This window comes from Lactuca sativa, chromosome 6 (assembly GCF_002870075.4).
Source record: "Lactuca sativa cultivar Salinas chromosome 6, Lsat_Salinas_v11, whole genome shotgun sequence".
NCBI classification, from domain to species: Eukaryota; Viridiplantae; Streptophyta; class Magnoliopsida; order Asterales; family Asteraceae; genus Lactuca; species Lactuca sativa.
The window spans coordinates 138,880,094-138,952,182 of NC_056628.2; the positions used below are offsets into that span (position 1 = coordinate 138,880,094).

Genomic DNA, 72,089 nt, shown 5'->3' on the forward strand with positions numbered 1-72,089 from the left:
TTTATGCATGTTGAATCCAAATGGCCTACTGTTGAATATATTGATCCGATTATTTCCTGCTGAGATTCCAAATACCAATGAAGATCCAGAGTTGTATTCACTTGTAAGTGAATTCATGATACATGGTCCTTGTGGAGCTGAAAATATGAATTGCCCATGCATGGTTGCAAGCAATGTTCGAAAAAATTTCCAAAGCAATTCTGTAATCATTCTTCAGTTGATGTCAACGGTTATCCGTTATATATGAGAAGAAACAATGGATATTTTGTCGAAAAATCAGGTGTTAAGTTAGACAACAGAAATATTGTTCCATATAACAAATATCTGTTGAAAATATATCAGGCATACATTAATGCTCAATGGTGCAATTAGGGATCTTCCATAAAGTATCTGTTTAAATATATAAATAAAGGTCCAGATAGAGCTATAATTGCTATTGACATGAACACTGTTTCTCATCAATAAAAGGTTGTGGATGAAATAAAAGATTATTATGATTGTAGATATATATATATATATATATATATATATATATATATATATATATATATATATATATATATATATATATATATGCATGTGAAACATCATGGCGAATATTTAAATATGATGTTCATTACCAATATCCTTTTGTGAAGCGACTACCTTTTCATCTTCCTGATCAACAACAAGTAATATATGCTACAGACGATGATATTAACGATGTTCTTGAACAACCTTCAGTTGTTGCTTCTATGTTCACATCTTGGATGGAATGTAATAAAAGTAATAAAGATGCATGAAAACTTACATATTTTGAATTTCCTAAAAAGTTTGTTTGGAAACCTAATGATAGGTTGTGGAAGCCAAGGAAAATTGGACGTTCATCACCCTGGGGAGCTCCGGTGTTATTCGTAAAGAAGAAAGATGGAAGCATGAGGATGTGCATTGATTATAGAGAGCTGAATAAGGCAACAATAAAGAATAGATATTCGTTGCCGAGGATTGATGACCTATTCGATCAGCTGCAAGGTTCAAGTTATTTTTCAAAGATCGACCTAAGGTCAGGATATCATCAGCTAAAAGTAAGAGAGCAGGACATAGAGAAGACTGCATTCAGAACATGATATGGACACTATGATTTCTTGGTTATGTCGTTTGGACTGACCAATGGTCCAACAGCATTCATGGATTTAATGAACAGAGTTTGTAACCTGTTCCTTGATAAATATGTGATAGTGTTCATAGATGACATTCTGATTTACTCAAAGAGCCAAGAGGAGCATGGCAGACACTTGCAAGAAGTGTTGGAAGTCTTGAAGAAGGAGAAGCTGTATGCGAAGTTCTCCAAATGTGATTTTTGGATTCGTGAAGTCCAATTCTTGGGTCACGTGGTCAACCAAGAAGGGATAATGGTTGATCCAGCGAAGATCGAAGCCGTAATGAAATGGGAACAACTGAAAAGTCCCACAGAGATCCGAAGCTTTTTAGGATTAGCCGGGTATTACCGAAGGTTTATCCAAGGCTTTTCTTCGATCTCTAGTCCATTAACAGCTTTAACCCACAAAGGAGCTACTTATGCTTGGAGTGATAAGCATAAAGAAGCATTCGAGAAGCTAAAGAAGAAACTATGCGAGGCACCGATACTTTCTCTACCCGATGGATTGGGTTGTGTACTGACCCAAAGGGATAAGTTGATCGCGTATGCATCTCGACAGCTAAAAGAGCATGAAAAGAACTACCCGACTCATGATTTGGAGTTGGCAGCGGTAGTTTTTGCTCTGAAAATATGGAGGCATTACCTCTATGGCACGAAGTGCAAACTTTTTACTGATCATAAGAGTCTCCAATATCTTTTTGGTCAGAAGGAATTGAATATGAGACAACAACGCTGGTTGGAATTACTTAAAGACTACAACTATGAGATACTTTACCATCCCGGTAAAGCTAATGTTGTTGCTGATGCTCTCAGTCGGAAAGTCAATCTTGAAAAGAAAAGGCCAAGAGCGTTGAGAATTGAAGTTGTCTCGACTATTTTGGAAAGTATAAAGAAAGCTCAAAGTGAAGCTTCTGAGAAGAATGACTGGAAGGAGGAACGTTTGGGTAAAACGTTGGTGTTCGGTGTAAACAGTCACGGACTAAAGGTGTTCCAAGATCGGATTTGGATACCTAAGACAGGAGGAGTCAGAGATCTCCTGATGGAAGAAGCTCACAAAACCATAAATTCGATTCATCCCGGTAGCACTAAAATGTATAGGGACCTGAAACCCTATTACTGGTGGCCGACGATGAAGTTCGACATTGCGAAGTATGTGGCAGAGTATGTGACCTGTGCAAGAGTCAACGCACAACATCAGAAACCATACAGGAGTCTAGAACCTTTGCCTGTGCCTATGGGTAAGTGGGAAGACATTGCTATGGATTTTGTCACTAAACTGCCCAAAACAAAGAGTGGTCACGACATGATTTGGGTGGTCGTTGATCGATTCACTAAGAGTGCGCATTTCATAGCAGCCAATGAGAAATGGTCTATGGAAAAGCTTGCAAATTCTTACGTGAAGGAAATTGTGAGGCTTCACGGTGTTCCGTTAACGATTTTGTCGGATCGTGATAGCCGTTTCACCTCACGATTTTGGAAAAGTCTACAAGAGGAATTCGGTACCAAGTTGTGTTTAAGTACAGCTTACCATCCGCAGACTGATGGTCAGAGCGAACGGACGATACAAGCACTTGAAGATATGCTAAGAGCATGTACCCTGGAATTCCTAGGTAATTGGGATGAACATTTACCATTGGTAAAAATTTCCTATAATAATAGTTTCCACTCGAGCATAAAGATGGCACCTTATCAAGCTTTGTACGGACAGAAGTGTCGTACGCCGTCTTGTTGGCTTGAGGTTGGGGAAAAGCAGTTTATGGAACCGGAAATAGTCCATCAAACTGCTGAAAAGTTGAAAATAATTAGGGAGAGAATGTTAGCAGCTCAGGATCATCAAAAGAGCTATGCTGACAAAAAGCGAAGGCCGATGACTTTTGAAGTTGGAGATTCGGTTTTGCTTAAAGTGTCGCCATGGAAGGGACTTATAAGATTTGGTAGAAGGGGAAAATTGAGTCCAAGGTTTATAGGACCGTTTAAAGTTCTTCAGAGAATTGGGAACCAAGCTTACAAGCCCGAACTACCAAAAGAACTGAATGGAATTCATAACACTTTTCATGTGTGTTATTTGAGGAAGTTCACGGGAGATGTTCCTGACATAATTCCACTTTCGGAATTAAGAATCGATGAGAACAAAAGGTTGATTGAGGAACCAGAGGCAATCATTGACCGAAAGACTAAGAAATTGCGACGTAAGATGGTTAAGTTAGTGCTTGTCCGATGGAAACACGCGAATGGGTCGAATCTCACCTGGGAGACGGAGAGAAACATGATGAGTCGCTATCCGCATTTGTTTGTTGATGTGTGATCCGGGGACGGAATCATTCTAAGGTGGAGAGAATTGTAACGCCCGTGTTTCGTACTTAATTGCTTAATTATGTGATATGAAAAATTAAGAATAAAATGAGCGTCAAAATTTAAGTGTAAAATAAACTTGATATCATTGGATAATGTTGTAGTAGTTGAAACGAGGTTTCCGAATATATATAGAACGCCCAAATCTGACTTCGTATGAGGAAGTTATGATTTTCTGAAGTTCCGACTGGGCAGTATGCAGCCCGAATACTCAATTTGAGATCAAGCGGTTTTTAGCCGAAATAATCTAAACGAGAATCGAAGATCTCGTTGTTAGTAGCGAAGAGATGAAAAGTTAGGCAAGAACGGACGTCGGACGAAGAAGTTATGAATTTTTAACGAAGTTTTTCTGTCCCGGCCTACTAAAAATAAATAATAAAAATAAAGTCAAAATTAGCCGACGGAGTCTAAACGAAAGTTGTAGAGCGTAGTCTCACCTACGCGTGGATATAAAGAATGTCCAAAATGGAGTTCGTATGAGGGAGATATGAATTTTCAAAGTTTATTAAATATTTAATAATTAATTTAATTCCAAATCTTGGTATTATCCGAAGAGGAGTCAGCGGACTCATCCGAAGTACGCCGAGCGTACTGGTGTATGCCCAGCGTACCACTCGAGTGCTCCGGGTTCGTAAGCGATGACGTCGAAGCGCCGATGACGCAAGCAGTGACGGCTTCCGAGGCAGTACGCCCTGCGTACCCCGAAGTTACGCCCAACGTAACCCCGAGGATCAGCCCTATAAAAGGGGATGCGAAGCCAGCTTCTTTGCTTTTACAACTTCTTCCTTTTCTCTCTAGATTTTGCCTCGTTTTGCATGCTGTTTATACCCCGAAGCCCCGGTAATATTCCCGAGCCCCGAAGCAAGATCCGAAGCCCCGAGAATCCCGAAGAGCGTTATTCCCGAGCCGAAGCCCTGCCCGCGAGGAGCCCAGTTTTTGTGAAGATCTTCCAGATCTACAGAGAAACACTACTTCTGCAAGCCGTAGTGCTGCCCGATCATCTTCTGATCAAGTGAGTGTGTAGTCATTTTCTTCCAACGCAATATTATGAAGTATTTTATATAAAATACATGCTACGTGTATATATTTTGTTGTTATATGTGTGAATGTATATTCACTTTCTTCTATCTCATAGATCTGATTTATTCTCTATGAAATACGTGTTATGTGTGTGTGCCTCATCTGTTATGTGGAATATGTATTGATTAAAGCATGCTATACAGGTTTTTAAGCTATGTATAAAAATGTATAGTTTTGTCTACTAATATGTTGGGTAGAACATGGGTAGATGGTTGTGTTGGATAAGGTGTCTAAGTCCATAACTATTTCTGGTATGTACTTGACCCGACCCGGCATGGTCCATTTGGGTTGCATGGCACCATGCAATTGGATAAACTAAATGAGAGAAATAACGCTTGGAGATTATTAATATATTATAAGTTCGAATATATTAATAATATTATTTGATTAGTTGATCAAAGAATTAATTTGGAATTAATTAAGTGATCAAAGGACAACTAATTAAATATATGGGTTGATTATGTAAATCATCCATATCTTGTATAGTGGGCTAAGAGGCTCCATGGATTATCAAGTTGGGTTCTACCCATAGGATGCTCCATGGATGCTCCATGGGAGTTACAAACCCATGGGTCATGGAAATGAAGAGTCATGACACATTAGGGTTTACATGGTGTAACCCTAGATGTGTCAACACTATATAAGGATCATATTCTCCACCAAAATTGGCTATACACAAGTTGAACACACTAAGGAATAAGGGGGCTTGGCCGATTTTGAAGAGTGTGTATTCTCTCATAAGTTCTTCCAAGAGCATTTGGTGTTGTGTGAAGCATTTGAGGCATCACCACTTGAGGTGCTAGGCTCACAAGGTTTCAAGGAACACAAGCAACAACAAGGTAAGTTATTCTATCTATACTTTATGTTAAAATTGTTCCCCATGTATGCTAGATAGGATATAACCTTGGAATTCAACTTTGCATGACAAATTAGACAAACATAGATCCAAGGTTATTAGGGTTGCATGTACACTTAGGAAGTGTTAGAATGCTCAAAACCCATCAGTGGTATCAGAGCCTAGGCTTGTTTGTTGTTATTTGTGCTTAAAAGTTGAAGAAAGTCGAAAATCTTGCTGTCTGACTGATGGACTCGGCGAGTCCATGGGGAGGACTCGACGAGTTCATGTGTATCTTCAACCTACTCGGCGAGTAGGCTTATGCACTCGGCGAGTAGGGTCGACAGAGTGCAGAATTTCGACTTGTGTTGCTGGAAATGGATTAGAATCATTACCCTAAAATGTTTTGGTACTTGAAAACTTATTTTAGAAGGTGTAATGTCTTTTCTAACTCATTTACAACAACAAATTATCAAATTACAAAGATTAAATGTGATTTTGATTTTTGAAAGTGTTCATATTCATATTCTTGTTCTTATGATGTTTAGATGATCATAGGAATTATTTGTAACCTATGTGGTAGAATTAATTCATGATCATAATGTGTTTTAATGGAGTCCATAACTTGTCCTCAAGTTATGGAAAACCAAAAGTCCCTTGGATTAAAAAAAACCATTAAAAGAACACAAGAGTTAGAAAAATGAAAAGTCCTCATTTTATTACTCTATTAAACTCATAAGTTACAAGAAATGAAAAGTTTTGAAAGATTACAAAACTTGCCCTCAAGTTTTGGAACAAGTAAAGTTAAGTTAAAACTTTAGTTCCAACCCCTAGAATTTTAAAAGTTAAAATTCAACCCTTATACTTATATTATTATGATTTAATAATTATATATATATGTATAAGAACAAAGTCGTCTTACCGCTAGTACGCCTCATTCACGAAGCCGGTCTATAAGGTGGGTATAAGGTTGTTGCCTATAAAATGGTGACTTAATGGGTGTCCACTCTCACCCACCGCTTGCTTGATCGGTGGAGGGTCGTTAGCCGAACGGGTAAGACAAGGACTTATTAATTCTCATTCAAAGTATGATGAATATTATAAAGTAACTAAATGTTTTATTAAATTCCCAATCTTAGTTACTTTAGGAAAAATGTGAATAAGGTGCTATTCCATGAAATTACACTTTACACTTTGATTAAGTCGTTGGTGGAGCGTGTGTGGTTAACCGGCACACTAACTTGGACTTAACAAGGTAGGTAAAGGGTGACTTAGGGTTTATTATAGTATCGGTGGAGCGTGTGTGGTTAACGGCACATCGATTGAGTAATAAACTTTAAGGGTACCAAGTGATTTGCATGGTTACTTCACACCTCGTTTTGTGATCCTCGGTATCCCAGTCACAAAACTTGGAGGGCACACTCGAGATTGAAACATGCCTTTGAAAAGTTCATTGAATCTCAAAGAATCTAGGAATTTCTAAGAACCATTCAAAAAAACCTAATAGTAAAATATTGCGGTTTTCGTGGTGGAAATTGGTGAATCGTCATTCACCTACCTTTCAAATATGATATAGCTTAGATTACGGCATACCTCTTCTAAGTTATATTATATTGTGATTGGATCCTAGCCTTAATATTACATTTGGGTGTTTTATTAAGGACTCTCTTATATCTAAACTAATCTTGTCCTCTTTCCTTCAGATGTCTTTCAACAATGCTTCTGGCTCTAATCCTAATGGCTCCTTTTCCCTTATGAACTTGTGTGGGAAAGTCACCTTTGATGGATCCAACTTCAATGAGTGGATCAGAAACATCAGGATGATTACCCGCTACGAGGACAAAGAATATGTCCTTGACAAGGAGCTTAAGGAGATTGATGAGTCCACTGCAACTCCTCAGGAGATCGCTGAATTTCGGGCACATGAAAGGGATGCTACGAAAGTGGCTTGTATCATGATGGCCACGATGACAGCAGAACTCCAAAAGTCTTATGAGGATTTCTACCCTTATGAAATGCACCAAGATTTGATGGAAAGATACCATCAAAGTGCAAGACAAGAGAGGTATGAAATCATCTGCTCCATGATAACAACCATGATGAAGGACGGGGAATCCGTTACGAGCCACATGCAGAAAATGCAAAGGTATGTGGATCGTTTGCTGAAGCTTAATGTGAACTTCCCGGAGGATCTTGCAATAGATATTATTTTGCATTCCTTACCATCGTGCTATGATCAATTCCGCATGACATATCACATGAACAAGGAAGAAGTCACCCTCAGCAAACTTCAGGGACTTCTCAAGACCGCAGAAACAGGTCTTAAGGGGAAGTCGGTTGCTATCACTCCTAATCAAAACTCTACTCCGGTTTTGGCAATCGGGAAAAGTCGAGGGAGGAAGAGAAAGAGCTCTTCTAAGGGTACCAAGGCTCGGACCCTTGATGGCTCTTCTTCAAGTGGAACCAAGAAAGGTTTCGTTACTCCTTCTTCTGACCCAAAAGAGGCTGAATGCTTCTATTGCCATGAAAAAGCTCATTGGAAGCGGAACTGCCCAAAATACCAGCAAGATGTGAAGGATGGGAAAGTTAAACCCAACCATGCAGGTATTTACACTATCATTTCTAATAACTCACCCCATTCTAATTCTTGGGTCCTTGATACCGGGTGTGGTATTCACATTTGTTGTGACTTGCAGGGACTAAGAAGAAGTGAGGATGTGGAGCAAGGAAGGATAAACTTGATCATGGGGAATAGGAAAGCTATACCTGTTACCAAGATTGGAGTTTATACTTTATCGCTAAGTAGTGGGTTTAATTTAGATTTGAATAAGTGTTGTTATTCGCCAGGAATGGCAAGAAATATTATTTCCTTTCATGCTTTGTACAAACAAGGGTTTACCTTTTCATTTAATAATGAAGTTGGTTCTATAGATGTTTTCTATAATAATGTCTTTTATTTTAAAGCATTACCTTGTGATGGTGTGTATGAAGCTGTATCTGTTGTAGATAACTTGGGAAATAATGTTTTGTGTATTGATTCTACTAATAATAACTTGGATAAAGCATCTTTATGGCATTGTCGTCTTGGACATATAAGCAAGAAACGCATAGGCCAACTCCAAAAAGATGGAGTCTTGGAGTCGTTTGACCTAAAGTCAGATGATAGTTGCGAATCATGCTTACTTGGAAAAATGACAAAGTCACCCTTCACAGGTTCGTGTGAGAGGGGTGAAGGTTTGTTGGACCTTATACACACGGATGTGTGTGGACCATTCAAACATGCCACAAGGGATGCTAATCGTTATTATTTGACTTTTACTGATGATTATAGTAGATATGGATATGTCTACTTGATCAAGCATAAGTCAGAGACTTTCGAGAGGTTTAAGGAATTTAAACAGGAAGTCGAGAATCAATTGGGCAGGAACATTAAGATGCTTCGATCCGATCGTGGTGGTGAGTATCTTAGTTCAGAGTTCCTCGACTATCTAAGGGAATGTGGGATAGTCTCACAATTGACACCTCCCAGGACACCACAGTTGAATGGTGTGGCTGAGAGGCGTAATCGAACCTTGTTAGATATGGTTCGTTCCATGATGAGTCGAGCTTCGCTACCAATCTCATTCTGGGGGTATGCCTTAGAGACTGCCGCCCATATCCTCAATCTAGTCCCTACAAAGAAAGTTGCCAAAACTCCTCACGAGATGTGGACTGGTAAAGTGCCTAAACTAGACCACATCAAGATTTGGGGCTGCGAGGCTTTCGTGAGACGCGAGACTCATGATAAGCTCGAACCCCGAAGCGAGAGGTGTATTTTCATCGGCTACCCACAGCATTCCTTTGGTTACCTCTTCTACAGACCTAGTGACAATGTGGTCTTTGTAGCAAGAAGAGGAGTCTTTCGAGAGAGAGAGTTTATAAGCCAAGGAGACAGTGGGAGGCAAGTTGATCTTGAAGAAATTCAAGAGTCAAGTGGTGAAGGAACTTCAAACTCTAGCCCTCAACTTGAGGAGGAAACTCCTGTTGAGCCAATTGACGAATTTGTACCTCTGAGGCGTTCCACGAGAGTTAGGAGTGCACCTGAGCATTACTATGGATTCCATATTACTGCAGAAGGTGAGACACTTATTAGTGATGAGACACTAGTAAGTCAAGATGACCCTAACAGCTACGAGGAAGCCATGGCAGGCCCCGAGTCTGCTAAATGGAAAGAGGCTATGGATAGCAAGATACAATCCATGTATGACAATCAAGTTTGGAACTTGGTTGAGAATGTACCAGGTCGAAAGACTGTAGGGTGCAAATGGGTCTTCAAAAAGAAGACCGACATGGATGGTAAAGTACACACTTATAAGGCTAGGCTGGTTGCAAAGGGCTTCTCTCAAATTCCTGGAGTGGACTATGATGAGACCTTTTCTCCGGTAGCCAAGATTAAGTCTATTCGGGTTCTGTTAGCTATAGCCGCATTTCATGACTATGAAATTTGGCAAATGGATGTCAAAACCGCTTTCCTTAATGGAAAGTTGGCTGAAGATGTTTACATGAGTCAGCCAGAGGGTTTTGTCAGTAACGAGTACCCTAATAGAGTGTGTAAGCTTGAGAAATCCATTTATGGATTAAAGCAAGCACCTCGCAGATGGAATCTTTGCTTTGATGAAAAGGTCAAGGAATTTGGCTTTTCTAGGAGTGAAGATGAATCTTGTGTATATGTCAAGGCTAGTGGGAGTATAGTTAGCTTTTTGGTATTGTATGTGGATGACATACTACTCATAGGAAACGACATTCCAACCTTGCAGGAAGTAAAGTCCTGGCTTGGAAAGTGTTTCGCTATGAAGGACCTTGGTGAAGCTGCCTATATTTTGGGGATAAGGATCTTGAGAGATCGGAGTAAAAGATTAATTGGACTTAGTCAAAGTACCTACTTGGAGAAGATTCTGAAGAGATTCAGAATGCAAAACTCCAAGAAAGGAGAGTTGCCCATCCAGAGTAGCACCAAGCTGAGTAAGACACAAAGCCCTAGCACTGAGGCTGAGATAGCAGAAATGAGTCGATTACCTTATGCTTCGGCTGTAGGTTCGATCATGTATGCTATGACGTGTACTCGACCTGATGTAGCCTTTGCCTTGAGCATGGTTAGCAGGTTTCAGGGGAACCCTGGCAAGGCACACTGGATTGCGGTAAAGAATATTCTCAAGTACCTGCGAAGGACTAAGGACTGGGTCCTTACCCTCGGTGGGAGTGATGACTTGAGAGTTGTAGGGTATAGTGATGCTAGCTTCCAGACTGATAGGGATAAGTTCCGCTCTCAGTCGGGCTGGGTCTTTACCCTAAACGGAGGAGCAATTTCTTGGAAGAGTTCCAAGCAAGAGACGGTGGCAGATTCTACTTGTGAATCAGAGTATATTGCAGCTAGCGAAGCGGCAAAGGAGGCGTTATGGCTGAGGAACTTCATTGGAGACCTTGGAGTTGTACCAGCTATTAAAGAGCCAATGGAAATTTTCTGTGATAGTGAAAGTGCTGTTGCCTTAGCTAAGGAACCAAGGGATCACGGGAGATCCAGACACATCGACAGAAAATACCATTTCATCAGACATCGGATCGAAGAAGGACTCCTCGTGGCAAAGAGGGTATCATCGGATGAGAACCCAGCAGATCCCCTCACGAAGGGACTGACTCGGGTTAAGCATCTTCAGCATGCTCGGAGCATAGGGCTGAAGGATGATATTAGATTTAGTAGTTAGATAACCCAGAAATTTGTAAAGTGTAATTGACACTAGATGATGAATAAAAGGAGTTTTATTTATGAGTAAAGTGTTGCTATCTCTTGTCGATCGTTTACTATATTTCTTTTGCATGTTTTGACTTCTAGAATAATTTTGTTTGGTATAACATATTATTCAAACCTCCACAATCGGTCATATGTCGGAAGTAGGTATGAATCAAGACTGCCATGTTTGGTTGTAGAGGTTTGGGACAAGGCTACGACAATCATGAGTGCTCATAAGTTCTGAGCATTGGACTCAACCCACGCTCACTGGAATCACTTCATGGAATTCTATCTCGAGTGATCGTGAGACGGTAATATCATATAAGTCTTTAAAGCTAGAGATATGATTTGTTACTTACGAGTTGGTTATGCATTAATTGTACGAAAAACGCATTGGTAACTCGATGTTATAAAATCGTGCTCTTATGTGTAATTCAATGAGTAGTAGAACAAACATATGAGTCGAAGTTTATCTGTTCCTTCTTGGATTAGAAGCTGATATCTGGGCCCCTCGATGATTTTGTTTTGACCTATGTACCGGGCCCGGTCAGAACTAAGTTGATGTGTTCAATTAAGTTCTATGTCAAACAAATCGGAAATCGGGAAACAAACTGCTGGACAATAAGTAAGACATTGTTCCATGTATTTGTCCGGCTGATATCTAGAACGGAGGATTATATGATCACTTATCTTAAATGGCATACCATCGTCTTCTCAAGTTTCGAGAAACCTTGTAAAGAGCTACGATTGCCGATCGGTTCCTGAAGTCATACTTGCAGTAATAGTTACTAGACTTATCCAAGTGGGAGACTGTTGGATAAGGTGTCTAAGTCCATAACTATTTCTGGTATGTACTTGACCCGACCCGGCATGGTCCATTTGGGTTGCATGGCACCATGCAATTGGATAAACTAAATGAGAGAAATAACGCTTGGAGATTATTAATATATTATAAGTTCTAATATATTAATAATATTATTTGATTAGTTGATCAAAGAATTAATTTGGAATTAATTAAGTGATCAAAGGACAACTAATTAAATATATGGGTTGATTATGTAAATCATCCATATCTTGTATAGTGGGCTAAGAGGCTCCATGGATTATCAAGTTGGGTTCTACCCATAGGATGCTCCATGGATGCTCCATGGGAGTTACAAACCCATGGGTCATGGAAATGAAGAGTCATGACACATTAGGGTTTACATGGTGTAACCCTAGATGTGTCAACACTATATAAGGATCATATTCTCCACCAAAATTGGCTATACACAAGTTGAACACACTAAGGAATAAGGGGGCTTGGCCGATTTTGAAGAGTGTGTATTCTCTCATAAGTTCTTCCAAGAGCATTTGGTGTTGTGTGAAGCATTTGAGGCATCACCACTTGAGGTGCTAGGCTCACAAGGTTTCAAGGAACACAAGCAACAACAAGGTAAGTTATTCTATCTATACTTTATGTTAAAATTGTTCCCCATGTATGCTAGATAGGATATAACCTTGGAATTCAACTTTGCATGACAAATTAGACAAACATAGATCCAAGGTTATTAGGGTTGCATGTACACTTAGGAAGTGTTAGAATGCTCAAAACCCATCAAGTTGGTGTGTAATAAACAGATGAGAGGCCTCGGTGTTGTTGGTGTTATTCTAGTCATTCAGCAGAGTATGGATGACGACCACAGACTATTCTAGACGGTCCTGTAGAACACTAGCAGGCTCATAACTTGTAGGTGTTGTGAACGACGTGTTCACCGGTGTACTCTATCCCCCTCATGGTTTCCTTTAGGATATTTATTGCTAAGGAAGCCCCGTTTGCAGTAATGTCCATCCCGATGAAAAATCCTAGATTAGGTCCCTTATAATAGATGTTGTTTTAGGGACGTAAAGTGAGGATAACGGGAATGAGTAATCGGGTTTATTGTTGATTGTTAAATTAAATATTTATTGTAGGTTGAAAACCCTATATGCTCACCAGGCTCCCAAGCCTGACCCACTCAGCTTATTTGTATTACAGGAAGTGGCGCAAGAGCTTAAGATGGACGAATCATCAAGTTGTTTGGTTTACAAGTCTGTATATGTATATATTGTTGAATGACTTGTAATGTTATCGTTTATGCTTTATGATCTGTATCGGAACATGACATCCTGACTTTTGATTATGAAATGAAATCATATTCCTTTGTGAAATGTTTTGATAAATATCTATTTTATCATTTTTTTTTGTTTTTGGGAACAAATTCCGCCTCTCTTTTAAAATTAAAAGGATTTACTCTGAAAATGTTTAAAAAGCATAAATGAAATCGGTCTTTTCTGGCCGAGATTTTGGGGATGTCACAGTTGGTATCAGAGCATTAGTTTAAGCGAACTAGGAATTTGTAGAATTTCTAGACTTAAACTTAGGATGCTAAGTGGAGATTGTGAGATGTGTGTCTGATAAATTTTAGACACGAGCACTAGTTTATTTTAGGAAAGTTTCCTAAAATGCTTTTATGTGCTAAATGTTATATGTTGCCATATATGATATTATTTGTTCGGATCTACGGTTTGTTGCTAACCGGATCTGAAGGTTTATGTGTTTAGGATTCTAAGCGTATGTATACGATATTAGAACTAGCATGTAATCGTTTGAAGTACTAAGGATGAATTGAAATCTTATCGTGAAAGAGGATCTAATTTCACCTTATTCGCTGTATAGATCAAAAATGGTGAGAACAAGAAGCGGAGTTGGAAATGTTGATGAAAACAGGAATCAACCGCCTGTAATTCAATAAGTACCTATTGTAGCTGCTGCAACTGAGCCGATGACAATGGCTGGTGTACTAATGATGATTCTAACGATGTTGGATCGTCAGGTGAGGTTGCGTTCGAAGGTTGTCAGGGGGTTGTGAGGAGAAGGGAGAAGAAGGGTTGTGATCTCTTCTTATGAAAGCGGCGATGAATCTACCACGAGGCGGCACAAATGCAACTAGACTCATCCACATCGGCGGAGAAGTGAAAAGAGGAGTTCTAAAAGAGAGAAAGAGAAGAGGAGAGAGAGGCAGAAGATAAAGGAAAAAGATTAAGTGATAAAGATAGAAGGAAAATGAGCAGGCGCTGGAGATCAAATTGAGAGGCAAAAGGAGGGGTTCAGATTCAGAAGACTTCATCGTTTTAATTTCATCTTCATTGAGTACAAGTCGGCGTCGATTGGGTCATTCAAACCAACATGGCAACTCATTCCTTAATCTCAATGTGCCATCACACCCCTAAATCTCGATTTCACAGACACCTGTCTTTGATTTTTTTGTCTATTCCTTTTCTCCTCCTTTTTGAATCCCTTTCTATTGCGTTACAGCAGAAACACATTTTCAATTCCGGAAAAACCCCTAAATATGACCTAGTCGACATGTTTAAAACGATGATTCTGATGATACCATCTACTGAGGAAGAAGAAAGGAAAAATGATGAGGCATCGTAACATCATCATTGACCACCGTCCACATATTCTCCCTAAGTCGAAATCCTAAATATTGTGGTGGTAGGTTTGACAGTGGAAAAGATGGAGACATCAAAGTGCTTGTTAATGGGTTTAACGATAAATCCAGTACTCCCATGAGAGGTTCCCCATACCACTGTTTCCTTCAGTTTTCTATCTTTCTTATATATAAATTTCTTTTTGAAATTGCAGGTTTTGTTTGTTATATGTTGAAATCGCCCCTGCTTTTGATGTTTTCTCTTTTGTAAATATGGCCGAAGGGGATGGGTCTCAAATTCTATTGAAAGCTCAATTTCCATGGGATTTATGGAGTATAAACTCTCATACAAGTTCTCGTATCCCGCACACCAAAAGAAACGGGTAGACATATTCTTTTTGTTTCTCTACCCCATTCTATAAAGTTTTCTATATTTTATTTAAATTTAATATTCACCAAGAATTCCAAATGTGATTTTTTAGGGAGGGGGTTTGAACGTGTGATGATATTAGGGATTACAAAGAACATGATATAAGGGATTTGGTAGCTGCTCAATGTCTTGGATATCTATGATTTTATACCTCACTCACAGGTATCCATCTTAAAACTCATTAAATTTATAACTTTGTTTGGACAATGTTCTTTTCTATGATACAGTTAGACTCATATTCCAGGTTCATCATAATAATTGCCTTTATTAACTATTATATCTCATCCAAAGTTTGAAGTTTTCTTGACAAGAACTAAGTTAGATATATAGGTTCAGTTGAGTCTGGAGAGTTTGTTCCATGAGAGTCCATTTATTTCTCAATTTTTGGGCATCACTACATTTGGTGATTAAAGCGATACAATATGTTTTACTTTTCCTGTATTTTCTATGAGATCGAAATAGCTAATGCGCATATATAAGGAAATCGTTGTAATGTTTTTATGCTCATTATTGCTTTAAATTAAGAAACACACTTATCATGATATCTTATGTTGTTGAACAGTGTGGAGTTATTAATTCTAAGGACAAGTGTGGGACTCCGGTTAATGAAGGTCCATGATTCTTTTTTGGTCATCTAGTGGTGCACCTTCAGAAATGGTGAATATGTGAAAGGAGGCTTAGGTCAGTTAGAGCAATGGTGAACTCAGATCACAACAGAGGTAAATGTTGAAGTTTTTTTTTCTTATTATAATGTCTTATGATAAGTTTTTTCTTAATTACAGGTTTCATGAGTTTAGTACACTGATAAAATGTTAGGGTTATTTTTATTGTTAATGTAGCAGTGCGATAGTATGATTTTGTAGTTCCAGGTATAGAGATGAATACAGGGGCTACAGGAGGAGAAGTCACAGCAGAAGCAGGGACATATATTATGGAAGGGACAAAGATAGTAGGAGTAGGAGCCCTGATTATCATAAAAGACAAAGAAGTAAATGCCCTTATCATGGATATCTTCAAAAACAAGTATTTGTCTATTATGTATTTACAATAAGTTATGTTGCATATAAGGAAACAAATAAAGGTAACTAAAGGGAGTTTATAGTAAATTAACAAATTGATCATTGATCTAAAATATTTCAATTTTGCTATATAGGTGAGAAACCTACTCTTAACCGGATGCCTCGTTTGTGGTCCCCTCTTTCTGACTTTCTGCTTCCTAAACACGGTTGCAATCGCATACACAGCCACAACTGCACTACCCTTTGGTACAATTGTTGTGATTGTTTTGATATAGAGTTTGGTGACATCACCTTTACTGGTTCTCAGGGGTATTGCTGGAAAAAACAGCAAAGTTGAATTCCAAGCTCCTGTTCACACCACAAATGAAATGAGCTGATTCCAGAAGCCCTTTGCAGCGTTTTGATTCCGATGTAATGACCAAAATTGAATCCGTAGTTTGGTGAAAGGGACCCATTCATTATATTCAGACTTTTACCTCTTGATAAAAGTGTAAAATTGTTAGAAAACGAGACTAAATTACGATTTTACCCCTGTTAGAAAAACAAATTTCTTGATATTCATCAATCTCAACGTGGGAGCAGTTGAGAGGTAAAATGAATAAGAGAAAAGAAGTAAAATGTTAGTGTGTTAATGAGTTTTAGTTAGCCCATGATGAGAATGAAAAAAAATAATTTTTTTTTATACAAAATTTATGTTTTTTTTGGGATACTTTGGAGGATTAGGACGAGAAGGGCATTTGTGCAAGGGTAAAATTTAGGCACACTGTAGGACCAAAAAGCTATGCCAGAATCCGTGAGGAGGAGGTGACATTATACTTGTTTTTTTTTTAATACTTTTTAAGGTTATTCCTTGTAGAAATTACCATCATAATGACCATTATGCCCTTTTAAATCGTGACAGAAGGCAAAAAGGCCTGATGGGTAGGAACCCTCACAAGCAGAACTATTTATATTGACTCGTACACTTAAAAATGGAAAACCTGTGAATGAAGCCACAACTACTGTAATAGTATGAGTTCATTTATTTATTTATCTATTGTGTTGAAAATTGATTATTACAATTTTGGGTTAACACCAAACTTGGCCAACTAACTATTTCAGATGTCTCTACAACACCAATTTACACACTTTCTACAGCAATAGGTAACTAAACATGAAATTTTGTCTCAAATTGGTCCCTGTAACTTTCTTTTTTATAATCTTGACCCAAGTTTTATAATGAATTATGAGGATAATGACTATCATATTTGTTGTCCTTGGGCGAACTTTTTACTATATAGATGAAATCCTTCCTTTCAGGTTTCTTTTCTCTTTAATTGATGGTAATTAAATCCATTTTATTCGTTCATCCTAATAATATATTATCTTGAATGCCAGATTCGGTGACATGGACCTTCATCTTGATGATAGTGTTACAGCATTGCTTCAATGTTGCTTTAAACTGTCGACTATTAAGTTGTTTATAACGATTTGATTTCTGCAAACTAGTAAGTTTTTCCGTAACTTGATAATTTTTAAACATGGATTGTGTAAGTGTATTGTTCTTGAAACTTGAAAGTTTCCTTTCCTGTTTATAGAAAAACAAGGACTGAACACTCTGTCAGTTGGTCAAGATTCACCTACTGAACCCTTAAGTTCCTAGTTTTGTTTTTATGATACAAATTATACCCACTACAAAGTATTGTTTGCCAACTCTTCCTGCATCCCTAATCATATCATCTATAAGCACAACATTTTTATTCATATGTTGAAAGAAGGACATGGCATACAATATCCCTAGACAATATAGTTGTTATTTATGCTTTAAAGTGATTCAATTTTACACTTTTCTTCAGGAACAAGAATATTAAAGCAGTGGAGTGAAGAATGTAAGTAGGTGAAGGTGCCCTATCTATGATGGGCCCATGCACAATGGATTTATCCAACAATAATCCGTATAGTAGGAGTGGGATTCTGACTGCAGCTAGCACAATCATTAGCACTTTTCTTTTAGTGTTTGTAGATGAATAGGGTGATAAATTGTTTTTCTCTACAATTGGTAAGTAATTTGTCTTAAAGAATTAATGATTTTGTTTGAAATTACTACTTAAAAACTACAAAAATATAACCATTCTTTGTTATTCTTAAGCTAAATTAAGATTTAAGACGTTGTGTTTGTTCAGCTCTTACTGCAACCTTGTCACCCCTTGGTGTCATTGGTGTGGCCTAGCGGGTCATGGACTTGCAACTCTGGTAATTTATTAATTTATATTATTTTTTATTTTATTTTTTTTGGTTTATTAAACTGAAGAATATGAATTATTTGTGGTATATAATGAAACCAATTCTTGCAGTTAGCTGTTCTTGGAGGGTTCTTTTCCTTGTGTTGCAGCAATGACAGTGGTTGAAATTGTGAGTTAGAATCTGTTTCTTTCTTTCCTTCAATTCGGTTATTGAACTTTTTCATAATATTTTAATTTTGTAAGGTGATTGCTTCATATGATTATTAGCAGATTTTTAGGGATTTAGATTCTACTTTTTTTTTGGGTAGTTGCTATTTAGAGGTTGATGTTTCTTCTAACTTTCCTACATACTGACATACATATATCCGTATCTGATTATTTTGACCCAAAATAAATACATTTTTGTCCCCCGAGTTTAGCTGATTTTTTTCCAAGAACTTCTCGCATGTCTAGTTAGACAATTTGGGAAATTTCAGATCACATTGGTGTAAAATAGGTAATCAACTTAAAAATTTCTTAACAAAGCCATTACCTTAAATAATAACCACTATTGTTGTTGCCGGTATTGTTTCCTTCGTGTTGTTTTAATGGAAGTCCCACCTCCAAGGATGTTATTAACAGAAGTTGAACTCCATCATAAATTATTCCATGAGTTACTATATATGTATTAAATTTTAATATTTTATAACATAGATTGATGATGCTTGAAGCCTTTCTGAATACTAATGTGTTGATGATGAAAACAGGTATCATGTGGAAACAGAAGCATAACAATACGAAGTAGAAAAAAGAAGGTGTTCCTTAATAGCAATGTAATTACTATATAGTCATTCAATGTAATTACTTTTGCTCACTTGATGTTAACCAATCATGGTTTATATTTGTTTTATCTTTCCATGGAACGATTATTTGTATGATATTAAATTTATGCAATGGATTCTATTTTTTGTATATGATATTTTATTTTCTATTATGAAACATTAAATACAAATTTAATTTGAAAATAAGTAAATCTATAAATTATATTTATTTTAAACAATTAAAATTATGATACGCAAAAGTGTGTGTCATCTTCATTTATGACACGACCTTTCTTGGCAGAGGCTTTCTTTATACGCATTGCGTGTCAATAACACGCACGTCGTAAGGTTACGACACACGAATGCGTGTCGTCTTCCTTTGGGCCTTCTTTGATATGCATTGCGTGTCGTAAACGCGCGTCGTAAATGAGTGTCGTAAATGCGCGTCGTCTCTCTTTAGACGACACGCAAAAGCGCGTCGTCTCTCTTTATGACAGGGCCTTTCTTGACGCGTATTTGCGCGTCGTCTGAGCCTTTTACGACGCGCAATGAGCGTCGTAAAAGGCTGTTTTTTTAGTAGTGACTATAGAATTATTTATGTTTATGGATGTCAGATTTTTGGGGATATATATATATATATATATATATATATATATATATATATATATATATATATATAAAAGACAAACTTATAAAAACCAGATTGAATCGGTTGAATCGAACTTGTCATAAAACGGGTTCAACTAAAAAACCTATTTTTTAAAAGAACTTGGAAGTGGTGTTTTTAGGTAATAAAACAATCTTTTATAATGACTTGGAAAGTGGCGTATATTATGAGACCAATTAGATACCCCTTAGAATGTTTTCTAAACCATTTGTAACATTATAGTATTATCACTAATTTTTATATTCTAGTCCATAGGATGCATGTATTTTGTCCCAAAATCCTTAATTTGTCGACATACCCCACCACACACCACTAGTGAAATAAGTGTAGATTTAGAGGCTTTTTAACCACAACCACCCCTCATCGGCAATTTCGAAAGCCACGTGAAGTCTCTTAACGTGGCCCTTTAAGCATCCACTCTCCTTTGTCTTCACCAGTTCTCCCCAGTCCCCAACCCTATAAAACCCACCACCTCAAACCCTCATCCTCCACTTCAACCACCACCACCACCAGTACTACTACCACCTTCTCTCCTCCCTCAAAACTTCATATATCTTTTTCCGACATGGCTGCTTCTTCAATATTCATGGTAGTCCCCATCACAGTTTTCAAGAGAAATCCCACATTCTCCATCAGGTGCATGGCACAGACACCACAAAGTGGTGAAACCGGGAGTTCCAAACAAGCAACCACACCAAATATGACCAGTACTCCTCCACCGCCTGCACCGAAGGTCAGCTCGAAGTTCTCTGAGGTATTGGCATTCAGCGGACCGGCACCGGAGAGGATAAACGGAAGGTTGGCGATGATCGGGTTTGTGTCGGCGATGGCGGTAGAAGTGAGCAGCGGTCAAGACGTGTTTGCCCAGATCGGCAATGGCGGAGTGGCGGTGTTTGTCGGCACTAGCATGGTGTTGACGTTAGCGTCGTTGGTGCCGTTGTTTAAAGGAGTGAGTGTGCAGTCGAAGTCGAGTGGACTGATGACGTCAGATGCAGAGCTTTGGAATGGACGGGTTGCGATGTTGGGGCTTGTGGCTTTGGCTTTCACTGAATATGTTAAAGGCAGTGCTCTTGTCTAGATAATGTATTCCAAAATCCAAACTTTTCTATTACAGAATTAAATATAAAACAGGAAAATGTATATTCTTTTGAATATTTATTTGTATCATTGACCTAACATGGTTCAAATCATGAAAAACATATGTTTGATAATATAAAAGAACATAATACAGTATAAAACCAAAAACTAAGATAAATTTTAGGGGAATAAACAAATCGTTCACCCTGTATATATGTATAAGTGTATAACACATGATCTTGAATAAAGCAACCTAAACTAATTGATATAAGAGTCAAAGTATAAAATACTTAAACATTCGGTGTAATTAGGTGTCTATTGCAATCCTAGTTTTACAGCTTGCTCACAGGAACAGGAGATGTAAGCAAAGTTACTGTTAAGATACCTTAAAAGCAAAACGATCACAAAACCATTATATAATATAACAAGTTATTCGTGAAATGGCCATATTTTGGCCTTATATATAGTGATCGTGACATTTTTCTTATTTCTTTTTATAAAAAATGACTTCCGTGAGGAACATTTTCTCATAAAGTTAGCCCATTGAACATTCGTGAAATTGATTTATTTTGGGAAACCATCAATTCATGATGTAAATTTAATTTTCTAACTATTTAATATGTTAACGATGAAACTGTTTAGAGATATAGACACTCGCAAAGGTTATTTTCATTCTTGAAGATAACAGTCATCTTATTTATTTCACTTTTTAACAAATATATCATAAAAAAAAAAAAAAAAAAAAAAAAAAAAAAAACGATTTGACGATTTTGATATTCAATGTGCCTTAGCCATCCAAGTAAATTGTTAAAAACCTCTAAATTCATCTATATAGCCACTCGCAAAGGTTATATTCATTCTTGAATATACCTAATTTGATTTAATGATCTTGAGAATGCAAACAAACTGTTTAAAAAGATAGGTAAAATCAAATATAACGAGAATTTCGAAAAGTTAAATCACCCTGTAGTGGCGACAATATTACCGGCGACATGGGCTTTTAGCGGCGACAAATGCTAGAGTCGCCGCTAAAAGTCCACTTCGCCGGTAATAGTGTCGCCGCTAAAGGGTTATCAAACGAATCCACGTTTTCCCCTCCGTTACATCTAAGCCTGTTTGATCAAATATCCAATCCAACGGTTGGGGTTCATTATCCGTATTAGCCTAAAACAGGCGACATATGTGTCGCCGCTAAAAGTTAAAAATGTCGCCGCTAATAGTTAGCTAAAAGTTTAATCGGATATTATTACTTTTCATATTTAATTAATTATAATCGGATGTTTATTATGTAATTAGCGTCGACACTATTATTTTTGATATTTAATCGAATGTTGTTATGTATTTACCGACAACATTATTACCGGCAACCAAAATCTTTAATTAAAAAAAATTAAAAAAATGAAAATTGTTATTATCTGCGACGCTATTACCAGCGACTGTGTTATTACCGGCAACATTATTATTAGCGGCGACACACATCATTAGCGGCGACAATTTGATTAATAGCGCCGAAACAGTAATGACAACTTATTACCAGTGACGCGTCGCCGCTATTACTATTACCGGCGACTTTTGTCGCCGTTAATGATCGTTTTCCTAGTAGTAAATTTAATATTATCACTACATAAGTAAGAGAATATGTAGCTCCTAAGGATTTACGTCTCTATAGTATATTAAAACATAGCATCTATGAATTACAAAACGCTCGTAATGATAATTTTCAAAGAATGTTTAATCAACATGAATATTTTTCTTCTTCTGATCGGACCATCAACAAAATTAGCACCATACACGAAAAGCCAAAAATAAGTATAGGCATTATGCATGTTTAGGATAGGGTGCTAAATGAACAGGCTACATGGATGCATTATAATTATAGAATTTATTTAAGATGTCTTGTACACACGAGCCTATAACACTAACACTAATTTATAGTTATACTATTAGAGCATCTCCAATGCAAAAGTATTTAAAGTTTTTTACTATTTCCTTGACCACTTAATATTATTAAACATCATTTGAGAGGATAGCTTTTTTGTTTTTTTTATTGACCATTCAATATATATATTTAATGGTCAATATAGTATAAATGTTTGTCTAGTCTAATCATTTATCTTTAAAAATATGTCATTTTACCTACATAATTTTATTTTAGTTGAAATAATATTTATTTCTTTAATGAATAATTATTTCTATTAGATGTTACAAATGTTTATATATTATAATTACAATAAAGTTCAATACAAACTATATTTTATTAAAAATATGATGTGTTTAAAGACAACTAATTAGATTAAGGGGTTATAAGACGTGGATCAACTAAAAAAAAAAAAAAACTATGCTGAGGTTAACCATTGGAGATGCAACTTAATTAGAGCTTAAAACTATAGGATGTGGAGTTGACAATAACTTTAAGTTATAACACAACTTAACCATTGGAGATGCTCTTAGACTTATTTTTTGGATGAATGATGATAAATTCTTACCATATAATTATCATTAACTTTACTTTTTAAGTCTTCATTACAATATAATTATTATTTGTCCAACTTTTATTATTAGTTTATTATAACACAATCAATAAATCATTATTAATTTATAATTATATTTTTACTATTAACTTTATTCATATGGATAACTTTAAATTTATTTTTTATTAAGATAAAAAAACAACAATAATATTGTTTTTATAATATAATCATATAAATAATACTATTAAAAATAAATTTTCAAATAAGTTTTCATCAACCTAATATCATTGATACTATAAATAACATTATAAGAAAAATAAATTCCGAACAAATCCTCAATCATTTTTTTTTTCTTTAGCTTTAAATATTACATAACAAAAATCCGAGACAAAAATAAATAACAATTAATCATCTTTAGTCCTAAAAGATATTTCCGTAGGTTTGAGTCGCTTATAAAATTTTAGACGCGACTTATACATAGTTTGTTATTTAGTTGCGAACGGGTCTTTGTGGCAGATAGATAATGTCGAAATAGGAGGCATCAGACACTCTTCTTCTAATAGTATCATCACATAATGATTGGTTTATACAAGTGCTAATGTAAGGACAATATGATTTTGAAACTCTCAAGGACCTCTCCATAGAGAGAAAAGGGTTATAGAGTCTACTGTGGTAAAAATTAGACGATCAGAACAAACCTATTGGTTATTAGGATACATGTCTCAGGCATAAACATATAGTGTTCTAGTGGTGATGTCCTTTCTTTCATGAAGAAAAACAAAGAATCAAGTACTCCATCACATCCAACGAAAACTCTAGAATAGTCTTCATATGAAGTCAATAACTCATCATATAATTGTCGACGAATGAAAAGTCACTCATCTTCATCATACCCGAGACAAACGACTACCGATTGAACATCACAATTTCCATCACCTAATACATTTTGTATACACTTGATGCACGAATATAAATAATATTCATAATTTTAAACTTATTTTTATTAAGACAAAAGAAAACAACAATAATGTTTTTATAATATAAGAATATGAATAATGTTATAAAAATAAATTTTCAAATAAAATTTCATAATTTTTTTATGGGTTGTGATGTAAGTACCCCCTTAACAGATTTTACCCCCTCCACTACAAGAATATCACACTTTAGCGGCCACACTATTATCGGCGACATGGGCTTTTAGCGTCGACAAATGCTAGAGTCGCCGCTAAAAGTCCACTCCGCCGGTAATAGTGTCGCCGCTAAAGGGTTATCACCCGAATCCATGTTTTCCCCTCCGTTACATCTAAGCCCGTTTGATCAAATATCCAATCCAACGGTTGGGGTTCATTATCCGCATTAACCTAATACCGGCGACATATGTGTCGTCGCTAAATGTTAAAAATATCGCCGCTAATAGTTAGTTAAAAGTTTAATCGGATATTATGATTTTTGATATTTAATTAATTAGAATCGGATGTTTGTTATGTAATTAGCGTCGACACTATTATTTTTGATATTTAATCGAATGCAGTTATGTAATTACCAACGACATTATTACCGGCAACCAAAATCTTTAATTAAAAAAAAATAAAAAAAATAAAAATTGTTATTACCGGCGACACTATTACCGGCGACTGTGTTATAACCGACGACATTGTTATTAACGGCGACACACATCATTAGCGGCGACAAATATCATTAGCGGCGACAATTTGCTCAATAGCGACGAAACAGGAGTGGCAACTTATTACCGGCGACAACCCGACTTATTACCGGCGACTTTTGACGCCGCTAACGATCGGTTTCCTAGTAGTAAATATAATATTATCACTACATAAGTAAGAGAATATGTAGCTCCTAAGGATTTACGTCTCTATAGTATATTAAAACATACCATCTATGAATTACAAAACGCTCGTAATGATAATTTTCAAAGAATGTTTAATGAACATGAATATTTTTCTTCTTCTGATCGGACCATCAACAAAATTAGCACCATAGACGAAAAGCCAAAAATAAGTATAGGCATTATGCATGTTTAGGATAGGGTGCTAAATGAACAGGTTACATGGATGCATTATAATTATATAATTTATTTAAAATGTCCCGTACACACCAACTTACAACACTAATTTATAGTTATATTATTAGAGTATCTCCAATGATAATTTATTTATAGGGTCCTAAATGAACAGGCTACATGGATGCATTATAATTATAGAATTTATTTAAGATGTCTTGTACGCACCAGCCTACAACACTAACACCAATTTATAGTTATACTATTAGAGCATCTCCAATGCAAAAGTATTTATAGTTTTTTACTATTTCCTTGACCATTTAATATTATTAAACATCATTTGAGAGGATAGCTTTTTTGTTTTTTTATTGACCATTCAATATATATATTTAATGGTCAATATAGTATAAATGTTTGTCCAGTCTAATCATTTATCTTTAAAAATATGTCATTTTACCTACATAATTTTATTTTAGTTGAAATAATATTTATTTCTTTAATGAATAATTATTTCTATTAGATGTTACAAATGTTTATATATTATAACTACAATAAAGTTCAATACAAACTATATCATTAACTTTACTTTTTAACTCATCATTACAATATAATTATTATTTGTCCAACGTTTATTATTATTTCATTATAACTTTATTCATATTGATAACTTTAAATTTGTAATTATATTTTTATTATTAACTTTATTCATATTGATAACTTTAAATTTATGTTTTATTAAGATAAAAAAACAACAATAATATTGTTTTTATAATATAATCACATAATTAATACTATTAAAAATAAAATTTCAAATAAGTTTTCATTAACCTAATATCATTGATAGTATAAATAATATCATAACAAAAAATAAATTTCGAACAAATCTTCATCATTTTTTTCTTTAGTTTTAAATATTACATAACAAAAATCCGAGACAAAAATAAATAACAATTAATCATCTTTAGTCCTTAAAGATATTTCCGTATGTTTGAGTCGCTTATAAAATTTTAGACGCGACTTATACATAGTTTGTCATTCGGTTGCGAACGGGTCTGTGTGGTAGATACATAATGTCGAAATAGGAGGCATCAGACACTCTTCTTCTAACAGTATCATCACATAATGATTGGTGTATACAAGTGCAAATGTAAGGACAATATGATTTTGAAACTATCAAGGACCTCTCCATAGAGGGAAAAGGGTTATAGAGTCTACTGTGGTAAAAATTAGACGATCAGAACAAACCTATTGGTTATTAGGATACATGACTGAGGCATAAACATATAGTGTTCCAATGGTGTTGTCCTTTCTGTCATGATGAAAAACAATGAATCAAGTACTCAATCACATCCAACGAAAACTCTAGAATAGTTTTTATATGAAGTCAATAACTCATCATATAATTATCGACGAATTAAAAGTCACTCATCTGCATCATACCCGAGACAAACGACTACTGGTCGAACATCACAATTTTCATCACCTAATACATTTTGTATATACTTGATGCACGGATATCAGTAATATTCATAATTTTAAACTTATTTTTATTAAGACAAAAAAAAAACAACAATAATGTTTTTATAATATAATAATATAAATAATATTATAAAAATAAAATTTGATAATTTTTTTTTGGTTGTGCTGTAAGTACCCCCTTAACAGATTTTACCCCCTCCCCTAACATCAATCTAATCAACCTTTTAAATTTGATTTGACATCATTTTATTTTCTTTTTCTTTTTTTGTTTTTTTTTTCCTTTTTTTTGTTGTTTTTTCTTTTAATAATAATAATAATAATAATAATAATAATAATAATAATAATAATAGTAATAATAATAATAATAATAATAATATTATTATTATTATTATTATTTTTATTATTATTTATTATTATTATTATTATATTAAATTTTGATAACCATATAAAATTTGGACAACATTATAAATTCGGACGGCATTATAAAATTTGAATTTAACGATTATATAAAATGAAACAAAAGTCAAGTTTGTTTTCTATCCGCATAACGCACCACACAAATATAAATAACGAACTAATTAATATATATGTGGTAAATAAAGAAAAACTTTGCTTTAGTTCCGTTTTATATAGTCGTTTGAATTTTATTATGTCGTCCAACTTTATAATGTCGTACGAATTTTAAAATTTCATCCAAATTTATAATGTCATCCGATTTTAAAAACCGATTTATAAAATATAAAAAAAAGAATTAAAAACCGATTTTATATAGTCGATCGAATTTATAATGTGTTCCGATATATAAAATGTTGTTCGAAATTTATAATAATAATAATAATAATAATAATAATTATTATTATTATTATTATTATATTAAAATATATAATAAAAAATAATTAAAAACCAATGTCGTCCGAATTATAAAATTTTGTTCGAAATTTATAATAATAATAATAATAATACTAATAATAATAATAATCATAATAATAACAACAACAACAAAAAAACAAAATAGGAAAAAAAAAAACAAAAAAAAACAACAAAAAACAAAAAATCAAATCAAGGGGTGGAATTGGAAAAATGAGGGTGTACTTATAGAAAACCCTTTTTTTATCTTTGTTTTTAGTCGTAAAGTCACAAACTTATTTTTTTTCTCTATTACTATAAACCTAATTTTCATAAAACTATTTATTTTTTGCTGTTTTTTGTTATACTTTGCTATTAATTTTTTTTAAAACGTGCCTTTTTACATTTAAAAGTGCAGTTTTTTTAAAAAAACGTGCAATTTTGTTCTAAAAAGTGCAGTTTTTTTAAATTTGTAGTTTTTTTTTATAAATTACAACATTTTTTACATGATGCAGTTTTTTTTATAAAAAGGGCAGTTTTTTTTATAAAAAGTGTAGTTTCACATAAAACACACAATTTTTTTTTAAAAAGTTCAGTTTATTTGATTAAAAATTATAGTTTTTTTAATAAAAAGTATACTTATTTATTGATTTTTAATTCTATAAAATATTAAAAATAAAAAATATTAGCTCGTCAATAACAAAAAAATGTTAGACTTTAATTTATTACCTTGAGCTAAAAAACAATAAAATAAAATTACATATAGTGATATTGTTAACCGAAATTGAAATAAGTAATATTAATAATAGTAATATCTCCCTATCTAATAAACAAAACCATATCTCCAGATGTCCCTTCAAAACATCATAATTCTGCAAAAGTTAAATACCCATTATACCCCTACTTGGTTTCACATTGAATACAATTCGATATCAAATCCATATAACGCCCTATTGTGTTTCCAATTTTATCGGTGATAACAGCTGTAGCCATTAACACAAATTCTGCACATACCCGATTAATAGAATGTTACTATGGAATCCGATTTCTTATATAAGATATGATATCAATCAATCGATTACATTTAATTAAAATTATTATGTCAATTATTATATTATGTCGATTATATAATCTGCTCAATATATACTTGAAATATATGATATCAACGTTCCTTTACAGCATCATGTTTCCAAGGTTTTGCATCATCGACAATTCAGTTTTCGGATATTCAATCACACAGTTCAATCCTTTTGATAAGTTTCTTCTTCTCAATGTGTATATATATTTGTTTTCTTCAACTAAATTGTATTTTGTAAGTCCCTGTTTCCCACTCATGGACAGAACACGACGAATTTGAGTTAGCGTATTGATCTTTGACTGGAATGAATACAATTAAAACGTTAATTGTTGTCCCTTCCCAATGTTCTAGCATGTTACTGCTGCTATTTATGTTGTTTAACCTATGATTGTTCTGTCTGTATATGTTTACGGTGGTTGATCGGTCATTGCTTCTTAAAATTTTGAACTTGATTACTGATCTGGATTTACCCCTGCCATTGTTGTCGCATGTTACTGCTGCTATTTATGTTGTTTATCCTATTATTTTTCTATCTGTAAATGTTTATGGTGGTTTATCGGTCATTGTTTCTTAAATTTTGAACTTGATTAGTGATCTGGATTACTTCAAAAAAATATTTGAAGTTTTCTGTAATACATATTTTTTTGAAGATTATAAAGTGATTTTAAGAAAATGAGAAAACTTACAAATGGATTTTCTAGGTTGAATCTTGATATGCCTTTTTATGCCCCTCTATTTAGACATAAAGAAGTCATGTCGAGATAAGACCATGAAATTACCAATCAAATAAAATGTCAAAATTAATTTATTTTATACGGGCTTACAAAAGGCTACAATACTTTAGTTATCCCAAATTATGATTTGTTAAACTGTTGGTTGAATCATTGTAAACTGTTTGTATTTTATGTGTTTTAATAATTGAAAATTGTTTATTTTAATAGTCCAGGGACATAATGATAATTTTCTGGAAAAGGGTATATAGTTTGTGTTTTTATGTGTCTTTCAATTTTGTTTTCTTTGTTTGAATGTTTGAATATACTTTATTGCATTATTGATTGTGTTCTTAGACTTTATTGCATAATGGTAATTTTCTTCCATTGTTCTTATACTTTACCATGATTTTGCTGCTATTTTTAGGGATAAATGCAAGAAATAGCAATGAACTTCTCTTTATCGTGAATTATAGCATTCTCCTTTCATATGCTTCTGTTACGACATTGGATTTTTAGTTTTTTTTTTAAATTTAAAATTTATATTTTTAAGGCATTGTAATTTGAACGATAAACCAATTGTATTGAACAAGTGTCGATTCATTGTGTAAGACATAAGCAAAACGAAAATAAAACTTCTAAACTCAGCTTTACTTGGAAACCTTTAAAGAACATAAACATAAATAGATTCACGTGACACAGAACTTCAGCCGGATAACACCAAAAAAAATAACTAAATCTAAAATCCACATTTCACATGGTTTGAATGCTCTTAAGAAATGTCACATTAAAACTAATAGCCCCACCCATTTGTTTACACCTTGTGCACTCAAATTACATATGAAGGAGGTACCAATGCAAACAAGCAAGTAGCTTATGATCAAAATTATTTATTATACTAATGCTCTAGTAACCTACTTAAAGAATCTTTCATGATTAAACTGTTGGTTGAATCATTGTAAACTGTTTGTATTTTATGTGTTTTAATAATTGAAAATGCTCCATACATTTTTCGACTTAGCGGTCAAAATTATCATAGTATCGGATTCATTTTACCGAAACAGGGATTTAAACCAAAATTCTCTCAGTTGTACATATACAATACTAATAATGAGATCGCAAATAGACGAACATTTTTTAGGTACACTCTTCACAATTATCACATTAATAGATATATTATTCATCAGCATTAATTTCTTTATTTATCTTATGTTTATATGTTCATCTTACTTGCAGTGGAGAAAATCAGTGATCTTGTAACGCCTATGTTTCCAGGCTAGACATTATCCTTGATGTAATAGTCTAGGTTAATCTTTGTAACCCAATTTGAAATAATCAAAATGTATTATTTGTGAATTATGTGAATTATGTGTGTGTTTTCTTAATTATTATAATTTAATTGAATTAAGAATAAAAATAAGCGTCAAAATGAAATATTAGATAAAGTCGATATCTATGGATAAAGTTGTAGTGGCCGAAACGAGGTTTCCGAATATATATAGAGAGCCCAAATCTGACTTCGTATGAGGAAGTTATGATTTTCTGAAGTTTCGACTTGGCTATATGCAGCCCGAATACTCGATTTGAGATCGAGCGGTTTTTAGCCGAAACAATCTAAACGAGAATCGAAGATCTCGTTCTTAGTAGCGAAACGATGAAAAGTTAGGCGAGAACGGACGTAGGACGAAGAAGTTATGAATTTATAACGAAGTTTTGCTGTCTGGGCCTACTAAAAATAAATAATAAAAATAAAAGTCAAAATTAGCCGACGGAGTCTAAATGAAAGTTGTAGAGTATGGTCTAACCTACGCGTGGATATAAAGAACGTCGAAAACGGAGTTCGTATCAAGAAGATATGAATTTTTGAAGTTTATTAAATAATTAAAATATAAATTTAATTAATAAATCCGATATTATCCGAAGGGGAGTCACCGGACTTATCCGGGTTACGCCCAGCGTACAGCGAAGCGTGACGAAGCCTCGCACTCGAGAACTCCGATGACGCATGCAGTGACGCTTTTGGCATTACGCCCAGCGTAATGCGAGGGTTCAGCCCTATAAAAGGGGCATGCGAGGGCAAGGATTTTGTGAAAAACTTTAGGTGGGGGACTGAGACAGGTGGGAATGAGGGAATCCAATGTGCTGGTGCTCTTGTAGCTTTAAAAGAAAACGTTGGAAAGCTTGGAAATGATCACAAGAATGCCAAGACTTTAGCTTGGAAATGATCACTTTATTCGTTCAAAAAATGTAAGTTTCTGTTTGGAAATTATTACTATATGCTCTTATATAACTGATATGTGTATTGATAGTGGTCTTAAATTGAAATTTGAACACACATGATTATAGGTGAAACAAGCAATTGTTGAAGATGCGAAACAAATAAAATTCTAGCTTATATATCTGCCTTGAAGAAGCTCTGCAATCATCCAAAGGTAAAACATTTTTGGAAGAATCACAACATTATTAGGACACAATTTTTTCTGATGCATTTCTTTGATATTGTAGCTGATTTATGATACAATGAAAATGTTCTCCGGAAGGTAAACTAAATCATGTCTTATTATGTTGTGTTATTTTGTACAATGTTCTTGATATTTATTTATTTATTTATTTATTTGTTAGATCTGGATCTTGTACTGGTGGTGATGGATCTTGGACTGGTGGATGATGACCTGGTTGAAGTGTCATGAAAGATGCAAGTCTTGGCCTGTTTGTTGGCCCATCTTTGTAAGAGAACAAATGATCGAATTGTATTGGTTTCAAATTATACTCAGGTATAAATTACAAGTTCTTTTATGTAATTAGGAGTTTAATAAAAGTGATTAAATCTTTAAGCGGTTGTAATTCTTTAGACACCAGACAAAAGTTGCAGGATGGGTCCACATCAACTAGCATAATACAAAAGTTGGTCAACTGCTTCAATGATCCATCAAAGGTATTTAATTTTTAATCATATAATAAGTACATACTCATTTAATAAAAAAAATACACATCATTATGTTGCAGGATGAGTTTGCATTTCTTTTCAGCAGCAAAGCTGGTGGTTGTGACCTCAACTTGATAGGTTGAAATAGACTTGTTCCGTTTGACCTGATTGGAATCCTACAAATGACAAACAGGTACTTAGACACTCAACTTTGTTTTTCTAGGGACAAAATCGTCTTTTTTATATCTTTCTTTTCCATGTAGGCTGCTGCAAGAGTCTAAAGGGATGGGCAGAAGAAGAGAGTATACGTCTATAGGTTTTTGATATTAAACATTGATATTTGATGTTTTTGGATGTTTTGTTAAAATTTGGTACTTGATTTTGGTATTTTAATATTAGTGTTTGTTTTGGATTGTATAATTATTTGATGTTTTTGGTATTTTATTATTGTTTAGTTTGGGATTGTATAATTATTTGATGTTTTTAACATTTTTTTTATTTTAGATTTGTAATAAAAAAATTAATATTATATATTTGCGATGGATCAGCTACGGAAACAAAAAAAATGACATCTAAATTTTGCTAGGGATCAGCGACGGAATATAAAAAGACAGATATAAAGGTTTGCAAGGGATTAGCGACAGAAAATAAAAAGACGGATATAGAGCTTTGCAAGGGATTAGCGACAAAATATTTATTTACTTTTGTCGCTGATGTCCTAAAATAACGGTATTAAGAGAGCAACTTGCGATGGAAATTCCGTCGCTAAAGTCGTCGCAAAGAAAATCAAGTCCGTCGCTAAATCTCTCGCTAAGCCATTAGCCACCTTTTATTTGGCTATGGAGTAAGTCTGTCACAGATCCGTCGCAAAAGACCTCTAGTGACGGAATAGCGACGGATTCATCCGTCGTTTCTAGTAGTGTCATACATCTGCCACAAATGAAAATGATCCTAACCCTACCAATCTTGAAGTATCGGAGAACATTGGTGCTGCATCTGAAAACACCACTACTGAAATTGCTGAAACTATAAATGTAGGCGATAGAATTGGATTCCAAGTAAGAGGATGCGAAGATCAATTTAGAAACTTGATCAAAAGACGAGGTGTGATTATAAGTGATCAAAGAATATTCTATCTCTCAATATTCGTGGTATAGGGTGTGAGGTGAAAAGAAATTGGGTGAAAGATTTAAAACAACAAAATCATGTGGTTTTCTTAGCTATTCAGGAAACAAAATAATCTGAAGTCAAAGAAAAATTGGATAAGGCTGTATGGGGCTCCTGTAACTTTTTAAGTGAAGTTGTTGACCTTATTTGTTTATCTGGTTGCATCCTCTCTATCTGGAACCCCTGTTTCATTAAGACCCTAGACATTATCAAAAACACTAACTTTCTAGCTATCTATGGTACCTGGCTGCCCACTAATAGCACTTGTTGGTTTATGCCCCCCAACAACCACAAAGAAAAAAAATCGTTGGTCCACCTTGGAAAATCTAATTGGTTCAGACCCGAATGCTAGGGGTGCGTTTGGTTATAGAAAATTTTCCAGTTTTCTAGGAAAAATTTTCAAGAAAAATGGAAATTTTGAAAACGCGTTTGTTTGTTCAGTTTTCCAAAATTTTCCAAGAAAATGAAAATTTTCAGTTTTCCAAATTGTATGTAAATTATAAAAGTGATTTATACAGTTTTCCAAATTTCTAAGATGGAATATGAAAACTCTTTCCGTTTCAACAAAACGCGTTTTCTAAAATTTTCATTGAAATTTGAAAATGAATCTCAACTCTATTTTCTGAAAACATTTTATTAGAAAATGAAATCAATTTTCCATAACCAAACGCACCCTAGGTGGTTTGTTTTTGGAGACTTCAACTGTGTCAGATCACAAGAAGAAAGAATGGGCTCCAATTTCTGTCACACCTCGGCTTTTCACTTCAATAAATTTATCTTCGATACAGGACTTACTGACATTAAGCTTGGTGGACGCAAATTTACTTATATGAGCGCGGACGGATCCAAACACAGTAAACTTGACAGATTCCTAATCACCCACAATTCACTCTCTGACTGGCCAAAGCATCAGTATTATTTAACGGTTCCCCAACAGTTGAATTCTCCATGGAGAAAGGAGTCAGACAGGGAGACCCCCTCTCCCCGTTTCTATTCATCATCACTGTCGAAGGTTTAAACATAGCCATGGAAGAAGCTTTCAACAAAAATATCTTTCGAGGCATTAAACTCCCAAATAATGGCCCAACTATATCACATCTCCAGTATGCCGACAATGTGATTTTCCTTGGTTCTTGGACAATTGACAATGCCAGAAACTTGATAATAATTCTTAGATGCTTTGAATTCTCTTCAGGTTTGAAGGTAAACATTCTTTCGGAATTTCTGTCCAAACACAAAAAATAGAATCTTTTGCTAGAAACTGTTGTTGTTCGATGGGACAACTCCTATTTACTTACCTAGGGCTGGCGGTGGGTGCTTCTATGTCTAGGGCCGTACATTGGAATCCGATAATTGACAAGTTCCGATCCAAATTAAACTATCAAGATGGAAAGCAATGAATCTATCATTTGGCGGGCATCTCATCCTATGTAAAGTTAAAAGTTGTCTTGGGAAGTCTAGGGACACTCTTCTTCTCACTATACAAAGCTCCTGTATGTGTCATAAAAAACCTAGAGAAAATTAGAATGCGGTTCTTTTGGGGTGGTCACTTAGAAAAAAGAAAATTGGCATGGATTGCTTGGGAAAAGTGCTTTCGGGCGTTGAACATGGAGGACTCGGTATAGGCAGCCTAAAAGCTCAAAATCAAGCTCTACTAGTCAAATGGTGGTGGAGATTTAGAACATCGAACAGTTGTATATGGCTGGAAGTAATTAAATCCATATATGGTTCAGATGGGGGATTTACAAATGTTGCTAGAGCAGTCAGACGTGGAAACTGTTGGTGTAATATTGCAAATCTCCCAAAAATGCTAGTTAAGGATGATCTCCAATTCCATGACTTTTTTCAAATTGATCAACATGGATCTGGTGAATGACAAAGGACTATATATCCTTCTAAAAAGTACTCAGTAGCCTCATAGCGCCATTACATCGATAAAAAAAACCTTGCCCAAATCGCCCTCATCTTGGGAATGGAACATACTTGTACCGGGGAAATTGAATGGCTTGGCATGGAGAATCTGTCACGACAGGCTTCCCACACTCGTAAATCTGGTCAAGTATGGGTTAGGCTATGATTCAAACTACAAACTTCCCATAGAGACCTCGGAAGAAGAAAAACACTTATTCTTTGAGTGTGAATAGCATGTCATGTTTGGTCCCAATTATGCAGTTGGTGGAAAGTTCTGTCGTCAAACCCTCCATCCCTTGAAGAATTTTGTAACCACAAGATTACCTCATCTTAATTAAAATCATTTGTTGAAGTACAAGAAGCTATAATCCTTACTTACAAGTTACATGTGGGTTCTATGGCGTTTCAGAAATCTTAAGATCCACTCCAATGATCCCAAATCCCATACTATATTAGTAATGGAAATCCAAATCTTATCCTTCCTATGGATAAATGCATGAAAGAAAAAAATCAGTGCTTTTAGATGGATCGAGTGGTGCGATGGATACCCAATCCTAGAATATGTCATGGTCGAATTTAATGGGCTCCATTGGTCCTCCAGTTTCTTCACAAGCCGTATAATCAGGTCTGCTGTGAAAATAAAGCAACCAAAATGCTCAATAACCACAACACCGGATGTGAGGGTATGTGAGGGTTGGCTGGGTGTTGTTTAGGTGTTAGCATTGCTTGCGATTGTTTTTCTCTTTTACTTTTTCTTCCCTCTTTTTCTTTTCTGAATATTTTGTATGCTCGCTTGCCTCACACTAGCTGTTTATTTCTAATATATTTTGTTGCCGTTCAATATATATATATATATATATATATATATATATATATATATATATATATATATATATATATATATATATATATATATATATATATATATATATATATATATATATATATATATATATATATATATATATATATATATATATATATATATATATATATATAAAATTGTTTTTTACACCTTTTGTTTTTTATTTTAAACCCATTTAATCTATTTCAACACCACTTTTTAATATCCATTTCCCACACCTACACCCCAACGATCAAAAACACATTCATGAAGAACATCTTCTAGATGGCTTAATTTTAAGAAAAATATGGAGTTTCTTACAAAAATTTCTTAAAAATTTCTTAAGACCAAAAATTTGTCGCTACTTCCTACTACCGAGGAACTTCATAGGAAAACATATTTCTAACATTTCCTTAGAAGTTCCTTGGTAATAAATAGGAAATACCAAGGAATTCCTCGTCCTCAAAATTCCCTCAGAATTTTCTACACCTTTCCTAGGAAATAAATATATATTTATCGTTCCTAAGTAGTTCCTCAGTAGTTTTTTTATTACCATTTAATTATTATAAACAAATCATATCATTTTTTTCAAGTATGCAAAAGAGCTTCACATTTATGTTAGCAGTGTTTCACTTAAGTGGTTCCTAGCAAGTTTCTATGAACTTCCATTGGATTTCCTAGGAAATTTTCTAACCAACGTCTCTCACCAAACAAGATAAAATTTTGCAAATTGTCCTAAGAAGTACATCATAAATTTCTACACGTTTCCTACAAAATAAATATATATTAATATTAAACAAATCATATCATATTTTTAGTATGCCAAAGAGCTTCATATTTACGTTGAAAGTGTTTTGTTTAAGTTGTTCTTAGGAAGTTTCTCGGAAGTTGCTACGCTTTTACTAAGAAACAAAAAAAAAATTTATTATCATATAATTATTAATTATTATCACGTTCTTATCATCATTATTATTACTATCAATGTTTTTATTATTATTAACAAGATTATTGCAAGTGATCACCAGCCTAGCTGGTTGTGATGCATCCTGGGTTATAGTGAAACATCCCAAAATTTAAGGCTAAAAATTTTATTTTTAAATAAGATATTACATAAAACCATCAGTACCAAAAAAATCCATTATAATATCTCATAACAAACCAAGGTGTCAGTAATCGAAACATATTATTATAAAATCATATCAGAGTGTAATCCCAAAGATCTCATGTGCGGAAAGCATAGTGTGATGCGCTGCGATCGAGCCGACTCCTTTCTTTGAAAGCAAAATACCTGAAACCAAAACTGAAAACCGTAAGCACGAAGCTTAGTGAGTTCCCCAAATACCACCTACCATACAAACCAACTGATCCATACATGCCATACATAGCCAAGAACCATACATAACCAACATCTCCATAATCAAGTAAGGTGTTATGTGCCAAACATAGTCTTGCTAAGGTGCTATGTGCCAAACATAGTCTTGCCATTATGCCACGGGCTGCATGTGGTCTTCCTAGTCAAGCCGGGGGCCACTCCCTGGGTCTTACAGACAAGTGCCAAGGGCCACCCCGGGTCTTTCATGCAAGTATCACAAAGACAACTATACATACTACTCTATTGGGCTAATCAACATATAGTATGCCAGAAGCCACCTCCTGGTCTTTCATGTATAATAGCATACAGTGCGCCAGGAGTCACCTCCTGGTCTTTCATATATATTTTCTAGGGCTAACCCCCGAGTCTTCCTACCACACAGAATAACATACCGTGTGCTAGGAGCCGCCTCCTGGTCTTTCATGCATAATGCCTAGGGCTAACCCCCTGGTCTTCTTATCATACATAAACTAAACGGGCCGACATTGGTGCCTTAGACCCATACAAACAGTGAGGAGACTCACCTCGCACTGCTGAACTTTGTTGATTATCCTCTAGCTGCTGACTGACAACTCTCTGAGTCGCTGCTCCACTAGCTCCACCGGCTACTAATATCAACATAACACTTAGTTCCAAACTGAGCTCTGGAAGCCAAGCTAAGTCAAATCCGGTCAAAGTCAAAGCCCTGGTCAAATTCAACCTTCCAGTTGACTTGACTCGCCGAGTTCATAAACTCAGACACTCTCAACATACAACTCAACTAGCCGAGTCACCCCGAGACTCGTCGAGTTCAACGATCTCTGAGTCCCATCCTGTCCAACTCACTGAGTCAACATTCAACTCACTGATCTGAGCCTTAACCAGAAGGGTTTAGTGTTTCGCGACCTGACTCGCCGAGTCCATGGCAATCTTCAACAGACTCGCCGAGTTGTTCTTCCAACTCGTCGAGTCCATGCCCACCTTCATCCAACTCGCCAAGTTCACCCATATGACTCGCCGAGTTGCTCCAGTTCATAATCCATACAGTGGCTTTTCGAGCCATGTAGGGGCTCCAACTCATAGATCCACTCTTCCCAAGTCTATTCCTCACATAAAGTTGCAAACTTTACGTGAAACCAAAGAGTTATTGCCTTAAAACACTCTAGGGCTAGGGTTTGTGACAAAGGGGCTTCACCAACAACTTATTGACTTCAGCTTTAAGACATTCTGGACCGTCACAACCCTAGATCTGAAGTAGCGACCTCAGATCTAAGTCCCAAACCCGAAATAGATCTCAATCTTACCAAAATAGCCCCAAAATCTCATTCAAGAATAGATTTAATTGTAATAAAGCCAAAGCAACAACTTAATACCTCGAAGATGGATTCCCACTGAAGAATAATCCAAATCTCTACAAAGCCCCTTGCTCCAAGCTTTTTGATCTTCAATCTCTCTTCACAAAATCCCTTATCTAATCTTTAATTTGCTCCCAAGGACTCTCACTCACGATTTAGGGTTTTTGGATCTCAAAAGGGGAGTAGAGAGGCTAGGGAAGGGATGTGATGTTCTTTAAATAGGACACAACCCCCAGGATTAGGGTTTTCATCAACCAGACCAGACTCGCCGAGTCCACTAGCCGCCTCGCCGAGTTGGCCACTTACTCTTCGACCCGGATTTCGCTCGAACTCGTCGAGTTCCACCCTGGACTCGACGAGTTGACCCCCTTGACTTAGGGTCTTGCCTTTCCTTTCTTGGTCTTCCTAATTATGGGTGTTACAACTCTCCCCCACTTAAACTAAACTTCGTCCTCGAAGTCTTCCACGGCCAACTACCTTACCATCTGGTCACCATTTTACCACTAGGTACACCCTCCGCCCATCTGATCCAAAACTTGAAGATGTCGCCTTCAGAATAACCTGTTTCCTTAATAACCTTAAATACAACACTTTTATCCAACCGGTAATGATACAGGTACTCCTGTTACACTTACCCTTGATTTGCAAGGGATTTACCTCTTTTTTCCCTACACTGTCACTGGCCTTTCTAAGGTGCTTTCCACAAGAAACAACCTTCCCAATTTCCTCCGAGGATCGATCCTCTGCTGAAACTGCAATCCCGGCCATTCCCAGTGCCGACCATCATACCAATACTCACAGAATGACCCCCTCTATGCAATGCCCCAATACTGAAGGCTCCACCCAATCATGAGAATTTCGACAATCCTTCGGGTAGCAGATCCCTCTCTGCTACGTTTAGGGCTCATACGAGAATGGCGCTACCGAGCCAAATCCTTTACCTTGAGATCATTTGATCCCGCGATGAGCAACTTAGCATCATTCGATCTGTTCATGGCTTTTCGTTGCGAATCCTTTACCATCATTCCTACCTGAAGTCTTGATGACTCCCATTCGCCTACCGGATGAACCAAGACCGTCCTGGTCCCAACTGATCTACCATTTCCCAGAATACCGGTTTTCCCCATGCTACCTCGGAGGTACGGGCCCCTCCGCCCACACTCCGCGAACCAAACTACTAATGAATGCCATAGCTTACCCGCAGTCTTACGCCACTCCCGGCCACCAATGACCTACCGCTTTCCGGTCCCATTCACAATGTGACCCACTCCTATTCGAGCGGCCGCCCCATCCTGAACTTAACTATCTGAAAAACCCTGCTAGTGAATCACACGTCTGATACATTCGCACTAGTGAATAGGGACCGACGAATCCTACGGGCCACCCATATAGTCTTACAAAACTTCGGCGATGCCAGCCATCTAAAACTACGGGCCACCCCGCAGTCTTGCTATACCAGTGCTACGGGCCACCCGTAGTCTTACTATACCAATGCTACGGGCCACATCGCAGTCTTACTAAACAAGTGCTATGGGCCACACCGCAGTCTTACTATACCAGTGCTACGGGCCACACCGCAGTCTTACTAAACTAGTGCTACGGGGCACACAGCAGTCTTACTATACCAATGCTACGAGCCACACCGTAGTCTTACTAAACTAATGCTACGGGCCACACCACAGTCTTATCACACTCCTCTTACTATCTGACCATTGGTGAATGCTACGGCCATCCGGTAGTTTGACAACACCTTTCCACACCGACTGGCTGCCAGTGGATGCTACGACTAACCTGTTGGATTAATGTCTAAGTCCATAACTATATTTGGTATGTACTTGACCCGACCCGGCATGGTCCATTTGGATTGCACTTCACCGGCACAATTTATATGGATAGTCTTTTGAGAATAGTATATATTTATGATTTATATTAATATATTATAAGTTCTAATATATTAATATATAATCATATTATTTAATTAGTATTGATCAAGAATTAATTTATAATTAATTAAGTGATCAAAATAAACTAATTAAATATGGACTCTTATATATATATGGAATGGGCCAAGTTCATTTAGGTTGGGCTAAGCTTTCATGGATAGTCCATGGAGTGTTTAACCCATGGATCATATGAAATGAAAGGTCATGGGTTTAACCTTAGTCTCCATACTATATAAAGATGTCATTGGTTGGTGAAATTGACACTAGTGTGGGTACACTAAGAAGGGCTAGTCGATTTCACTAGAGAGAGCCAAGGATCCATATTCTCTAAAGTCTTCCAAGGTGTTTTTAGTGATTTGTGATTCCACTTGAGGCTTCCACACTATTGGGGCTAAGCTCTTAAATCTTGAAGACATCAAGCTACATCAAAAGGTATGTCATCTAACTAGTACTTTGTAGTATAAGAGCTTTATAATATGCTAGTTAGGATTAAAGCCTTGGAAAGTTCTTATTTGCATGTATAATAGAGAAAACATAGATCCAAGGTTTATAGGGTTGCATGTACACCATAGGAGTGTTAGAATGCTCAAAACCCAATAGTGGTATCAGAGCCAAGGCTTGTTTTCTTGTTATCCTTGCAAAATTGGCTGAAAAATCGAGCTTTTATGCTGTCTGCTCAGCAGACTCGCCGAGTCCACTGATGGACTCGCCGAGTCCAAGACAAAATGCATCCAACTCGCTGAGTTGGTTCATGCACTCGACGAGTTGGACCCCCAGACAACATAAATTCGACTGTTTTGGCTGGAATTGGACTAGGAACATTACCCTAAGATGTTTTTTGGACTTATAAACTTGTTTTTGATGTGGTAATGTTCATGCTAATCCAATTTCAAAGATAATTGTCAATAGATTCATGTTTTGTATTTGTTTAAAAGTTATGCTAATTACATGGAAAAGTTTGATGTGTATTATCTTTGCTCATATGAGTTGCTTAAGATTAATAGAAAAGTTAATTGAATAGTTGTTTTCAATCCATTTTAATCTAAATGTTGATTCTAAAATGTGTTTGTGTAACTTGTCCTCAAGTTACATGAAAAGTCACATTTAAGTTTCTTAAAACTCATAAAAATTGTCATAGGTTACAAAATGAAGAGTCTTGTTCTTATTCAATGGTTTATGACTCCATAACTTGTCCTCAAGTTGTGGAGGTTCAAGAGTCTCTTCATTAAATAAAATATGTGTAACCTTAGTTAACTCATAAAACTTCCATAAGTTATGAATTATGAAGAGTCACATTCTTAATTAGGTTAAAGTCTTCCATAACTTGTCCTCAAGTTATGGAACTTGAAGAGTTTTTTAATTAAAACTACTTTAAACACATAAGTTATGGAATAGAAAAGTTTTGAAAGTTACAAAACTTGCCCTCAAGTTTTGGAATTTGAAAAGTTTTCTCTTATGAATACTTTAATTCCAAGTTTAGCCCTTAGAATTTTAAAAGTTAAAATTCAACCCTTATACTTTATAATATTATAAGTTAATAATATATATATGTATAAGAGCAAGTCAGTCTTACCGTTAGTAGGCCTCATTCACAAAGTCGGTCTATAAGGGGGGTATAAGGATACTGCCTATAAAATGGCAGTTTAATGGGTGTCCACTCTCACCCACCGCTTCTTTGACCGGTAGAGGGTCGTTAGCCGAACGGGTAGGACAAGGACTATAATTCTCCCTTCATTAAAAGTATTAATGATAAATACTATGTAACTAAACCTTTTATAAATACCCAATCTTAGTTACTTAGGAAAATGTGAATAAGGTGCTAATCCATGAAATTACACTTTACATTTTGTTTAAGTCGGTTAGTGGAGCGTGTGTGGTTAACCGACACACTAACTCGTATTAAACAAGGTAGGCAAAGGGTAACTTAATGTTTATCATAGTATCGATGGAGCGTGTGTGGTTAACCGACACATCGATTGAGGGGTAAACACTTAAGGGTACCAAGTAATTTGCATTGTTACTTCACACCTTGTTTTGTGATCCTCGGCATCCCAGTCACAAAACCTGAAGGGCACACTCGAGATTGAAACATGCCATTGAAAAGTTCAATGAATCTCAAAGATCTAGGAGTTTCAAATCCAATTAAAACCTAATAAATTTATTTCGTTTTTCATGGTGGAAATTGGTGAATAGTCATTCACCTACCTTTAAATATTCTATAACTTGGATTACGACATCCCTCTTCCAAGTTATAAAATAGTTTGTTGGGTCCTAGCCTTAATATTTCATATTGGGTGCTATATTAAGGACTTTAAATCAACTATCTTGAATATCTCCCAAAAAGATGTCTAGTTCAGACATCTATGATCTTCCCAAATATCTTGGAACTTCACTTCCTCCACCTCCTCCAATTATTCTCCCTAACCCACAAGTTCAAGGTCACTCAAGCCCTATTGGCAAGGCAAGGTCTAGGTGTGATCACATCTTGGAGATGAAGTCACATACTGACAAGCCAGGAGAGTTGGGTGTCAAAGTCTTGAGAAAGTTAGTGGTTCAATCACTTTCTAAGTCTCATAGTGAGTTCCTTTGGGACTCCTATGAAATAGACTATGACAAGATCCTTAATGATCTTATCTATTTGCTTGGTGCTGCTAAATCAGAAATGATTTAGTGTACTAGTAAAGGAAATTTGATTAGGAGATCAACTTCCCAAAACTTTATGGACAGGGACAATAGTGACACAGGAAATCCAGAAAAGCATTCTCTTCCCGATGGAAAGGGATTGGCCATAGTCAACTTGGTTGACCAAATGGTAAAGAGAAAGGCTAAGTCTGAGATAGTCCCATGTACTATTACCTAAGGGTCCATATGTTTATATTGCCAAAGGAAGGGACATTAGTTGCGAAGCTGCCAATTTTACCTAAGGATGTTAAAGTCAATAAGTTTGACCCTACTTTAGGTAAAGTCCACTATCTAACTCTGCTAAGTTTCTATTATGAGATTCTTGATACATGATGTGAGTGGGTCACATGTTGATGTTTTAAGAATCAAAGAAAATTGAAGATACTTAAAGAAAGAATATATTGAATCTGATTGCATAGATGGATTTCTATCGCATAGTTTGACGATCGGATTCTTGAGCTACTTCTTAGGAGTTATGATATATTGCTTATGAATAGATATCAACAAAGTTTCCATGCTCTTTTGCATTGTAAGGATAGTTTTTCCGCAAAGTTTTTAAAATTAAAGGAAAAATTTTGACTTTATTTATTTTAAAAATATCCTTACAATGGCAGTTGTGGAAAAAATTTTGTTGCTTATATGATTCCATTAATAGCAAGAGTGGAAATATGAAATTGATTCTTTCATTTATGGTAATGTCTAAATTTACCAAATAAGGAAAGATTATCATCACCCAAGTTTCATTTGGATAGAAACTTGGAATCATGCAAGTTGTATAGTATGATGAATGAGAACTTACGAGCATTGGAAAATTAAGACTAAGTGCTTGTTCACATGCATGTGTGAGTTAAGAGAAGGACAAAGGGATCAAGTACACTTTCTTGTGCACTTGTCAAAGTCCACCACAAAAGATGGATAAGACTATTCATCATGATTTACTAAGGTTTAGTAAATATGATTATACTTACAAGCTTAAGTATAATTCTGAAACATTGAAAAATTTTCAATGTGTGACAGAACAAATGAGAAAAGTCAAATTAGGCAGAAAGATAAAAGTTTCTCAAATCTAAAAAGATGGGAGAGTACTTTAGTATCATGTTATTTGATCATCTTAATGATTAAGAGACCTTATCTCAATTCATCATCTAAGTGCATTCTGATAGCTAAGAAGTGGAGCTATGAATTGTTGAAGTTGGTCAAATCAAGAAGATGAGACATACTTCGTTCCAAAACAAGTCTTAAAGTCATACTCCAAGACTGTAAGTTGAGTGACATGTCTTAAAGAAGGTTTAAAACACTTGTCAAATGTAAGAGTAAAAGTTTTCTACTATTGTACATTTGAAATTGGTAAGTTGTGATGTTTTGGATAAAACAAAGACCAACTAAGGCTAATTGTGTTAAGTGTCTGTCTTGATTAGAATCCACACTATATCTTTAATATTTGGCAAGAAAGTCTTATAGGTCAAGGAGACAGTGGGAGTCTAAAAGATCCTGAAAGGGTTTCAAGAAGTAATCAAGAATAAAAACTTGTATTTCATTGCTAGCACACAACAAGAGGTTTATAACCTATCGTGTTGACATTTCTGTGCCCATTCCAGGTAAGTTGGCTATACATTTGAGTTCTACATGTTCTCAATTGTTTGCATAACTACTTGGAAGCAATGACAGGCCCTTGAGTTGCCAGGTGCAAGAAGTTAAGATTGACAAGTTCAATCCATATGAGTTAGGATTTGTCACTAACCTAGTCTTGTGGTTATGGTTTTGACAAATTCACATGGATAGGAACACTTGCACCATAAAATCTAAGTGTCATAAGGTTTCTCTTCGATTCATGAAAAATGATGGTAAGGAAACTCTTTCACTAAGTAGATTTTGAGTAGATAGCAATTGTAGGAATGACAAAAGGTCTAAACATTATGATTACGGCATCCCTCTTCATAATTGTTTACACACACATGTGAGCTATCTAAGAGTGGTGTATGATATTGATAAAGTCTTATCAAGGCAATCTAGTATCATAAATCTGAACTTTGGTAAGAAAGTCAATAAAGTATTGATTTCTAGAAGTCCAGTTGATGTCTGGGTACATGTCAAAACTAGTGGGAGCATAAGTGTTATGCTAATAATCATCATGTTAGTGGGAGCATGATAATTATGATAAGTATTGCAAGTTAGCAATGTTAATTATAGAAAACAAAAGTTTCAATTCATGAGGTTGCAGGGGTTGGAAAAGTTGTTTTGCTATAACTAAGGGAGAGAAAATTATACTTCATTTCAATTATGAAAACCTTAGATTGAGTTTATACTCATTCTAAAGAGCTTATATTGAGATTTTAATCACCTTTAGTCAAGAATATATATATGAATTTCATGTTGGATTGGTTTAACTTAAGAAAAATTCTATATATTGCGTTCTCAAAATTCGATTATGATTACAGCATCCCTTTTCATAGTCAAATTTTGAGAATATGGCAAACAAAAATTATTATGGCAAAAGACTAGTCTAGAACCATGTCTTTATGTGAAACATCATGAATCGTGTCCCATTTACTTTGGGTACAAGATCGATTACATGTGCTATAATATTTATCATTTCTGAATTTTCAAAATGCCTTGGGGCATTAAGGAGGAAAATATTAAGAATTGGATATGACTAAAGTGATTAAGCAATTGTCGAGGACAATCTAAGGTTTACCAAAGATTGGTTGCTCAAGGACAGTTGGAAGTATAATGTTAATATTGGAAGGACCATATTGACATAGTCTGAAAAGAGGCAACTCTTGTTTAGAAGTGGTAGTCAAAATGCGAATATAGAGTTGTCTTCATAGGTGGAAGAAATCTATGTAAGATTAGAAAAAAACTTAGTGCAAGAAGCATGTTCAAAGCAATGCATACTTTGAACATAAGGCTTTGTATCCATGGAGTAGGTTTTCATTAAAATACTCTGTAATGATTGTTGCCAAGTCTTTGTGAATTTGTGCATAATCATTACAAGAGGATCAATGCATATAAGTTTAGAATCTAACAGATTTCAGTAAATGGCATGAATTTGGAATTCTTGCATTTACAGTAAGGAATTGGGACTGTGAAATGAGAAGCATTGGAGTTATGTTCAATCGATCGAGTTCATAAAGTAAGGATCATAGACAAACATAGAGTGCATACTTGGTGTATGGCAAAGCTATTGTTTAAGAAAAACATAGTGTACATGCTTGGAGCATGGGACAACTAGTGTTTTTAATTCAAGTATAAAGTTGATAAAACCGAAATAATGAATAATGAGTAATCAGTATGGTGATAAATAAAAGTGTTTATTTATATTCATAGGGTTGGATACCATATTTGATTCATTTATTCTTGTGTTTCACTTTGCATGTTTTGACTTCCAGAATAATAACTAGGTTATTCTTCCGGAATGACTAAGTTATTCAAACCATCCATAGTCGGTCATATGTTGGAAGTAGATATGAATCAAGACTGTCATGGGTTGGCTTGTAGAGGTCCAAGTTGGTGGACAAAGTTGTGCTAAAACACTCATGAGTGCTCATAAGTTCTGAGTATTGGATTCAACCCGCGCTCATTTGAATCACTTCATGGATTTTATCACGAGTGATCATGAGACGATAATATCTTATATTCTTCAAACCTAGAGATATGAGTTGTTACTATGAGTTGATAGTACATTGATTGCACGAAAATGCATTGGTAACTTGATGTTATAAAACGTGCCTTTGTGTATGATTCAACAAGTAGCAGAACAAGCCATATGAGTCGAAGTTTATCCATTCCTTTTACCTTCGGGATAAAAGCGATATATGTGGGCCCCTCGATGATTTAATGATGACACATGTGAGTGCTTGGCCAATCCAGGGCTGATTTGATTTGTTCAATCAGTCAGTCATCATGAACCGGAAATCAGGAAACAACAAATGGACAGAGAGAATGATTATAATCCATGTCTCAGTCCATATGATATCCAGAATGGAGGAATATATGATCCCTTATCTAATGGACAAGTCATTTACAAGGTCAGAGTTCGACAGTGGCTTTAAGAGCTACGCTTGCCAGTTAGGTTTTGAAGTCATACTCAATAATAGTTTTAGACTTATCCAAGTGGGAAACTGTTGGATTAATGTCTAAGTCCATAACTATATTTGGTATGTACTTGACCTGACCCTGCATGGTCCATTTGGGTTGCACTTCACCGGCACAATTTATATGGATAGTCTTTTGAGAATAGTATATTTATGATTTATATTAATATATTATAAGTTCTAATATATTAATATATAATCATATTATTTAATTAGTATTGATCAAGAATTAATTTATAATTAATTAAGTGATCAAAATGAACTAATTAAATATGGACTCTTATATATATGGAATGGGCCAAGTTCATTTAGGTTGGGCTAAGCTTTCATGGATAGTCCATGGAGTGTTTAACCCATGGATCATATGAAATGAAAGGTCATGGGTTTAACCCTAGTCTCCATACTATATAAAGATGTCATTGGTTGGTGAAATTGGCACTAGTGTGGGTACACTAAGAAGGGCTAGCCGATTTCACTAGAGAGAGCCAAGTATCCATATTCTCTAAAGTCTTCCAAGGTGTTTTTGGTGATTTGTGATTCCAATTGAGGCTTCCACACTATTGGGGCTAAGCTCTTAAAGCTTGAAGACATCAAGCTACATCAAAAGGTATGTCATCTAACTAGTACTTTGTAGTATAAGAGCTTCATAATATGCTAGTTAGGATTAAAGCCTTGGAAAGTTCTTATTTGCATGTATAATAGAGAAAACATAGATCCAAGGTTTATAGGGTTGCATATACACCATAGGAGTGTCATAATGCTCAAAACCCAATATAACCCATAGTCGAGCATATCAGCACAATCTAGTACCGCTGAGCTGTATGCATGTCCTATCTGAAACTCCTAACCGATTCTTCTGCATTCGGTTATCGGGCAACCCGAGAATGCGATCTCAAAATTGGCAGGTTTTCCGAACTTCCATTTCACACTTTCCTCAATTCACACAGCCACCTGGGCCGTCTTCCTTCCCGATAGGAGAGCAAAACTTATCCCGGTTCCAAAACCGCTGCTGTTCCCATAACATGATTGCTTCTCCCCCACTTAGCTTCGACTAAGTCTTTACTGCACGCGAAAATCCCGAGGATTTCCATTCCTTCCTCCCTTACACAGTTGGCATGATAACTACCATCGCCTTGATGTCGCTAGCGATCCACCACTAGCCCATTCCAAATACCGTACGATGACCGAATACTAGATGAACACCTCCTACATCCCGATACTGATAATCCCTTGGGCTCCAACTAATGCCCTTAAGGTTCGAATAACTAATGCTCAGAGCAACTCCATCAGTGATAGACCACTTCCATTGATGCTTCCCAAAGATATCCCAAGTACCAAGACCAAAGCCACCAAACCCTGATAATGGTGGAAGGCTACTCCCTGTACCCTACCCATCGTCCTCCACACAACGCTCCTGAACAGCTTTTGGTCATAATCGAGATAATACTGGACATTTCAAACCCGAGGTGAGAGATGACCCTGCACTAGCTACTAATAGTTCCTGGTATGCAATTGTCATAAGACAATTCTGAAAGTACAATCCGAATACAAGCAGAGAGACAACTCATACATACTATCACCATAGTTCGGGGTAAGAACAAATCTACAACACATGGAATCCAAAAAGCCATAGATACATACCTACAACATTCCCTGTTGTGATCCAGATCTCCCTCATCTGTTGCTGCAAAGCCCTACCCTATCACCCATCCGCAATCCTCGAAGTTGTCGGGCAGACGCACTCCCTGCTCCTCCCTTCGCCGTCGGATAGTCGGCCTTCTTGTGACCCACCTGATTGTAGTGAAAACATAATGGGCTTGCCCCCTGTGGGCAGTCCCTGCTGACGTGACCATCACTGCCACACTTGTAGCAGCCTGAACCCCTAGAACGACAAACTCCCTCGTGCCGTTTCCCGCACGTGCTGCACTGACTTTGGCCCTGCCGGTCTGCTATCCACTGATCTGAAGTCTTGGGTCTCTTCCTGGGACCCTCCAAAGTATACATCTAATCCGACTTCCTCTTCGCAATGTGCTCCAAATCAATCTCCCGTTCCCGCGCCCTGGCAATCATAGAGTCCAAGTTCATGCATGCTGAGAAGCTGACATGCTCCCGAATATCCGCTCTCAACAAGTCATGATAGCGGGTCCTTTGCATTTTATCATCCCCTACATACTGAGGCACCAATAAGGCCCTCTCCCGAAACTTGGCGGTAATCTCCGACACCGACTCTGTTGTCTGTCTCATGTCTAGGAACTCTCTGGCCAACTGTTGAAGCTCCACCGCCGGTGCAAATTCCGCCCTAAACCTGGTCACAAAGTCGGGCCAGGTCATAGCCTCAATGGCTGAGGCTCCCAAGGAATCACCAACTGACTCCCACCAGTCTCTGGCTCTGTCCCATATACTTTCTTAGAGGTCTCACATGTTTTCCAAGATTCCTGGTTCCATCTTGGCCCTCCTTGACTCGAGTACGTATCCTCTGGTTCCAGTAGTACGGACCCATACTACCTTATACATCTATTCGTACTTTCCTCAAGGGTTGCTTCAACTTCACCAAGTCCATTTCATTACTACTAACACTGCTCCCAGCACTACTCTCATCCTAGGCTTGCCCTAGGGAAACCTCTGACTCAACTCAAACCAGTCCTCAGCTGTTGAAGGCCTCCTTGTGATGCCAATTAGCCATCACCTGAATACCATCAAATGTGACGAGGCTCAGATAATCCTTCGAGTAGAAGACTCGTCCCTACAATGGTTAGACTCAGACGAGAGCTGCGCAATAGGGCCAAAGCCAGCACTCTGAGATTATTCAACCCTGATCACATGTGACGTAACGTATTCACCTAATGGCTAACTCCCATCACTCAGAATCCCACAATGCACAAAGTAAGCAGCATTCAGACAAGGGAAAAATCTAACCATAAGATACTCATCAATCATAATCTCATATCAAGAATCTGCACTAACATACGACATAAGCTCATAAACTCAGGCATAACCTAAACAGGCTATCCTACTACTGTCTAATCAGCACTATCATGCAGCTCAAGCACATATAACAGGCACATAAGGCATCCTCCCTAGATCCTTAGCCCTAATCTGGCATGCAGTTTTCATAATCATATCATATCACAACATGTATGGGTATCTTGGGAAAACATACTTGAGCTCGGCTGATTGCACGCATCACACACCTTGTTCTTTTCAAAATTTTGTTCTCTTTTCAAATTCTTTTCCAACTCATTTTTTTTATAAAAATGGTTTTCCTTTTGAAAACTTTTATACCAAGCCCTTAGTTTGATTTCAGACACACCTAAGAGTATGTCTGAATCCTTCAAACCAAGGCTCTGATACCAACTTGAAACATCCCAAAATTTAAGGCTAAAAATTTCATTTTTAAATAAGATATTACATAAAACCATCAGTACCAAAAAAATTCATTATAATATCTCATAACAAACCAAGGTGTCAGTAATCGAAACATATCATTATAAAACCATATCAGAGTGTAATCCCAAAGATCTCATATGCGGAAAGCATAGTGTGATGCGCTGCGATCGAGCCGACTCCTTTCCTTAAAAGCAAAATACCTGAAACCAAAACTGAAAACCGTAAGCACGAAGCTTAGTGAGTTCCCTAGATACCACCTACCATACAAACCAACTGATCCATACATGCCATACATAGCCAAGAACCATACATAACCAACATCTCCATAATCAAGTAAGGTGTTATGTGCCAAACATAGTCTTGCTAAGGTGCTATGTGCCAAACATAGTCTTGCCATTATGCCACGGGCCGCACGTGGTGTTCCTAGTCAAGCTGGGGGCCACTCCCTGGGTCTTACAGACAAGTCCCAAGGGCTACCCCCGGGTCTTTCATGAAAGTATCACAAAGACAACTATACATACTACTCTATTGGGCTAATTAACATATAGTATGCCAGAAGCCACCTCCTGGTCTTTCATGTATAATAGCATACAGTGCGCCAGGAGCCACCTCCTGGTCTTTCAAACATATTGCCTAGGGCTAACCCCCAGGTCTTCCTACCATACATAATAACATACCATGTGCCAGGAGCCGCCTCCTGGTCTTTCATGCATAATGCCTAGGGCTAACCCCCTAGTCTTCTTATCATACATAAACTAAATGGGTCGACATTGGTGCCTTAGACCCATACAAAAAGTGAGGAGACTCACCTCGCACTGCTAAACTTTGCTGATGATCCTCTAGCTGCTGACTGATAACTCTCTGAGCCGCTACTCCACTAGCTCCACCAGCTACTAATATCAACATAACACTTAGTTCCAAACAGAGCTCTGGAAGCCAAGCTAAGTCAACTCCGGTCAAAGTCAAAGCCCTGGTCAAAGTTAATCTTCTAGTTGACTTGACTCGCCGAGTCAACTCATAGACTCGCCGAGTTCATAAACTCAGACACTCTCAACATACTACTCAACTCGCCGAGTCACCCCGAGACTCGTCGAGTTCAACGATCTCTGATTCCCATCCTGTCCAACTCACTGAGTCACTATTCAACTCACTGATCTGAGCCTTAACCAGAAGGGGTTAGTGTTTCGCGACCTGACTCGCCGAGTCCATGGCAATCTTCAACAGACTCGCCGATCTGTTCTTCCAACTCTTCGAGTCCATGCCCACCTTCATCCAACTCACTGAGTTCACCCATGTGACTTGCCGAGTCGCTCCAGTTCGTAATCCATACAGTGGCTTTTCGAGCCATGCATAGGCTCCAACTCATAGATCCACTCTTCCCAAGTCTATTCCTCACATAAACTTGTAAACTTTACGTGAAACCAAAGAGTTATGGCCTTAAAACCCTCTAGGGCTAGGGTTTGTAACAAAGGGGCTTCACCAACAACTTATTGACTTCAGCTTTAAGACATTCTGGACCATCACAACCCTAGATCTGAAGTAGCGACCTCAGATCTAAGTCCCAAACCCGAAATAGATCTCAATCTTACCAAAATAGCCCCAAAATCTCATTCAAGAATACATTTAATTGTAATAAAGCCAAAGCAACAGCTTAATACCTCAAAGATGGCTTCCCACTGAAGAATAATCCAACTCTCTACAAAGCCCCTTGCTCCAAGCTTTTTGATCTTCAATCTCTCTTCACAAAATCCCTTATCTAATCTTCAATTTGCTCCCAAGGACTCTCACTCACGATTTAGGGTTTCTGGATCTCAAAAGGGGAGTAGAGAGGCTAGGGAAGGGATGTGATGTTCTTTAAATAGGACACAACCCCCAGGATTAGGGTTTTCCTCAACCAGACCATACTCGCCGAGTCCACTAGCCGACTCGCCGAGTTGGCCACTTACTCTTCAACCCGGATCTCGCTCGGACTTGTCGAGTTCCACCCTGGACTCGACGAGTTGACCCCCTTTACTTAGGGTCTTTCATTTCCTTTCTTGGTCTTCCTGATTATGGGTGTTACATATAGGCCTCAGTGGGTGAAGTCAAGAGTTCTACTCTTGGCTTAGCACATTTGGGGGATTTTCCCTAGATTGGCATGGGTTCGATTCTTCGTTCCCTTTGGTGGTGAGTGGTGCCCCTCTTGGTGGCCCGCCAGGCATTCATGATCCATCTGGTCGCGTTACCCTCTATTTGTCGGTTTGAAAAAAAACAATATTATTATTAATATTATATACATTATTTATATTACAGTTTAATTATATGATATATTAGTTTTTTATTACAATTTCCGTATACAATATAGAACGAAAAAATTGACGTTTTAACATAAAAATTTGAAAAACATATTATGTTTCTTGGAAATCGACTGGAAATACATAAGGAATACCGAAGGATTTCCTACACAATATAAAAGTTATCACCAATCCCTTAGAAATATGTAGATATTTCCAAGGGATTTCTTAGGAGAATCACGCTTTTTTGTCCTTTTGGAGTTTAGATGTTATTTTTTCGTTTAATATTTTATACAACTTTATTACATGTTATATACTTTTATCATACAAAGTTACACAAATTATACACATACACAACCATACAATAGTAAACAAATGTCTTGAGTAATGGGTTATGACAGTGTACAAGCATGTATGTATGTATATACCGCGCATAACTTCGTGAAATAAAAGTAATTCATGCATAATGAAGTCGGAAAAAAATATAGAATGAAAAAATGTCGTTTGAACATCAAAAAATGAAAAACAAATGATGTTCCTTGGAAATATGTATGAAATACCGTGGGATTTCCTACACAATACAAAATTTGTCACTAATCTATTGAAAATGCGTAGGTACTTCCAAGGGATTTCTAAGGACTATAGCACGTTTTTTTCAAGGTTTAAATGTTTTTTTCGTTTCATATTTTGTACAACTTTTCTATACATTAAATACATTTATCTTACCAAGTTATACATATTATACACATATAACATACATATAGATTTACAATGGTAAACGAACGTTTTAAGTAATAGGTTCTGATGTTATATATATATATATATATATATATATATATATATATATATATATATATATATATATATATATATATATATATATATATATAGGTCTGTTAGGTCGTTGGCATAGACGTCGTCGGTATAGCTACCTCTATTGCGACGACATGTCATCGGCACAGATTTTGTTAACGACATTTTCGGGGGAAAAAAATAAAGTGTTATTAAAATCCTATGGCGACGACAAGTCGTCGGGATAGCTATAGAGACGACTAGTCGTCGGGACAAGTTGAAGCTATTACGAAGCCATGTTGTCGCTATAGGGTTTTATCAGTTAACGGTTATGGACCTATAGCGACGACTAGTCGTCGTGATAGCTACTGGTTGTTTTTTTAGCTTTACAGGTTTTGTACATTACCATTCCTGCATTTTTAACAAATCCAAAAAACATTGCAGCATATATCAATTGAAATACATTAACTAGGTACCATTGTTCAAATTCAAAACATCAAATTCAAGTTTAATATTACAATAAGTAGTTAACTAATATTGTTCATAATACTAAAAAGACATCAATCATCATTATCATAATCTTCTTCTTCTTCTTCTTCTTCTTCTTCTTCTTCTCCTTCTCCTTCTTCTTCCATCCTTTCGGAAAATTGTTGAGAGCTACTTGCTTGTGTGTTATAGTTGAATAGAATGTTGGGAAATGGTGGTGGTTGGAAGTTCGGAATACAAACCGCCAATGATGCATTATATTGTTGCAAATATTCTTGCATTTGTTATGCATCAAATTGGGATTGAGATTGGGGTTGAGATTGAGACAATTTGGAAGTGGAAGGCCGTTCAGTTGGAATTAAACTGAAGTTGGCAGTTGGTCTCCTACCCACCCCGTGAGCATGTCCACGTCTCGTCCCAAGGGCACGTTCTAAACATTCTTCCTCGTTTACTTCTCCTCCTTCCCCAACCTAGTTTTGCATTTTCTCATATTCATTTTGAATTTTCTCCTAAAATGAAGAAAACAATTAACATACATTAATTAAAACAAACAACTAAACTTAAACATTCAAAAAATAATAATATTCCTTAAACAAGAAACTATAATTAATAATAATATATTTAAACAACATATTCATTTCGTTTATCACTTACCCAGTCTTCTTCTGCTCGACTTGTACACCAACATGAACCTTCTTTGTAGCGCATTTGTCTCCAACCCTCAATATGTTGAGACTTGATTCCCATTTGTTCCTATAATAAGTGAAAAAACAATAAATATATTTGTACAAATGTTAATAACAATTTTAAATAATACTAATGTACTTTATTACCTCTAAATAACGTCGTTGAGCATAGGGTCTACATCCGTGAGCACTTGTGTGTGCAAGTTTCGACCTAGTAACTTTATTTTTTTTCCGACGTGCATCTGTATTTCTCGGTCAAAAACAACAAATCAATAATATCGTTCCAAGCTTCGGCGGTCCAATCATCCGGTGGATGTCTTCTTGCCTTTTCCACATTATGATATCCACCAACTCTTTCAAAATGTTTTTTTATCTGCATACTTGCGCTCTCGATAAGCTCTTTGCATATCTGCTTGGATACCCGCTCGAAGGGGTTCCCACAAGTTTCTGCCCCGATACCTATTAATATCAAAATAAGTCTGCAAAAGGAAAAACATATTTGATTAGTAAAAAAATATTTAATAAGTGTAAAATTCAATACGTATAAAATATATTGTATATTTACCTCTAGCTTGGGATATAAATCAGCTTTGTACTTGGTAGGAACACGACGCCAAGTATGATAATGCAACGGTACCTTTGATCCCACCAAATTTGAGATCAGTCTGGCAAACATTTGCCCGTTGTCCCCTATAAATCGATACGTCCGCCCGGAGATATCAATTCTCAAATCCAAAGGCCTACACTTGTTTTTTTCATACTCATGGTACAAATTTAAGTTTCTCCCTTTGCCACGCACATTCACATTCACATTCTTCGCTTGTGCTATATTTACATATACAATTGGAAATTTAGAAATTTAAAACTTTAATTTATCTAATAATTAAAAATTTCATATAACTTACAAGATTGGCAACCCGATGGTACACCGCGTTCAATCCTGTGTGGAGGTCTATCCCCACCGTCTCCTCCGTGTCCCCTCGCGACTTCTGCCATCTGTTTAACAAATATTATAAACATTCAGAAAATATAATAAAACTACAAATAAGCAACATTTCAAAATTTAACAAATATTATAAGCAATTAGGACATATAATAACAATAACATACCATCAATCAGATTTATCACTAGAACAATATACATGTACGACATCATCATCACTGTCATAGTTTTCATTATTTATTTCTTCATCTGAAGAGTACGTATCATCATCGTCATTTTCATCGTTAATGAAATCGTTATCGTTTATATTAGGAGAAACATTCCTCTTAGCAACCACACTTGATTCACCAACTTCACCTAAATTCGTCTGCATAGGTAAGGTGCCTAAGTCGACAACCAAGGTAAAATCAGTTGATTGAGTGTTGTTCACAACATCTATCTCATTCACAACACCGATACTTGGATGATTCCAAAGTTTTCGATGATGAACCTCTTCCACAACTCTCCAGTTATTGTTTTGAGTGGGATCTTAGAGATAAAATACTTGTTTAGCTTGTGTGGCTAAGATGTATTGTTGATCATCAAACCACGTTTTACCGACATACCATTCATGACTGTTATCGATAAGAATCATATTATTTATAGTATTTAAACGTCCATTACGTAATGAGGCATTGAACCATTTACCACGAAAGAGTACAACTGATTTATCATATAAATAATGCAACTCTATGATCTCCTCTAATTGACCATAGAATGGTGTACCGTCTTCTTCGAATGTAACAACACCACTATTTTGAGTAGTGCGTCGGAGATCACGACTATTCACGAAAAATCGGACACCATTTACTATGCAAGAGTTTACGAATATGCAAGCACCGGACCATATGCCAACGCCTTTAATTCGTCAGTACAGTCCGTAGGCACGTCTTTTTGGAGACAATAAATCTGTAAGGAAATATAAGATTGTAACATCGTAAATTTTCAAAATAATTTTTCATTTTCAAAATCACATAATGTATCACATCACAAATCAAAATCCATTATCAATTATGTTTTCAAAAACAAATCCCAAGATCTCCACATATGAAAATCTCCGTCAGTGTGTGTGTACGTGTCAAGCCGTCGCCTTCCCACGGTCCTCGCTGGTACCTGAGACATCAAACATAACAACTGTAAGCATAAATGCTTAGTGAGTTCCCCAAAATACCACATACTACAATACGCCACTCGAGGCTAACCCGACCCTCTGGTCAAGATGTCTCAGCGGGACCTTCCAGTCCCGCAGCTCGTCGGACCCTCAGGTCCAGTCATAGCTCATTGGGCCCTCTGGCCCGATCTGAATCGTTGGACCCTCCGGCCCAGTCTATATAGTCATACAGCATACAAATAACACATAGCATACAATCTCATAAATAGCACATAATCTCATACATAGCACATAAGACCCTCTGGTCAACTCATAATACCACTCAAGGTAACGTATAGTGAGAAGACTCACCTCGCGTGTCTCGGTAACTCGTAAAGCTCTCAACCACTAGTGCTCGATCTCCCGAGCTATCGTCCTCCTACAACACAGGTGTATTTTACTTAATACTACTTGACTCTGGCTGACTAATACCACGAAGTCAAACCAGTCAACACTGGTCAACGGTCAACGGTCAACGGTCAACGGTTAACCCGACTCGCCGAGTCTAGCGTGGACTCGCCGAGTCCCTACAGGAACCCGATTCCCTTTGAATCTCTTCCAACTCACCGAGTCACTCACCCGACTCGGTTACACAGTCCCTGGTCCGAAGTCTCTGAACAACCCACACCAACTCGCCGAGTCTGGGATTGGACTCGGCGAGTACACTCCATGCACAACCTCAAACGAACTTCTAAGGTCAGATCCACTCTAGTAACTCATAGATCCAGTCCCCTAATGCTTATTGACCACGTAAAGTCCGAGTCTTGGTGCTCATTAAGCATCAAATAGCTCATTAATGGAGGTTTAGCCTCAAATACATAGATCCCAATCTAAAACCTCCATGGATGCACATAAAGCTTGGGCAAGGAGGTGCTCTGGACCTCTATGGGTCTAGATTCAGAGCCATAACTCGCCAAGGGACCATGATGATGCTAGATCTAGCCACAAATGGGTTCAAAAACCCTAAATCTATATGAACATCACAATAACAAAGAAGGATTCGAATGGTACCTCAGATGTGATGTCCTGGACCTTAGCTCTTCAAGAATCCACCCCTCTCTTGCTTCCTCTTGGCTAGATCTTCTCTTCCCTTGCTAAACAATAACTCCAAGAATCAACAATGCCTCCTTCCCTCACTTGAATCACTCAAATGTTCTAGGGTTTCACTCTAGGGACTAATGAGCGCAAATGACGGCCATAAGGCCCTTTAAATAGGCCACAAACCCGAGAAATTAGGGTTTCATTAAACGACGCAAACTCGCCGAGTCCACTAAGGCAACTCGCCAAGTCCGAGCATCAATCCGGATGAGAACCCGCGTCTTAACTCGGCGAGTCTACGCACCAACTCGCCGAGTCCCTTCTCAAAACTCAAAATAAAAAGATTAAATAATTTACCTGAAATCCCGGATGTTACAATTCTCCCCCACTAGAATCCGACTTCGCCCTTGAAGTCTCAATCCTGAAATAACTCTGGATGCTGCTCCCACATCTCCCGCTCTGGTTCCCAGGTCAACTTGGATCCCTTCCGATGTTGCCACTGAACCTGTACCAGAGGCACTTCCTTGTTCCTCAGAACCTTGATCTTTCGATCCACAATCGCAATTGGTCTCTCTGCGTAGTTCAGGCTCGCATCCACCTGAATATCCTCCAACGGCACCACTGCCGACTCGTCGGCAATACATTTCCTCAACTGCGAGACATGAAAGGTATCATGGATCTGCCCCAACTCAGCAGGTAGGTCCAACCGGTAGGCTACCCTGCCTACCCTAGCAATTACCCTGAAGGGTCCAATGTACCGGGGTCCCAACTTGCCCCTCTTCCTGAATCGTATCACTCCTTTCCAAGGAGAGACCTTTAGGAGCACAAGATCACCGACCTGAAACTCGAGCTCGGACCGACGCCTGTCCGCATAACTCTTCTGGCGACTCTGCGCGGTCAACAACCTCTGCCTGACCTGCTGAATCTGCTCGTTCGTTTGGAGTACAATCTCCGTGCTACCCATCACCCGCTGCCCCACCTCTCCCCAACAGATGGGGGTGCGACACCTCCGCCCATACAACAGCTCAAAGGGTGGCATACCAATGCTCGAATGATGGCTGTTGTTATACGAAAACTCTGCTAAAGGTAGGTAGGTGTCCCAGCTCCCTCTAAAATCCAGAACACATGCTCGGAGCATATCCTCAAGCGTTTGAATCGTTCGCTCGCTCTGTCCGTCCGTCTGCGGGTGGTATGCGGTACTGAAATGCAATCTCGTACCCAACTCCTCATGAAACTTCTTCCAAAACCTGGAAGTAAAACGCACATCCCGGTCTGAGACAATCGACATCGGAACCCCATGCCGCGATACCACCTCTCTCACATATAATTCTGCCAATTTCTCCGCAGAAGAGCTCTCGCTGATGGCTAGAAAATGAGCGCTCTTCGTCAATCTATCCACGATCACCCAAATCGCATCAACTCCTCTCGCAGTCCTTGGCAATTTGGTGATAAAATCCATGGTAATCTATTCCCACTTCCACTCGGGAATCTCCAACGGTTGCAGCTTACCATGCGGACGCTGGTGCTCGGCCTTAACTTGGCGACAAGTTAGGCACCTCTCGACGAACCAAACAACATCCCTCTTCATACAGGGCCACCAATACTCCTTCTTTAGGTCCAAATACATCTTGGTAGCCCCAGGATGGATCGAGAACTTCGATCGATGTGCCTCCTCCATCAAAATGGTACGCGTCCCGCCCACAAACGGTACCCAAATCCGACCCTGAAACGTCATAAGTCCCCGACCATCGGTAACGAATTCCGATACCTGACCAACCACCCGCTCCCTCTTTTGATTTTCTGATCTCGCAGCCTCAGCCTGAGCCCCTCGGATGGTGTCCAAAATCGGAGTCGTCACCGTCAACCTCAAACAGATGTCTCGCAATGGGGCACTCTCTGCCCTACGACTCAGGGAGACGGCTACCACGTTAGCCTTGCCCGGGTGGTACAGGATCTCGCAATCATAATCCTTTACCACATCCAACCATCTCCTCTGCCGCATATTCAGATTTGGCTGATCCATCAGGTACTTCAAACTCTTGTGGTCCGTGTATATCGTACACCGAACCCCATACAGATAGTAACGCCAGATCTTGAGGGCGAACACCATAGCCCCCAACTCCAGATCATGGGTGGGATATCTCGTCTCATGAGGCTTTAACTGCCTCGATGCATACGCGATCACATGCCCTCTCTGCATCAACACCGCTCCCAACCCCGATATCGATGCATCACAGTACACCACAAAATTCCCCATCCCTTCCGGCAATGCAAGCACGGGAGCTTCGCACAATCTCTGGCGAAGAGTCTCAAATGAGGTCTGCTGCTCCGGACCCCATGAGAAATTAACACCCTTCCGGGTTAACTTGGTAAGTGGCACAACAATTTTGGAGAAGTCCCTGATAAATCTCCGATAGTAGCCTGCCAGCCCCAAGAAACTCCGGATCTCCGCAGGTGACCTCGGCACTTCCCAACTCATCACGGCCTCGATCTTGTCCGGGTCAACCAATATCCCATTCTGGTTAACGAGATGCCCTAAGAACTGGACCTCCCGTAACCAAAAATCGCACTTGGAGAATTTGGCGAATAGCCTCTCCGACCTCAGAACCCCGAGGAGCTCCCGCAAATGCTCCTCATGCTGCTCTCTGGTCCTCGAATACACCAAGATATCATCAATGAATACAATGACTGAACGATCCAACATCGGCCTACACACCCTGTTCATGAGATCTATGAATGCCGTTGGTGCATTGGTGAGCCCGAATGGCATCACCACGAACTCGCAATGCCCGTAACGAGTCCTAAACGTCGTCTTCTGGATATCCTCATCCCGAACTCTCATCTGGTGATATTCTGATCTCAAGTCAATCTGAAGCTGGGGGCACTCGGCCTTCCGATGGCCGGTCTGGTTGCAATGGAAGCAAACCGAGAACCCCTTCGGACAGTCCCTCGCAAAATGTCCTTCTTTCCCGCATTTGTAGCATACCTCAGTCTTGCACGGCACGTCATGGCTCTTGCCGCACTTCCCACAAGTGTGGCCCCTCGAACTGCCTGTCCTCAAATCAGCGGGCTTTGCCCGCTTGGCGGCCGGCTGCGACTGTGTCGGTCGCCGATCATCCCTCTGCAACTCAGTCTCCTCCCTCGCCTGTGTCTCAAGCTCGATCTTCCTCTTCCTGGCATTTGCCTGGAGCTCGGCAAATGTCTGATAAGTCGAGTTCGCCATGAACTCACGGATGTCCCTCCTCAAGACCTCAAGATGCTCAGATAATGGCTCATGCGAGCCTGCTCAGTGGACACCAACTCCGGGCAAAACAGCGCCCGCTCAAGAAACATCCTCGTAACCACTATTACCGACTCGGTCCCCTACTTGAGGGTCAGAAACTCCTGAGCTAAACGTTCCTTCTCCACCTGGGGAGCATACTCATCACGAAATATCGCAGTAAACCTCTCCCAGGTCACTGCAGTCAGCTCAGCTGTAGAATAGCTCGCGGTCACGAATTTCCACCAGTCCTTCGCCCCCAAGCGAAGCTGGTTGAGTGCGAATCGCACCCTCAAGTGCTCCGGACACGAGCACGTATAGAAACACCCCTCCATGTCTGAGATCCACCTCATAGCGGCGATCGGATCCTGTGTACCATCGAACTCCTGTGGTTTCGTGTTGCTGAACTCTCGGTACAGCAACGAATCACCGCCCTGGGGTCTCGCAGCAGCAACAGCTGCGGTGGCTGCAGCAACAGCAGCATCAGTCAAAGCAGCATAACGCTCGTCAAACGTCTCGATCGGTGTGGTCTTAATAGACCCAAACATCTCCGGAATCTCGGCTCTGATGGCAGCGGCCACCTCTTCATGGATGATCCGACGGATCTCCTCATCACTCACCCCACTGCTCTCGGGGTTATGGCGTGTCCCAACCATGATCAACCTCTGAAATACAACATAATAAATATCAGGAACACTCTCGAGTATACTCACACTCGATAACTCAAACATCCTCTCTCCTGGTACTCCCAAGGAATCTTACTTGGACCGCGCACCAATCTGGTGTCTTCGATAGTACGGGCCCAATACTATCGTCAACACCGAATCGATATACAACCCAAGTCCTCCTCCTAGGATCCCAAATCGTAAACACTCTACTCTCGCTATGCACTGGCTACTCTCAATAGCCCTCCCCTAAGCTCCTCACTGCTACCTACTCACTCTCTCAAAGTGTCTCCTAGCAGCAGCGATCTCCTAAGCTAAGGCATCACAAATCAGGCCCACTCTAGTCCTAATAGGAATACCTAGCCTCTCTAACATTCACCACATAATATCTCATAACTCATAACATATAATGTAAAGGTATTTTGGGGATTCACCGTTCGGGCGCTGGTTGACCGTACACACCTTCCACTCTACTCGTTTCCCAAAACCTCTTTTTCTTTTTAGAAAATTTTAGTTTTATTTGAAAATTCCTCAAATCCTCGGTTTGAGTTCAAATACGCCCGAAGGTGCATCCGAATCCCTCAAACCAAGGCACTGATACCAACTTGTAACACCGTAAATTTTCAAAATAATTTTTCATTTTCAAAATCACATAATGTATCACATCACAAATCAAAATCCATAATCAATTCTGTTTTCAAAAACAAATCCCAAGATCTCTACATATGAAAATCTCCGTCAGTGTGTGTGTATGTGTCAAGCCGTCGCCTTCCCACGGTCCTCGCTGGTACCTGAGACATCAAACATAACAACTGTAAGCATAAATGCTTAGTGAGTTCCCCAAAATACCACATACTACAATACGCCACTCGAGGCTAACCCGACCCTCTGGTTAAGATGTCTCAGCGGGACCTTCCAGTCCCGCAGCTCGTCGGACCCTCAGGTCCAGTCATAGCTCATTGGGCCCTCTGGCCCGATCTGAATCGTTGGACCCTCCGGCCCGGTCTATATAGTCATACAGCATACAAATAACACATAGCATACAATCTCATAAATAGCACATAATCTCATACATAGCACATAAGACCCTCTGGTCAACTCATAATACCACTCAAGGTAACGTATAGTGAGAAGACTCACCTCGCGTGTCTTGGTAACTCGTAAAGCTCTAAACCACTAGTGCTCGATCTCCCGAGCTATCGTCCTCCTACAACATAGGTGTATTTTACTTAATACTACTTGACTCTGGCTGACTAATACCACGAAGTCAAACCAGTCAACACTAGTCAACGGTCAACGGTTAACCCGACTCGCTGAGTCTGGCGTGGACTCGCCGAGTCCCTACAGGAACCCGATTCCCTTTGAATCTCTTCCAACTCACCGAGTCACTCACCCGACTCGGTTACACAGTCCCTGGTCCGAAATCTCTGAACAACCCGCACCAACTCGCCGAGTCTGGGATTGGACTCGGCGAGTGCACTCCATGCACAACCTCAAACGACCTTCTAAGGTCAGATCCACTCTAGTAACTCATAGATCCAGTCCCCTAATGCTTATTGACCACGTAAAGTCCGAGTCTTGGTGCTCATTAAGCATCAAATAGCTCATTAATGGAGGTTTAGCCTCAAATACATAGATCCCAATCTAAAACCTCCATGGATGCACATAAAGCTTGGGCAAGGAGGTGCTCTGGACCTTTATGGGTCTAGATTCAGAGCCATAACTCGCCAAGGGACCATGATGATGCTAGATCTAGCCACAAATGGGTTCAAAAACCCTAAATCTATATGAACATCACAATAACAAAGAAGGATTCGAATGGTACCTCAGATGTGATGTCCTGGACCTTAGCTCTTCAAGAATCCACCCCTCTCTTGCTTCCTCTTGGCTAGATCTTCTCTTCCCTTGCTAAACAATAACTCCAAGAATCAACAATGGCTCCTTCCCTCACTTGAATCACTCAAATGTTCTAGGGTTTCACTCTGGGGACTAATGAGCGCAAATGACGGCCATAAGGCCCTTTAAATAGTCCACAAACCCAAGAAATTAGGGTTTCATTAAACGATGCAGACTCACCGAGTCCACTAAGGCGACTCGCCGGGTCCGAGCATCAATCCGGATGAGAACCCGCGTCTTAACTCGGCGATTCTATGCACCAACTCGCCGAGTCCCTTCTCAAAACTCAAAATAAAAAGATTAAATAATTTACCTGAAATCCCGGATGTTACAAAGATTGTATGTTTAAGTAATAACTTAGTTTTACATTATAAATATATAACATACTTACCTTTTCTTTGAACCATGAAGGAAATTCCTTTTTGAAATCACTTTCAGGCAATTCTAATTTGAATTCACTGAATATGGGACAAAATAATTAGAATAGTTAAAACACTATTGAAAAGGTAGTTAATAGATTAGAAACTTACAATTTGTAGCTTCTCATCTCATCCTCATCACAATTGTTTGGTACAAACCAATGCAATGTATTTTTGGCCTCGTTACAAAGGTCAACGATTTTCTTAGCCGACATTGTTCGACATTGTGATGAGAAGACAGAAAATTGCCTTTTTGGAAGGTCGGGATCATCATTTCTATCAGCACGGTTGAATTTAGTTTGCATACCCTCAAGATACATAGAGCAAAATGTCAAAGCTTCGTCTGCAACATAACTCTCTGCTATTGAACCTTCTGGTTTGGCTTTGTTTCTGACATAATTTTTAAGTTTTTTCATATATCTTTCAAAAGGATACATCCATCTCATGTGTACAGGCCCTCCAAGAACGGCTTCATCAGGTAAATGAAGAATAAGATGAATCATTATGTTGAAAAATGTTGGAGGATATATCAACTCAAGATTACATAAGATCTTCACCACTTCTGTTCTGGCATTTCTCATGTCGTTAACATCCAATGACCATGCACAAATTTTTTTAAAGAATGTACATAGGTCAATGATTGTTCTTGAAACATTTGGTGGGAGACATGCTCGAACCCCTATAGGTAGCAATCATTGCATGAGGACGTGATGATCGTGAGACTTCAGCCCAACCAAATTTGATTCAGTATCATTAACCTTCTTCTTAAAGTTCGATCCAAAACCATTAGGTAGTCTCACTCCTTTAATGAATTGACAGAAACGTTGTCGATCAATTGGTTTGAAAGAGTAAGAAGCATGTGGGAGTATTTCCTTCTTGTTTTCTTCCTTGTTGTGTTTCTTCATCTTCTTGACTTTCTCTTCTGGCCATTGATCTGGTCTAATTCCCATATTTTTCAAGTCAATTCTTGCTTCTTTTTTGTCTTTGCTTTTATCATTCATCAGTGCAGTATTCAACACACTCTCATTCACATTCTTTGAAATATGCATAACATCGAAATTGTGTTTTAGGTCGAGGGCAGACCAATACTCAAGCTCAAAGAAGATATTTCGTTTCGTCCAATTTAAGTCTCTCTTTTTTCTTTCATCGTCGTTCTTTCTTTTTTTGCCCCCATAATCAGGATGTTTCCCTGGAATTCGATCAGAGAGACAATTTATTTGCTTTAATATAGTTGCATTTCTGAATCTTCTAGGACGCGGTCTTGTCTCAGGTTGACCATCAAATAACAGACTCTCCTTCCAACTTGGTTTATATTCAAGAATCGTCTGTGACCAACATAAGACATCTTGTTAGCCACATAAATGGAAGATGTGTCTTCATTACAATTAGGGCATGCTAAATAACCTTGTCCACTTCATCCAGACAGAATACTATGTGCTGGGAAATCATTGATAGTCCATAACAACATCGCACGCATATTGAATACAATGTTGGTTGATGCATCTCTCATTTCAAATTCAATTTCAATAAAAATTAGAAAAAAAAACTAACCTTTTGTTCTTGTGATGTTCCATTTTTTTTTTGCTAGTCAAAGAAGCAAGTAATACTCCGGTGGTGGCTGGTGGTGGCCACAGGCGGCAACACTAGGCGGTGGAAGGGTGAGGCAGTCACTAGGTCGGTGGAGCTTCACCAGCGGTTCCTACACACCAAAAAACCCCAAATTAGGGGTAAAAATCAATACCAAACAACAATAAAAAAAAAACAAATTAGGGGTAGAAACAACCTTGGATTGGGTTAATCGCCGGATATTGTCGTTGGGTAGCCGATTTCGTCGCTTAGGAGGAAAGAATGCAGAAAGAAGTCGCTGTGTGCAAATGAAAGAAGGTTGTGTATCTGTTTTAGGGTATACCCCTATGCCTACGACATGTCGTCGGTATAGGGTCGACATAAACGACGACATATCATTTATTCCTGAAATAAAAATATATATATAAATTAAAAACCCTGTGTCGACGACTTGTCGTCTGCATAGGGTATCCCAAAACTACGTCGTTCACTTTTTCTGGCACTTGGAATAAAAATAAATGGAAAATAATTTTTTTTACCTATACCGACGACACATCGTCGGTATAGATTTTCATATTACCGCCAACATTTTCATCGTTCCCGCCAGACCTATGGTGACGACTTGTCGTCGGCAGAGATGTAGTGGTCAAAGGAAATTGGTCAAAAGTTTCAAAAGCTATGGCGACAACGTGTCGTCGGCATAGGGTACCTGTAGCGACGGCGTTTGTCGTCGGGATAGCCGTCGTCGCCTTAGTTTAATATTCTAGTAGTGAAAGTTGTTTTTTTGTTTGATATTTTGTACAACTATGTTATACATTAAATATTTTTGTCTTTACAAGTTATACGTATTATATATATATATATATATATATATATATATATATATATATATATATATATATATATATATATATATATATATATATATATATGTAATGGGTTCTAATGGTGCGCATGCATGTATGTATGTATGTATGTATATATCGTGTAAAATTTAGTGAAATAAAAGTAATTCATGTATAAGGAAGTTAAACAAAATATAGAATGAAAAAAACATCGTTTGAACATCAAAAAATGAAAAACAAATTATTTTCATAAGAAATAGCTTGAATATGAATAGGAAATATCGAGATTACTCAAAACATTCATTTTTTATTCTATATTTATATTTTTGTATATGAAAATATCGAGATTACTCAAAACATTCATTTTTTATTCTATATTTATATTTTTGTATATGAAAATATCGAGATTACTCAAAACATTCATTTTTTTGGGTTGGTCCTCAGTAATGCGTCCGTACTTCTGAGGAAGTTCGGAGCAAGTCAATTAAAGATAGCGTTTCCATATGCCCAAATTTAAATCTTTAGCCCACACTAAAGATTTGATCCCAGTAATTATGGTGCCTTATTTGTGTTTCTTCGCTTCTGTCCGTCTCTTTCGTTTGCAGCCAAAAGTAGACGCCATACTATTTCTTTTTCTTTGGCTCACGGCTGAAGATGATTGATATGGTCAAAGTTGAAGTGTTTGTCCGAAGTTTCAGCCGGCGGTGGAGGGTGAAGGTTAAAGCAGGTTGTGTATGGTGGTTATGCGACGGTGATGATGGCGGTGTTTTTAGCTGTGAAGACAACGACGGTGGTGTAAGTTAGGCTCGATTGTCGTTCCGGTAGAGGTTAAGGATGGAGGTGGCTCGGTGTGGTGATGGCAAAAGTTTCGATGGTGGTTTTTGGTGAGGCAAGTGGCTGTATAGGTGCAGTGGGTGATTGTCGATGGTTGATGATAAATGGCAGTTGGTGTTAGGGTGGTGATGTTTGCGGTATAATGGTTGTTTGGCTAGGTGGTTTGTTATGGTGGCTGGTATTTAGCAGGTTCATGGTGTTCGAAGCGTCTTATGTGGATGATTTTCGGAGCAGCTGGAAGTGAAGATGGCAAACAGGTAAGTTTAAAAAAAAAAAAAAATTAGACCTACTCTACTATATTGTTATTACACTCTGTAAACAATATCACATGTGTATATATCCGTGGATATGTCTTTATAATTTCTACAATTAGCTATCTAGGTTGTGTCTTTATAAATTCTACAATTAGCTATCATGTTATTACATTTGTTAAATATCACTATGTGTTTGATAAAATGACTGAATGACTACACTAATCTGTTAATCTACTTGTTGGGTGATTTTGTAATCTTTCTTGATAGTTTGATAAAATGCTAAGTAAAATGTCCAATTGAATTGTTATGAACTAACTATTTTTTTTTTTGAAGATCATGGATAAAAGTTCCTAAACTTTGGATTATATTTTAATTATATTACTTTCTGTTATTAACTTTAGCATAGCCTATTTATTGTAGTCTCAACCTTGAACTAAAACAGCACGCATGGAACTTTAGCTGATATCCAAAAACTTTTTCTTTTACCTAATACTACCGAAGATCAAACAAGGAATGGAAACTTTGGAGGGAAAATGACCTAAAAGCCCAAAGAAGTTTTCAAATCTTTTAAAATGCCCCAATATTGTTTTGGTTGTTTAAGAGAACCCAACAAAGTAAGATTTTGTTCAAAAAATAGCATCTAATGTAACACCCCATTCTTGGTATGTAATTCAAATAAAGTATTTCATTTCTAAAGGGGTACTCAACGAGTCTATAGCCCGACTCGTCGAGTAGATTCAGGACGATCACGCGTTTTGAGCTGGCTACCCGACGAGTCCATACGTTGGACTCGGCGAGTCCGCCTATCTGGATGAAGCCCTAATTTTAAGGGTTTGCACCCTATTTAAACACACTTATGCGCCCCCAACCTCGCCTCTATCACTCTCAAAACATTTCCCCTGTAAACCCTAGCCCCATTGTTGAGTTTGAGTGTGCTTGTGATAGCTTGGAAGCTTTGGGAAGGAAAGAAGGTCCATAGAAGGAAAGGAAGATCCAGGAGTTAGCTTACATATGTTCTTCATTCAAGTAATGAAGTTATGACCTTGTGTATTCCTCTATTATAACCTCCTTTCTGCTTGTTATGCCCTCTTTGGAGCCTTTTATGATTCAAAACTTGAAATATGGACTCTCCTTGGATGAAAACTTCAGATCTCGACTCTCATTGCATTCTAAAAGTGTAAAGTTTCAGTTATGGTCGTGATTGAAGTCCCTCTTGAGCTTGGAACCCCATTAAGAGATTATGATTGGCATTTGAAGCCTTTAAAGCCATGCATGCATGTAAAGTTTGCAACTTTACGTGATAAGCATGCCCTAGAAGCATGGATTTGTGAATTAGAGCCGATGCATGGCTCAAATCAGGTCTGTATGGAAAAAGGGACTGAATGGACTCGGCGAGTCACAAGCTTGACTCGGCGAGTCATATGAAGATAGCCTTGGACTCGATGAGTTGGATGAGTAACTCGGCGAGTCCGATGAAGATTGCCTTAGACTCGACGAGTTGTTCTACAACTCGGCGAGTCGGATGAGTTTTTCCCAATAAAAGTAGTGTTTGAGTGAAATGGATTCATTCCTTCATAGTTACACATAAAGTCAGCAACTTTACGTGTTCAGATGGTCCCAAGGGATCAGATCTACAAGTTAGAGGCCCTGGAATGGATTAGAATTCGATTTCATGGAATCTGCGATAGGACTCACCGAGTTTTTCTTCGGACTCTCCGAGTCGAGTCGCGAGTCCCCGTTTTCCCTTCGAGTTGTGAGTTCAGAGTGAATCAGTGAATGGGAAATGGGCTCGGTGAGTTAAAGGCAGAGTTAGTAAAGGAGGGACTCGGCGAGTCTGTGTCCTGAATCGACGAGTACGGTCAACTGGAAGTTGATTTTGACCAAGGGTAATATAGTCATTGACCCCAAGAGAATTTACCAGTAACTGATCTAGTGTTTTTGGAAATTGTAGTCAGACAGTTCCGGAGCGGCGGTCAGCCACTTTAGAGTTAGCATCACAGCAGTCAGCACTACGAGGTGAGTTTTCCTTCCAGTACGAACGAGTCTACGGCCACAATGCCGGCCCGTCTAGTTAGCAGTCAGTTCTTGACTTTGGTCTGATGCAGAAGTTCAGTGTGCTTGATGTCTTTGTGATTCAAGCATGTCTTTGTGTTATGTGTTCCGGACTTCGTTCCGATGCAGTGTGCAGTATATGTGTTTATGCTAGTTGATATGTTTATGCTATGCTATGCTCAGTCAGTTTCCGGACTTCGGTCCGATGCAGGGGACAAGGTCCCAGTCAGTTCCGGATTTCGATCTGATGCAGTTAGTTCCGGACTTCGGTCCGATGCAGGGGACAAAGTCACAGTCAGTCCGGACTTCGGTCCGATGCAGTTTCCGGACTTCGTTCCGATGTAGAGGGCAAGGCCCTGGTTAGTTCTGGACTTCGGTCCGATGCAGTAGGCAAGGCCCAATATGTGCTTATATGATTATATGGTATGTGGTAGTCTGGGGGAGCTCACTAAGCTTTGTGCTTACAGTTTTAGTTTTGGTTTCAGGTACTTCCGCAAGCAAAAGGAAGGGCTCGAGATGATGGCATTGCACACACCACAGCTTCAGCTTTTGTCCTGGGAGTTTATTTCATATACTATGATATGTTGTTACAATTCTTTTGTTATGACACCTCTATTATAACTTTTTGGGATTTATGACGTACGATTTTATGATATATTATAGACCGTTGATAACCTTACTATTATTTAAACAAAAAAATTTGGGTCGTATTTTGGGTCGTTTCAAGTTGGTATCAGAGCCTTGGTTTGAGGGATTCAGGCACTCTTACGGGTGTGACTGAACTCAAACTAAGGAAATATTAAAAAGATTTTCGAAAGAAAAATATTTTCAAAAGAATTTTTGAGAAAGAGACTTAAAAAGAAAAGAGTTTTGAAAACGAGAAAAAGGGTGTGGTGCATGCGATCAGCCGAACTCAATTAAGTACTCCCAAATTACCCATACAAGTTTATGTTATGATTATCAATTTTAATTTCAGTAGAACAGCATGCTAGAATAGGACTAAGGATCTAGGAGGATGCCTTATGTGCCTGCTATATGTGTTTCATCTTTATGAGAATTGCATGCTAGTATTGAGTAGACAGCAGTAGGATAGCCTGTTTAGGTTATTCCTGACAGTACGAGCTTAGCATTGTATGCTAGTACAGTTTCTTGTTATGAGAATAGAGTTGCCTGATTAGTCTCCTGTGTCTGAATGTTGCTTGCTTTGTGCTTTGTGGGACTCCGAGTGATGGGTATTAGCTATTAGGTGAATACGACACATCACATGAGATCAGGGTTGAATAATCTCAGAGTGTTGGATTTGGCCCTACTGCGCAACTCTTGTTTGAGTCCAACCGTTGTGGGAATGAGTCTTTTACTCGAAGGATTATCTGAGCCTCGTCACATGTGATGGTATTCAGGTGATGACTAATTGGCATTACAAGGAGGCCTTCAGCAGCTGAAGACTGGTTTTTGTTGAGTCAGAGATTTCCCCTAGGGCAAGCCTAGGATGAGAGTAGCAGAGATCAGTAGCAGTAGTAGTGACTTGGCGGAGTCGAGGCGGTTCTTGAGGAAAGTACGGATAGATGTGGAAGGTAGTAGGGGCCCATACTACTGGAAGCAGAGGATCTGTACTTGAATCAAGGAAGGCCGAGGCGAGACCAGGAAACCTGTAGTAGTAGCGATCCCTCGATATATATCAGTGTTTCTGACGTTTATCATGATGTGTTTTTAGAATGGTGGTTTTACGCCCTAGGCCAGCAGTCAGCAGCTCAGGTGCCGGGGAGGGATCAGGATCAGGCTCGGG

The 72,089-nt window shown here is 37.7% G+C and overlaps 1 protein-coding gene and 1 long non-coding RNA gene across 2 annotated transcripts; both read left to right on the forward strand.

Moving 5' to 3' along the window:
* Positions 1–20,233: 20,233 nt before the first annotated feature.
* On the forward strand, positions 20,234–20,936 carry LOC128126643 (early light-induced protein 1, chloroplastic-like). The gene has a single exon (XM_052764482.1). The coding sequence runs from the start codon at positions 20,331–20,333 to the stop codon at positions 20,841–20,843; it is 513 nt and encodes a 170-aa protein (XP_052620442.1). The 5' UTR covers positions 20,234–20,330; the 3' UTR covers positions 20,844–20,936.
* A 10,600-nt stretch (positions 20,937–31,536) lies between these two features.
* Positions 31,537–32,816, forward strand: LOC111881944 (uncharacterized). The gene is made up of 7 exons (XR_008224608.1): positions 31,537–31,693; positions 31,793–31,878; positions 31,952–31,986; positions 32,069–32,220; positions 32,299–32,381; positions 32,453–32,565; positions 32,636–32,816. It is a non-coding gene; the product is annotated as an uncharacterized LOC111881944 (long non-coding RNA).
* Positions 32,817–72,089: the final 39,273 nt, after the last annotated feature.

Coding starts and splice junctions, on each gene's coding strand:
- LOC128126643 (XM_052764482.1), top strand. CDS start 20,331: ATGGCTGCTTCTTCAATATTCATGGTAGTCCCCATCACAGTTTTCAAG.